The 72089-nt window shown below is 35.8% G+C and overlaps 2 protein-coding genes and 1 long non-coding RNA gene across 3 annotated transcripts; all 3 read right to left on the bottom strand.

Annotated features, from left to right (window-relative positions):
• Positions 1-15262: 15262 nt before the first annotated feature.
• Positions 15263-15806, bottom strand: LOC6642557. The gene has a single exon (XM_002064902.2). The coding sequence runs from the start codon at positions 15723-15725 to the stop codon at positions 15384-15386; it is 342 nt and encodes a 113-aa protein (XP_002064938.1). The 5' UTR covers positions 15726-15806; the 3' UTR covers positions 15263-15383.
• A 5022-nt stretch (positions 15807-20828) lies between these two features.
• Positions 20829-21555, bottom strand: LOC124460288. Its single transcript, XR_006954211.1, has 2 exons — positions 21338-21555; positions 20829-21209 (listed from the first exon to the last, which is right to left on the bottom strand). It is a non-coding gene; the product is annotated as an uncharacterized LOC124460288 (long non-coding RNA).
• Positions 21556-24043: 2488 nt separating this feature from the next.
• Positions 24044-25358, bottom strand: LOC6642722 (odorant receptor 22b). The gene is made up of 3 exons (XM_002064903.1): positions 24583-25358; positions 24172-24529; positions 24044-24112 (listed from the first exon to the last, which is right to left on the bottom strand). The coding sequence occupies exons 1-3, from the start codon at positions 25356-25358 to the stop codon at positions 24044-24046; spliced, it is 1203 nt and encodes a 400-aa protein (XP_002064939.1).
• Positions 25359-72089: the final 46731 nt, after the last annotated feature.

Below are 72089 nucleotides of genomic sequence, written 5' to 3' on the forward strand. Positions count from 1 at the left end.
ATAAATACAAACTACTTAAGAATTAATTTTTTAATTTTTTTAAAACTAAAACTGTATGTTTTTGAGGTATTTATTTATTAAGTCTTAATCAGTTTTCGGTCTGTTATATTCCGAGGTTGCATAATTTGTAAAAATTTTAACTGAATACTACTTTCAACTTGTTTGAAAAAGTTGAGATAATAACTTTAAAACTTCTTTTCATAACTTTAAATTAGTTTTAGTTTGGCACAAAGGGAATGTCTAATCAGATACTGAACAAGTATGTATATTGAAAGGGCACATTGTTTTTGAAAAGTCTCCGATAACGGCACATCTTATTGGCTTAAATCAAACAAAACTTAATATGCAGATATTCTACCCTGCACTTCTTGAAATAAAAGGGTATATTTTAATCGCAACACTTGTCTGATCATATTCAAACTTAAGATAAAAACATATGTTGAAGCAATTTTGCTTAGTTTTAATGCATTTGCATTTTGAGCTGTTTTAAAGTTTTGTTTTTGCCAACGTTGTCCAATTTCTTTTGCCATTATAAACATTTGAAATTCCAAATTCTTATAAAATATTCACTTACTTTATATGTGGGTATGGGAATTTTGATTCATTTTGCTTATTCGCCTGACCATTTGTTTTCAAATTAATTCAATCTAAAAAATCAACAATGCATGACTTCCAATTGTTAAAACCATTTGCCAGGTTGACAATTTAATTACAAGCATTGCACACAAATGCCAAAAAAGCTGAAAAAAGACAGAATGTCTATCTCGCTCTCCTTTTCATGAATGCATAAAACAAGAAATCTAAATCCAAAAATCCAAACCAGCAACAGGCACTTCATGTCCTTTCTGCATTTTACTTTTGTTTGCCAGCCTTCTCAGCTGTTTTACACAAATTCTATTTAAACAAGAGTTCTTGTTGTTATTGTTGTTGTTGTTAGCCCAGTGTTTTTTGCTTGCAGTCAAATTGCATTTGTTGTCTCCGGACAAAATGCGATTACATGGCCAAGACACAGAGACAGAGCGAAAGTCAGTCAGAACAGATGTTCTGGGCTGATGGTGGGTGGTCTTTAATTATGAATGTCCATGACTCTGTCAGAGATCAGGCTATGTGGTAAATCTCCATATTTACTCTAACTTTCTCTTTCTCTCTCTCTATGCTATGTGGCTAAGCATGTGGTTTTACTCTAAATGGTAAAACATGGAAAATATTTTAAGGATTTTCTTGTTCATAATTCTGCTTGAATTGATGTGATGAAATCTTAAAATGTTCATTAAATTCCAAGGGGATATTTATTTCTCCTTTAATGTTAAATTATGCACTTAATCCTTATTTATAAAAAAAATAATAAAAAAAAGTAATTGTATTAGAATTTTATGTATTTAACTTATTAAGCTTATCAAACTTATTCGGGGACTAGCAAATCTTGTTGATAGCAGATATCTATAACGATTCTATATAGGACTTAAGATCGTAATACTACTTGGCAGTTAAAACAAGTTGAGAAATACACATAAATGATCCTCGTTTACATCTAAAGCTAGTTGAGAACTCAAATATAAAGTTATAAACAAATTTTTTAAGTCTCTATAGACGAGAAAACGAAAGTTTATCATGTTAGATTTTATCATAGGAGATTTGTTGGACTGTGGAAGGCATCTTAATAAATCTTTCGATCAATTGAATTAAAGCTGATTTTAAATACCTAAAATAATATAGTTACATTAATGTCATTTATAGCATCACCCGATCATCAGTCATGCTGTTCAGTGTAGAATAATGCCCAAGAGTTCTGCTACAGTAAGAGCATTTAACAGTTCTGTTGCCTCTTCCAAATAACCATATAAGCCACAAGCATTTTACCATTAACAATAAATAAAAAGGGGGAAAACCTTGTAAAGTACCTACGGATATAACACAACCTAACTGTGTGTGTGTGAGTGGGTGTTTGTGTGTGAGCAAATGTGTGGACAATGTGAAGTCAGGATGAAATGCATGCAAATGAGCTGAATAATGAGCATCCCCCAGTTGCAAGCCGCAACTCCCAACAAAAGCCCAAAGCAGTAAATGCAACCCTTTTGTGGCACTAATTTCCTCATGATGAGCCATTGCCAGTGCTGAGAGTCCAAGAGATGGAGACGGAGTCAGAGACAGAGTCAGAGTCAGAGTCAGAGCCAGAGTCCTGTCAGTGTCAAAGTGTCAGTAAGTCAACAAGAATGCACTCTGACACCGCTTGGTTCGGGCAGGCTATTCGGTAGGGTTTTGGAGGCAATGCCAACAAATCTCCAACTCCTACTACTACTGCTTGGCCAGTTGGGCCACTTCAACACTTTGAATGTCATTAAATCGTCTGTTCGCCAGGCTTTCGCTCTTGGTTCGTCCCATGTTGTCCTGTTGCCAGGACACACTCAGTCAATGTCTCACTAACAATCGTCAACAGGCTCAAGCAGCGTAAGGCTGCTGAGGGTCACAATTGTTGTCGCTCTTGCTCTTTGTTCTCTCACCCTTCCCCATATCACTTGCTCTCTCTTTCTCTCTCTCTCTATCTGTCACATCTTTCTCTATCTTGCTCGTTTTCACTTTAGTCCTGACTGCATTTTGACCAAAAAAAAACAAAAAAAAAAACTAAAAAAGAAAACGTTTGTCAATTTTACGCTTGTCGACTTTTGTCCTGTTGTCCTTTTGATACTCGTTGTCCTTTATGTAGAACGCATCTTGGGTGTTTGTAAGGCACCTAAGTCGGTGTGTTTGTGTGTGTTGGACTAACCATAAGGTTTGCCTTTGTAAACCTAAGAAAATGCCATATAAAAAAAGGGACTATTCAGAGAGAGGTTACTATAATTTGAACAAATGATTTCATTTTGAATGCATAGAAGACTTTTAAAGAATCTTAAAAAATAATGTCTAAATTCGGCTTAAAACATGCTTAGTAAAGTTATTAAGTCATTTTAATTAGAAAAAGAATTCCATTTGTTAAATTATTGTCATTAATTTCCTGTTTTTTGTTTCTTTATTTCTCAATATTATGTGATTTTCAAAAAATTATTAAAAATCGTCAGGCTGTTTGTATTAAATATAAAAGGTCAATATTTTTATATTAAAGAATTATATTAAAGAATTTATTTTTAAGTAGCCTTATGGGGCTAAGGTAGCTATAATAAGCGTTATTGCCTTTTTGATTTTTTGAATTTTTAGTTAATTTGCTAAAAGTGTTTTAATATTTTTGTAGAATTTAGGAAAACGGTCAGTTATATATTATATTTTTGAAGCTATGTAGATATATACCTACCTACTTTATTGTTTTCTTGGATGTCTTCAACAAATATTATTTATTTATTATTTAATTTATTTGTAATACGGATTCATTTAGAGTCAATTGAATAATTTGCATATCTTATTGAAAACTTTTGTGAGAAAATAGTCAAGGGTCATGGGTTTTTCTAATAGAATAGTTACTTACTAATGGCCGTTTTAATAAATGTTCTTTTTACCTATTAAACATCAGAATATCTCTTCAAAAAACTGCAAATACATACATAGATAGGAACATATTTAAACAAAAAAAAATATTGCAAAAATCACAATTTCACTTCGACATAAATCTTAAACCTTCAGCGTTTATTACAGAAATGCATCAGATTTTGTGCTTTGTTAATTTTTGCATAGCCAAAGCCATAGTTTGGGCGCGGCTATGGTCTATATGTGGATCAGCGGGTATAACCTCGAGGCCAAAACGCTCATGGGCGACAAACCAACGTCAAACATTTTAGAAGCTTATTAAATTGCCATTACCTAAGCCGGACATCATCGTCGTCGGTGCTAACCAGCGAGCCAGCTCTGGGGCCCGGCATTTGCCACTCAAACGAGGGATTAGCGGCGATGATGACAACAGCTTGACATTGGCGCGACAGGCAGCAGGTCCATTAGCCTGGCAATGGCAAAGGCAAAAGCAAGCGGCAACATTTCGGTGGGACAAGAGACAGGTGCGGGGAAGGGGGTGGGGGACATGTCGGATGGCAACACGCACGCATACAAACACACAAACACACACGTGCGCCTGGCCAGGATTTACGAGCCAAAAGGTGCCGAGTGGACTAAATAAATCCCCACAAAATATTTAACATTTAAATGGCCAAAAATTAACTGAAGCTGGCAGCAAAGCAAATGTAAGTAAGAGCATGAAGTAAAGCGGAGATAGGAGGATGTAGGAGGACCACAAGTACATAAATGCGAAATAATCCACAAAAGCTGTAAGAAGACGGACACGCACACACACACACACACAAACACACAGAGCAAAGTCGAATCTAGTGACAACAAAAGCCAGGACTCTTGAATGGACTCCAGAGTCCAAGCTTGTAATATACGTACAAGTACAAATGGCTATATGTATATATATATATCTACCTATATAAAGGCCAGACCCTTAATGTGCTTTAAATGGCAAAGGAAGATTTCTTCTATATGATATTCCTTGACGCCGCGCAGCCCTGCTTCGTTTCTACTTCTACATCTAAACCGCATTCATACAGCAAATATCAAGTGCATCATCATCAACAAGCGGCGACAGTACAAGGACGGAGCTAAAACTGCATTATCCTCCATCTAACTGCACCCCGCACAGCAATCTCCTCCCCCACCACCCATTTCGTTCCTTTGGTCAGAATCAAAAAAATAGTTGGCGTGGAAGATTTGCTAAAAAAAAGAAAACGAAACATTTACACTGCAAACAAAATCCAAGGGACAAAATGTTAAAGCAATTACGATGCCCCAATAAGTAGGCTCTAAAATTTTGTTTTAGTAATTACAAAAAACAATTTTTTTGACGACATTTTAACATATTGGTTAGAAAGTTCTTTTAAGGAGAAACTCGGACTAAACCTAATGGCTTTTAGTAAACTTATTTACTTACTAAAAACAAATTATTGCTTATCCATAAAATCCATAATGAAAAAAAAGAAGAATTCCCAAAAATGTGTCATATAAATTTTGAGTTCATCAACAAAATTTTTTATTTATTATTGGATTTAGTTTTTAGTCTTTTGTTTTTCAGAATTCTTTTTGAAACAATTTGGATTTAGAGGCAAAAAAACTTGTAATTCGTGTTTTAAAAATACTTTATGCCCGATACTTTGCCATTGAACTAAGAAGTCAAATAAACTGAAAGTGATTTCAGTTAGAAACTGAAGCATGAAAATGAACTTACCGAATGGCCAGCTCGATCATTTGATTTTATTCGAAACGAATAGTTCAATTTTATTGCTGTTGGGATTCATAAACTTGGCTATAAATTTAATGTCCGATTCTTGTGGTCAATCTGTTAATATAAATTTCTTAATACTTTTTCAGAAGTAAATAAATAAAATATTTTCACAAATGAAAATAAACTATTTCTGTTGGACAAAATGAGTTCATGCAATTATCAAACAAGCAAAGAATAATTGAAAATTTTTAGTATGAAAAACTAGATCTTTGCTATAAAAAAAGATATAAAATGAGGAATAAAAAGTAGTGAAATTAAAAGAAATTTAATTTTTCTATAAGTTCTCGTCTAACACTTATAGCCAATAAAGTAGGATCTTTCTGCTAGAGTCTTAACAATTAAGTGGCTTTCGAGAAGTGCATATTTTAATCATTTCACCCTGGTTATTCTTTTTTAATGTATTTGGGTTTCAGTGTATTTTTCAATGTCCTTGGCTACACAACATCGTTATTATCGTACTGAGCACTGTAAAGTACCGAATAATCTACAGGATAATGAGCATGAATGAACGTGAACGTTTTTATGTTTTTCTTTTTTTTAGGTTTGAATGGAAACGACAAATAGTAAAAAGGGAGAGAGAGAGAGAGAGAGATGCAAGTGGATGGGGGGTTTTTCCCCGGGTGGAAAGTGGGGGTGGGGTAAGTTGAATAGCCGAAGGAAAAAGCAGGCTACCCTCAAGTGCACTCGCTCATCTGAGGAAGCGAATCTAAAGAGTCCTTTGCTCAATGCTTGTTTAGAAACAACAACAAAAAAACGCAACAAGAGAAAGATGGAATATACCATAAACGACAACAAATTTCATTAAATTACATCAAAAAACAACAATAAGCAATTAGAAATAATTATTCAAATAATAATAAGTTGATTATGATATAAAATTGTTGGCTTGTTTAGTAAATTGTAAAAAAAAAGTTGAATTAGATTGTTATTAATTCGATGGTAAGACAAACTGCCTTTGCTTTTTTTTTCTAAAATGGCTCTCTTTGATTAAGGGAATTGGACTTTTTAATGCCGTTTTTTGTTTTCTCAACTATATAATATAGAGAAATACTGACAATGAGTCAAATTAACGATGGCTTTTAAGAGATCTTATGTATATAAACAATTTTTATTCTATAAATTTGTACGCCTTGTGAAAATTGTTTATAAATAAATTATTGCGTACACAGCATTCGAAAAGTTGTTTGTAAAATTAAATAAATTTTAAACTATTTTTGGAATAGTTGAGAAAGCAAAACTGTTTGATTTCTTATTCTTAATTCGACTTTGTTATAAATCCCAAGCTTTAAAACATTTTTTTAACCGATTTTAAAGCCACAAAGTTTAATTTTCTTATTTATTGCAACTTCATTAGCAACTCTCGTTAGTCTGTGCTTAGAAGCCATTTCAGTCATTTTTTGTTGCTTAAAATCATCCAAATATACATTGTACTTTGCATTTACGTGTCTTCAAGCATATTGTTTACCAAAAGCTGCAGTTGAATTGAGCTTCAAAGCGGCCACAGCCGTGATGTTTGTTGTGTTTAGCCACAAACACATTTTTTTTTTTCATATTTTTCAACTTTTATCAACGATATTAATTTTTGCGATAGTTCTTTTACTATTTCACATTATTTATTTTTTCTATTGTACTATTCTGACCAATGTAAACCAGTTTGAGTTCATTAGTTGTGGAGTTGCACTTAAGGTTTTATTAGTTGTGACTCTCTCTCTCTCTCTCTCTTTCTCTCTCTCTGTCTGTCTTTGCATAGAACCAAACTATTTTATATACTATATTTTGTAATAAAAAGTTGCCGTAACTTTTCTATATATTTTTGTGTGTGCCATGATTTGAGCCATTGCACTTTTATGTATCTATGCTGGGATGTTGCACTTTTAAAGTTTCTGGTTGTGGCCAAAAGTTTTCATACATACTTGTATTTCATTTGCGAAATGCTAAATGAAACATGTTCTCATTAATTAGATACATTTAGTTTACTTTAAACTGAAAGAGCTGAGTTGGGTGAAACAAATTTGTATATTCAGTCTTCAACACATCTCCATCTTAGTGCCTTTTAATTTTTGGGAGCTTATAGGGCTAAATTAATGAAAATGCAATGCAATAACTTAATTTTACGGAAGAGATAATCCTTTGAAATTCATTAATGACAATTATAGAAAACAATTAACAAATATTTCTTATATAGATAGGAACTTAAAATGAAGAGGATTTTCTTTATATAATATCGAACAAAACCGCATCTATTAGCCCAAAATCAAGTCACTTAAGACAATTTTAGACAATTAAAGAATGAAAAAAAGCAACAGTATTATAATTTAAAGTTTTTAACTTTGTAAGCATAAATTTGTGCTGAATCATTTTATTTAGTCAGTGAAACAAGAACTTTTGCTGAAACTATCAAATAATATTGGTAAAAATATATGAATATATCATGCTCAGGTTGCAACAACAATATATTGACTACACATAGATAGACACAAACACAGCTACACCTACCCACGCATTGAATTCCACATTCCATTGCATACTTTTGCGGGCCCCGCATGAAAATCAAAACCAGATAACATCCGTTTCCGCAAGCAATACGCACATCCTGAGTGTTTTTTCATGTTCTTTTTTTTGTCGTTGTGCTTTTTTCTTGCATTTTTCTATGCTGTTAATAATTTCTATTGCCATTGCCATTGGCCTAATAATGACGCCGGCCAAAGTTGTCGTCGTCGTCGTCGTCGTCGCCGCTCAGCGAGCGATGATGTCAGAGATATGCTAAGTACTCTACGGTTACGAGGTGCTCCTCGCCGATATTGGTATTTCTCAATCAACTTTGACTGGCATACGCATTTAGTGTAACAACATTCAGTCAGTTAGTCAACTTGTACGAATCAATAACTAATGCGATTTTGACAACCTGCTACGCGGCGGGGCTTTTACTTAATATACAGAGCAATAAACAGACGAACAGAAAAGAGAAGGAGAAAATGGCAGAGACATAGGCAAAAGCAACAGGGAGCATTTTCTCAGTTAACTTTTTGCCTTCTCTTTTCTGCTTTCCATCTCCGTCTTCTGATAACTACTGAGAAAATGTTTACAGCTCAGTGCACATTTCGCATCTTTTGGTGAGTTGTTTCAGTTTGTTTTCAATTGCAAAAGTTTACAGTTTTCTCTATATATTTTGTGTTTTTTTTGTGAACAAATGTCTTTGGGGTTTTTCCAGCTTTCAGTGGAGATGGGAGAAAAATACATTCTCTCTGTGAGAAAACTAGGCAAACTAAATGAGATTCGTCAAATAAGATGCTTTGACACTCTTCGGATATTTTTCTCAATCATGTCTATAAATATTTATTAACAAACAGGATTAACTCAAATTATAGTCATGTCTAAAAACTTTTAATACAATACAAATCTTTTGTCTAGAATATTAGATCAGACTTATTCCAGGAGTTAACATTTCAATTGGTAAGATTATTTATGAAGACTTTTAGGTTAAACGATCTTGTTTATAATTATGTTCTACCTTCTAATTAGCTTTAATTAATCACGAAGTTTAGGTACAATAAAACAATATTTATTTTAAATTATTTACAATTAACGATTCAATTTGACCTTCATATAAGTTCACCCCTATCTTGGTTAAATAAAATTTGGTTTTTTCATAACTAAAAAAAACTTTTAAATTCATGTTTTAAGCATTTTTGACTTAACGTAACTATCAACAATTGTTGAACGTTTGCTAAGTTAAGTTTTCTTAAGTTTGCGTAAGTGAACTGATATCAACACTTTATAAAGATTATTTAACTTTTATATTAAAGCAGCAACCAGTTCATCTGAAAATTAAATATGATATATTAAAAGTGAATTTGTAGTAGAAGTGTTTTGCCTTTTGCTTGACAAAACTTTTCAATCTTCCCACATATTTGTGTACGAAGCATAACAGTTTCATGCCTTTAGTGTCTTGCCTTTACCATTGCCATTAACTTGGCTAGGATAAATCATAAATATAAACCTACCGCAATGCATCATTGAGCAAATTGTTGTCTGTTTTGCTCGAGAACAATATTGGAAACATGGCCCAGCAGGCTACCGCCAAAAAGAACGGAAAGATATTTTAGCACTATATGTATGTAAGTATATTCGCCTAGACCGCAACAAGGAACATGTGTCCAAGAGGGGATATACTCGCATCCCACCACGAAGAAAAAGCAAGGCTCCGTAACACCCCCTCTCAAAATGGCAGAAGAGTTGAAAACATCAATTTACTTTTATTTCCCAGTGAGCGCGCGCAACATTTTAGTGTCTTTTGAGGACGAGAAAATGGCTCCCCCGATTGTCTGTCCCCTCCTTCATCTTCTATTCGGGTCACCATCAGGACCTTGCTTAGTCATTCAATTCAATTGATTCAATTGGGATTGTATCGGTTTCTATATCTATCTATGTGCCGTTTTTCCTTTTCTTTTTTTTTTTTTTTGGTTGGGGGATAACACATTGAATATTATGTGTCGCCTGTTCCCGAGTGTCTCATTTATCTGCGGTTAGCATGGCGAAGGAGTTTTTCGCCTCTCATTTTGCACTTTATTGGAAACGTTTTTTGGGTGTCGTCATCTGGTTGAAACTCGAACCGTTTGGGTTTCAATATTGTGTGTCTAAGGGTTTTTGGAAATTTCATAATATACGACTATAATTTTTTCTTTTGCCTCTCCACTTTCCCTTAGTTGTTGCCACATATTTTTTTGTCCTTTTATGAGCCGATAATGTTATTAGCCTAGGCATTTTATGTGTTGACCACTTTTATCTATCCTCCAACCTCTTGCCACTCAAATGCCATGACTTGTGCAATTTGCATCAGAGAAATTGTGTCACGACTAGTTTCGTTACACTTCATTCCCGAGTTCTTTGTGCATATTTTACGTGAAGTCCTTTGGAATTGGTGAAAATACTCAGGCCACCCCGAAAAGATGAATACAAGAGGGAGAGATTCGAGGTTGGCAAAAGGTTCTTTTTCGAAGGCTCGCCAGGAATTTGTTCACTTTGAGTTTGCCCTTTCTTGTTGCTTCTTTGCATGTTTTTGTATTTGTGTGTATGTGTGCGTGTCTTAGAAAAGGAGACAACAAAATATTTTTCCGACTTTCAGATTGTAGTGGGAGAATGTTCGAAGGATACCAAGCGGCACAGTGGTTTAGCACTTGAAAGCACAAATATAAAATGGTATGGGGCACTTAAGACGGATAAAGTAACAATTTGTCAAGAATTTTTCATTAACTTATTTATCTGAATTTACCAAAATGACCATAAAAGATCTGAGTTTAAGGAAAATTATGTTCAAAATTGGCTTCTTCCTAATCGTTGTTGTTATTAATGATCACTGCCATTGATGGGCAAGTTTAATAGTTTTTCGCTAAGTAATGCTTAGTTGGTGCTGCTTCCTTTTTTTATAGGGATCTTGGGGATAATCTTCAAGTATTAACATCTTCTGAGAAATATCATTTAATTTCTTTTTCTGGAAAACTTCTGAGCTTTTTGTTAAGTCCTTTTTAATATTTCTTAGTCAGCTACACAAAGTTTAACTTGTTTTGATTCATCCAAAGGATTACATTCGGATAAAATGTGATTGAAGGATTTTGTTGGGATTTATTTAATTGCCTCACTGTGATGCATGCAATCCACATACGTCTGATTCCATGCAACAAAATTCCTATGTCTCCTTATTTACTCCTTTCTCTGTTTTTCTTTTTCTTCACTCAAATAAATTCTCTGTCATTGAGCTACTTTTTGCTTACTTGTAGAAACTTTTAAAAAATCAAAAAATAAAGAAAAGAAAAACTTAACACAACGAAAGAGCAAAAGATAAAGGAGAAGGAGAAAGAGAGAGAGAGCGAAAAAAAAACTTTGAACAGTGGCAAGAGTAAAAGTTTGTGTGGCACTAAACTTCTTGCTATGTTTCGCTGCATTAATATTTTTCTTTGCTTCTGGCTTCTTGTATTATTTTCTATTATACGCATTCCTGTGAGTTGCCTTGCACTTGCTTCATTTTATTTGTTGCCTTGTCCCGGGGAACGGCACTCGAAATGCAATTTCAAAGAAATATTCCACTCAAGAGTATCAAAATGCGCGATGGCGTCCAGTTTCCACTTCCAGGCATTGTTCCTCAACGCTTTCCCCATTCTCCGCTCACAGTTTTCTTCTTCTTCACTGGATAGAAGTTGTACACGTCAGTCAGTCAGTCACTCAGTCTGTCAGTTTGTCACTCAACAGTGGAGTGGAGTCCATTGCATGTCAGTTTTGGTTTGCTCGGCTATTATGCAGTACAGTGGAGATTGTTAAGTGGCGTAAACTGAATTAAATAATGTTTGGATCTTACAATTAGATTTAGTCAAGATGTCACATTTTATTTAATTATTCCTTTATATTCTATTTGGTTGCAGTCGAAATGCAGTTATCTTAAAACTTCTTAAATTAAGAACTTAATTGTTCAGTTGTTAGTTGTTTTATTAAAAGGAAAAGAAAGATAATATTCAATTTGCATTGTTACAATTAATTACCAAACATATGTTTTATTTTATCTTATCCTAAAAAAGTCATTGAGACAGTCAGTGCATTAGGTGTGAAGTTATAAGAAACGGCGAAATTTTCCCAAAATATAATAGAATTTTTATATTATATTTTCAATTTCTTCACCGAAAAGTTGTTAGTTGTTGTCAAGGCATTTTTTTTTAAATTTGGTTCAAATAGCTGTAGTTTTTTTTCCAACAGTTTTTTTTGTACAAAAAAGTGAATAAGCGATTTTATTTGGCTCAAACTTTACACAGTATCAGACTTAACAGATTTTTTTTAATTGTAAATTTAATTAGACTTATAAAAAATAATATATTTTATATAATACCAGTATAAAAAAAATTAGCCGGTATGCTGAGCTTTTACTTAAATGGAGTAAGTCTTCGCGTCGACTTGAGTATACCCTTTTTTAAATTCAAAAATCAATTGCTCGATATTTCCCTTTAGAGCACCCAGAGGTCAAAATAATCTTATTAGATATGTTCCATCCGCTTTTTAAGAAATTTATGTTGATCATAAAAATTTGAGAACCTCCAGACTAAGACTTTCATGGACTTTTAACGACACACTGAAATCTAATGCTTTCCGAAATTGCAATATAATCAAGTACCATAATAATATAATATAATTTCAAAATACATGTAGAAAATATGAGAAACCACTAAATGGTCATATGTGGCAACTCGCTCCAGAGTATATGAATTTCTGGAGACTCTGAGAGTTTTTCACAGCTTTTAAATAAGAAATGCGTGAAACCTCTTGTCTATTTAAAATGCGGTGGCAAAAGAGGAAATTTCTTCTGCCAACCACCGCAGACCAACTACATACTTTGCCGCGATGTTTTTTGCATGTTTACAGAAACAAAACCCGAAAAAAACGCACACAAAAACAAAAACAAACGACATTTCAAATGCCGCACTAAATTACTAAAAAACACACACACAAACGCATATATATGTATATAAAGACATAAACACCGCTCTCACATCCCACATCCTGCATCCTGTAGATCCTAGCTTTATTTCCTTATATGCACATTTGACGTTGCCAAAAAAACAAAAAACAAAAAAAACAGAGCCAAGGGGAAAAACTTGCAGCTGAGAATACAATTTACGCTTTTGCCTGACATTTTTCATGTTTGTTGTTGCTGTTGCTGTTGTTGGCAAACTTTTTATGGCCGCAACATGCAACAATAGATGATTGTTGTTGTTGTTATTGCTGTTGTTGGTGGCCTCAACCACCCGCATGTGTGGTGACGCCTGCTTGTAATGTGCATCTGGTTGAAAAACTTTGCCAAATCATTAAGAGATGCACTCAAATGCCGAAGCAAACCTGCAAAAGTAGGAGCGGTTAGGCACTCAAAAGGCGGAACATCATCAAAATCCTTACAAAAACTTCTTGCCAAGTTTTCAGAGTGTGTGTGTGTGTGTGTGTGTTTCTAATAGCTGTTTGTGGTTTTTTAATTTTCTTTTCAAGAAAATTTGCTGTTAATTAGCACATTTCTAGCACACACTTTCAAAGTTAAACGTTTAATCTGAGGTGCCAACCAGGTTAATTAATATTGTCGTGTTCCATTATCTGATTATATGTAAGTAGGCAAAATTTCTTTGAATTTGTTGATCGAATTCCATTTATCGAATGGTACTAAATCGGTTGGTGTAAGCAAACATTTTGCCAATTAAAATCGATTTCATTCTTGCAACTCTGTAAGTTTTTAATCGATTGTCTTATGGTATAACAAATATTAAAAACTATTAGTTTAATGAACATTTCTGAAACTTATTTTACCTAACTTAATTTTCGAAACCATTTGAAAAAATTATCAATATTAATGATGCTCTGCAATAGACTTTAACTGTATCTTTGATTATCCTAAGACATTTCGGTGAAGACCGAATGTGAATCTTACAAGACATACATAGTCCAAAAATATCCAATCGATTTCGATATTTCCTCTAAAATCTATCATTTAAATAAACAAAAGTTGTGAAATTGCGTCTTGGCTAAAAACTACCTTTCATTTGCATAATAAGTTGATATGTTTTTTAGTCACTTCGCTGTTTATATTACTTGAACATGGTTTCCATATTTCAATATCCTTTAATGACATAAACAAGTATAAGTTTGAATTTACTCAGATCAGCATCTTTCAATAATAATAGATAAAAGCAGTCTTCTGATAGCAAAGTACAAAACCGGTTAAAGAATTTATTTTTACAAAACTATAAGTTGTAAAACGTTAAAAAATATTCTATATACAGTTTTTACTGTAAACATCCTTCTCTTATAAAGAGAATTGTCTTTAGTAAAATTGAATATTAGAATTGAGAATAATTAAATATCCTTTTATTGATAAAGAATTGAATTATTGATAAGTTTAATCTAAATACTTTTTGGACTTTTCTCATGACTTGTTACATTCAATAAAATGCAAATTTAGATCGACTATTAACTACTCTAAAGACAAAAATAAAATATTTTTATGAACATTATAGTTGCAATTGCTATTCCAAGTTTCATCATTGCACTCGAGCTAGTTTCAAATGGTGAACGCATCATATCTATGCAATATTGGTGCATATCGGTTAATGACATTGCACGCCTATATGTATCTGTCCATTTGCCATACTCAAACCACAAGAACCTAGGCATCTTTTTGGTATATTTCGCACATCTCTCTTTTCCCTTTCCGGTACAACATAATTCGGCCAGACATAGATATTTCTCATCTCTCATTACTTCAGCCAATTCCTCAAAAATTGAACCCGCTACAGCACATTTTGTACAATTTAAACTATAGAGCCTTATAAAGAAAATGCCATACGCCACTGTGGAATCGAAATTTTGGTCTGTAAGCTGAAGTACTTCACCAAGTTTACAGGGATTATGTGTCCAAGACGGGGGACGGGCTCTACTCGAAGTATTCGCTTTTCGTGTATGTGAAAATGCTTCTAGACTGAGAGACTTTTCAGTTATGTTACCATTAGTTTCAATATACAAGACCTTTGGATATTTGTTTACATTATAGTTATAGCATAATTCTTGATAAATCGAACAATTAACAGTGCCAACTGTAAGAGGAACATTCGTTTTATCCAGCCCTTTGACCAATGAGTTCAAATTCATGCAATTTAAACATTTTTGAAAATAGAATTCGACTAGCAAATTAGTAACCAATAATAGCTCACTAAAATTTTCGGGATTTAAATTGAGTATAGGCTGCGGATCCTTCTGTTCGTTCAATTCATCGTTTATACTGAATATTTCTCGAGTTGTTATAAAAAGAAACAGGCAAAAGATCCATCCGTTTATGAACATTTTATCTTGGGTATATATGTTTGATTCGAAAAAAAATAAAAACTATGTGTTTGAGTTATTTTTTTTTATAAATTTCTTTATTTAAAAAAATGCTTGTAGATATTCAAAATATTGAGTTTTAGAAACTGATTGATGTTTTTTTTTGCTTTTTTTTTTTGCTTATATGTAAAGACATGCTTGGAGTATGTGTTTTTCATTAGGAATGATATGAATATTTCTTTTTTTTTTTTGTTTTTTTTTTAGATTTTCACACAGTATTTTATTGGCTGTTCACATGTTGCCACTTGACCTCGTTGAGTTTACGCGGGTCAATGTTGAGGCCGAGCTTCTCGAGTTTGCGCACTTTACGCATTTGTTTGGTCAGACGTCGCTTGAAGACAATCTCACGATTTAGATTCATAATCTCAATGGTGTCGTATTGTCTGATATTCTTGATGGTTTGCAATATCAAATTATCCGTCAAATGCAGCTTAATGGTGGACATCTTCATGAATGGAGCATCTCGTCGTCGCAGCTCCTCACGATACGCGAACAGTGTATAATGCAATGATGGCAATGTGGGCAGAGGACGTTCCAGTTGAGGGAATAGCAATTCGGCCATGATTATCGATTCGACTGAAGATTCTACAATTACGATCCGTATGCCTCAACTGTTCTGAGTGCAATGAATTCAGTGTGTCGAAATCTTTGAGTTTTATATGCACAGACACTTGCTTCTGTCTACCTGCTTGAAAGACAAAATCTTTCGAAATCTTTTGCCACCGGCCATCGTCCCTTTTCAAGGGAAATCCCAGCAAGGGCAGCTGGCGCTTAGGTGGACTACCTGCTGCTTTCCGATTCTAACAGCAGCTGCAAATGACATTTTCTCGAATTTTTGGGCACGCGATTTGTCTCGGAATTTCCCATTTCCTTTTTCCAATGCTTTTCAGGCATAACACGTTTGCTATTCACCAGCTAAATAGAAGAAACGGCCTGAACTCACACTAGAGTTGTCGCGATGGTAAAATTTTAATGAGCTCGTGACCCAGAATCGACGAAAAAAAATGCCAAATAAAATTGTATGTATGTATGTGTGTGTTGTTTTTTGCTGTGCCCGTTTTTCGTCATTTTACGGCCATTTGAAATGTGTTTCCTTTGCCGTTCTTTGAGCCACGTTTTTCCATCTTTTTTTTTCTCTTTTCTTTTTGCAATTAAAATAAATTGCATTCGTTCAAAGGATCGGTGAGAGGGAAGAGGCGGGTAGTCGCTGGAGTTGAATGCGTTGTCCAATGTTTGGTTTTGTTTGTTATGTAATGCACACACACACACACAGAAGTTTCAACTACCAGCAATGTGGGTTCAAAAATTGAACCTTCAGCACAAAAACTACTCATTGCGATTTTAAAAAAGAGTCACATTAAATAAGATTCTTTTAAATTAACTATGTATAATAAGCTCGAAAAATTTCTACCTAGATTTTTGTAAATATTCCAAGGAAATCGGTTTTACATATATATAATCTTTCACTTAACTATCTACACACACACAGAAGGAGATACGTTTAGATGTTTTTCGGGGCTTAAAGGATTATAAGGATTCGAAATTTTCTTTGAAGTAATTAGGAACACTTCTAAATTTGATTACTTGCTTACAAGTAAATGAAAATGTAATTAGTAAAAGAATTTTATTAGATTATAGAATACGTAATAAGTAAAAATATTTGAAAACCCGTTCGAAAATTTGTTAATTCATAAACAAAAATATTGAAATGAATGAATGATAAAGAAATGAATGAAATGAATGATTGAAATGTTAAGTTAAACGAAATATTTATAAAGAAGTAATTTTTAATTTGAAAACCTTTTTCTAGCAACAAACTGAATTCAGAAACTTTGTCAATGATCTGTTAAATAGTCGGATAAAAACTATTGTTTTTTAATCATTTTTTATACCATACACCCATAGGGTGAAATGGTATATTAAAGTCGCCAAAATGTATGTAACAGGCAGAAGGAAGCATCTCCGACCCCACAAAGTATATATATTCTTGATCAGGATCAACATTCAAGTCGATCTAGCCATGTCCGTCTGTCCGTCCGTCTGTCCGTCTGTCCGTCCGTCCGTCTGTCCGTCCGTCCGTCTGTCCGTCTGTCCGTATGAACACCTAGATCTCGGAGACTGTAAGAGCTAGAGCCACCAAATTTGGTATGTAGACTCGTGTAGTATGTAGAGTGATCAAGTTTATTTCAAATTTTTGCCACGCCCCTTCCCGCCCCCGCAATTTAAAAAAAGCGTTTATCTCAAAAACTATTCCAGCTAGAGACACCATATTTGGTATGTATATTCGCTTAGTAAATACACACATTTTGTATGTGTAAAAATTTTGCCACGCCCTTTTCCGCCCCCGTAATTTGAAAAACTTAATTATCTCTCGTATTTTTTTACCTTCTGCAATCACACTTGGCACACTTAAATTTAATACTAATATCTAGCAAAATACCAAATTTGATCAAAATCGGACAAAAAACAGTCGAGTTATGCATATAAACGTTTTTCCATATGTCCGGAGTTGGCCGTTGGCTGGTGGGGGCGCTAGGGTGCTCGTATGATTGAGTGAGCGAGATACTAAGATATGCTTGTAAAAAGCATGTGAAAATGCATTTGTTTAATAAAGTTGAAATATTTGCTTTACTGGTGTATGGTATACCTAAGTCGGCGAGACGACTTACTTACTTCATTTTTTGTTTGGTTTTGACTCTGACCCGGTAAGAGATTGGGTACAAATGTCTACCTATATTGAGGACCTTTTTGGTAAGTGGTTAAAGAATGTTCTGGAAAATTATATCAATTAGAGGCATGGCGATTTAGTTACCACGGAAAATGTTAATATATGAAATAAAAAACATTTAATTTCATATCCCAAAATGTTAAATATATATTTTGCTAAATTAAACTGAAAACTATTTACAATAACAAAACAAAGTTTGTCATTTAAGTAGTTCTAAACGACAACAAGAGCGTGATAATTATGTTATATTTTATATTCGATTTATTATAATTTTTTTAAACGTGTCGTAACTCAAATGGTCAAAAAAATGATCGTAATTTCTGTTTCGTTCAGCTTGAGTTATCAAAGAATTTCGAATATTTGTTTTTTAAGACCCGAAAAAATATATTCACCAACTTTTTGGATAGATTATAGTAAAGTATTCCTGTTAAACGTTTCTTTTCTTGCAATTTTATTCTTTAATTTTGCGGCAAACTAACATATTAAATAAATTACTTATTTAACGGCTTAAAGTGTTTTTTTCCGACTTTTAATCACTTTTAAGAACTATATTTTTAATGTTCATATTGATTTTTATATATTTTTCAGCTGTTCCCCATCAAAATAATTAATTAACATAAAATGTAGTATCAATTAATTATTCTTCCGTTAGTTCATTAAATGTAGCCAGATCGGAATCTTATAATAAGTTTCTCAAAGAAAATCAATATGTGAGTGTACAAAAATAAATATGTACATATACTTAAAATTGCTTATTTTGCATAATTAACTGATCGAACAAAAGAATTGTTGGCACTTTTATTGTTTGGCATTTTGCCAATGCGTTTAATTTGTCCAGAAAGGCAATATTATTTCATTCAACAGACTTTTTCTGCTTTCTCTGTCTCTGTCTCTCTTCCTCTCTCTCCTTTTAGTGCTCTTTCCATTTACGTTTTTGTTGCATATCGCGAAACAAAAGATGCACATGTCGAGCAGCAGCCGCAAAACGGCGGTAAAAATGCTTTCAATTAATTAAACACCCAAAACGCGACACGATAATAAAAATGCAATGCGATGGGAGTGTGAATCAACTGAGGCGTCCGGAGGCAACAACAATATTCAGGCCTCAATGTCCACCCTTCTGTCCTCGAGACCTTCCACTATGGCGTCCACTATGTGGGCATGTTCATTCGTGTGGCATGTGCGGCATGCAGCTCATTAATAATACAGATAATGTGCGTATGTCTGTGTATGTGTGTTGGCAATCATTTTTCGGTGCATGCCACAGCGGTTACTGTGATTAACACATTGGTATGTCAGCAGTAAAAATCTGCGGGATGAGACCAACAGCCGCAAAAGGCTGTCTGAGTAAGCAAATGCAAAGTTGAGTGAAGGAAATACAAATAAATAACCACAACTTGTTTAATCTAATCAACTGATTTCTTTTATATTCTCATATTTCAATAACTAGGTACTTATTGTTAATGCCTAATCTTCTTTTTTGAAATTTTTAGAGATAAATTGCTTTTTATCTCGGCTAAGATTTCTTCAAAGTTTAATTTATCTAATAGCTAATAAAGTTGGCCTTGTTTATTGATATGTACATATTTATTTGAAATAGAAATAATATACAAGTTGCTTTCAAGATGTTTTGGTAAATATTCTATAATAAGATAGTATATGAAATTCATAATAAATAACGCAATTAAAGAAGCTTTTTTCTTTTATAGGATCTATTTAGTGGAAAATAAATATATTTCTTTCATTATATTATATCGATTTTTTTTAATTCTCTAAAGGTTTTATTAAAATATAAAGAACCATAAAATTGCAACATTTTAATGCTAAATAGAGTCTGATTTTTAAGGATCATTTTGAGTTTAATGTGATTTTATTATACCTTTAGTAAGACATCCGTCTAATATTGCTTAACTACTGTCTTTATAGTAAAATTGTTCTAGAGTTATGGCTAAGATAATTGACGATTGTTGATGTAATAAGTTTCCTGAAGCCTAACTACATATTTGACCAAAACAATAAATGCTGCTGAGCCAGGGAAGAAGACACATTAAACTTAAAAAACGCTTTTATTTCTCTTCATACATTTGAAATAAATTATTATTATCCCATTTAATTAGTTATACTTTTGCGTCAAAGTTATGCCTAAGAACTAGATGTATCTATTTAATGTATTAAAGATACACTTAGTACTTACTAAACCGAACACTTGATTCAAAGAGATTTTAACTTATTTTACTCTTTGGAAAATTAAATATACTGGAGTATCTTCTTAAAGTCATCCTCATACAAATTCGTACTTATAAAAAACAACCGAAAAACAAATTAAATTTTCAGCCTTTTTACATTTATGAGTTTGTAGATGTTGGAAAATATTTTTAGTAGCCTGAACTGGCCAAATCTTTCATCATATGCCATGTTTGGAGGGACAACCTAATTGAAACATTCCTAAGACCGCCAAGAGCCTTGTTATTGGCCAATGCCAGTTGATACTTTTAGTTGAAAAAGGAAAATTTGTTTTACTTTAGTTTCTCAGCTTCAAGAGGTAAATATATTTCAGATCATATCTCTTGAATTCAGTAAAAATTCATCACCCAACGTTCGGACTACAACATAATCTATACTTTGTAAGAATTTACTCATCTTTTTGTCTTTGCTTTTGCTTTCTTTCTTGCTTTAGTGCATCATTAAATTAAAGTCTGGATATAACCATCATCAAATATATAGTGGTTACTTCCAGCTGTTACAATGGAGAGAAGCTCGTAAAAATTCTACCACTTGACCATATAAGCCCAAAGAATTTGCTCAACGAAGCGTTTTATTTATGCAAAACAGAAAACTGTGTACTAGGGAGGGCGAAATTGTCAATGGAGGGAAATGGCCTTGAGTTAAAAGTTGCTACTTAAACAACAATATAAATACATATAATCCTTAAGTAAGTAAGAGTAGAAAATATATATTTAGATATAGATGTATCATATGGGCAAAGATCAAAAGCATATATTGGTATATGCCTAGCAGGCATTTTGTATTCAATTTGTAAACTTCATTTGAATATTTTCTAGTCTACCTGATGATGACGATGATGATGATGTTGATATTTACAGGCATATTGAAAGAGTTTTTCTTTTTTCAGGTAAGGCAAGCACTTTCAATTGAATTTACTTCGTACCTAAAAGGGTAAGCTGGCCTGAAGTCGCTGATGCGGTTTTTTCTCTTTTTGGTAAATCCATCAGCCAGCCACCAGTGCAGAGAGTTGATAAACTAGTATGGATGCTGCAATGTTCTTGTTTGCTATTGCTGATGTTGCTCCTGCTGCTACTGTGTGTAACCACAAATTGCAATTAGTGTCAGCGTTTTGCAAGAGCGAAAAAGGGAGACTTTCCCTCGACCCCAAATAACAGCAAGAACCTCCATTTACCCGCATCGCATAGATCAAACAAACTCACCAATTTTGATTGATGATGCTGGCTAATTTGTGCATTTTTCCCCCTTTTCTCCATTCTCTCTTCTTGATTTTGTATTCGATCATAAAAAAAAAAAACTGGGTCAAAACTTGTGAATATGTCATCATGGTTTTTGGCCAAAACAATTGTATTATACTATTAAGCCTCATTTTTCAATTATGCACGAAAAAATATAATTTAAATTTATCATGGCATTCTGAGCCAAATGCAAATGTTATTGTCAAAAATTAGCTCATTAAATTCAAAAAAAACAAACAACATATAATTTCCCCACAAAATTTGGTCTCTGTCATAAAATATTAGGCATGAAATTTATGTCCGCAAATATGCATATAATATTTTTGGGGTTTTTCGCATTTCATTTTGTTGTGCGGTTTACTGTCTATTTAACCAGGATATGGCATAATTTAGTGACATCAAGTTGAATGTTACAATGAAATGTTATAAATTTGTTTGGTTTTGTGTTGCATTTGCATAGGGGAGAGTAAGGAGAATACAGATTATACGAATATTTGTACTCTTAATCGGTAGAAAGAGCTTTATTAGCCTTGCAATATGTTAAAGGCCTAAGATATGATTAAACATGATCCACAAAGGACTCCATCGAACATTGTAATCTTAACAATCCCTGATTAGCGTCCTAAGCAAAACTTGAAGACTGGTTAAAGGGTTTTTCTTGGTCACCATTGAAAGTGAAATGGCTAAGAGTAGTAAATTTATTATTTGACACATTTTCAAATCGCTTTTTCGTTATTGAAATTCCCAATCTCAGATTAGTTATGAATTCTATGGGCTTTTTATAAACTGTATTTCATCAGAGTAATTTCAATTTTTTTTTTTGTTTTCATTTTGATATATACTATAAAATAGATGGTAAAATTAATTATATTTAAATCTGTGTCTACCTTCTTAGAAAGGAAAATCCTTTCATGGATTTCGCAAGCAAAAATAAATGTCAACTAGTTTCTCCACTTCACGTGGCTAATAAGTAATATTTCTGATGGAATATAAAGAAACAGTTGAATGTTCTGTTCATATCCAGAGTTTTTGATTATATTTAAGGATACTCTGAAAATGATTAATGCCACATATTGTTCATTAGTTGGTGGATATAATTTATACCCACAAAGATAAAAATATTGTTAAATATCTTTCCACAGGGTGTTGGCAGTCTTAGATTGTTTTACTTAACGAGATTCACAACATATTTTATAAAAATATGACATTTTACAAGGATACGAGGATAAGTACTAAAAGAAAACCCGATTTATTGAACTTTTCTCTTTATGCAACTTTCCTCTACTAAAGCTTTCATTACTTAGTTAACCCTTTAATGCATTGCATTTACTATGCTTCCTATTAAATCAAATCAAGGCTTACTTAATTTCTGAATATTTTCGTTATACAAGCTAATTTGTATTGAGAACAAGTGCAATCCATATCAATAACTGAAAGCTCAAGTTGATATAAAATGCTACAATATTCTTTAATCAAAAAGAAGAGGCGCACAAGACAAGGACGAGAGAAGGAAGTCGAAGTGGCCACTGAATGTATGTGAGCCAGAGCGCGTGTGTGTGTATGTCTATGTGTGTGAATGGGTGCGTGTCCTGTCCATTTCCATGTCCGCGTGCGGCCATAAAGCAGCTCGTAAATTTCTGCACACTTTGGCACGCAGAGCCAAGTGACCCATCCACCGGCCATCGTCCACTAGCCACTCTTCTCTTCGACTTCCACTTCCACTACCACTCCCACTCACTTCAGTTCTTTGTTTTCATTGTACTATATATTTCTTAGTAACATTTTTTTTGTACACATTTTTTCCGCGAGACCCTTTTACATTGGTATTTTTTTTGTTTTTGCTTTTTTGTATTATTTTTTATACGTTTTTCTCTTTTTTTTTTGGTTTATCTGTTTCGGTTGTTCTGGTTCGCTTTTTTGGTTATTACGCAAATCCTTTTGTTGCATCCTCGGACCGTGTCCGTGTCCTGTCGCCCATGTATGCGAGTGAGAGGGCGTTGAACAATAGCTGTGAAATAATCACTTGCCTGTTTGCACTTTATTAAGTGGTGGCAGCAGCAAAATAAGAAACAAAACCAAAGACAACTGAAAGGGGTTTTAGCTGGTCAAGTTGAATGAGGGAAAGGTTTAAGTGATTCTTTATTTGTTGGACTTTGTTAAGTTAAGGATTAGGAACGAAGAAAGCATCTTTCTTGGTAGATTTAAGAGAAAGTTTATGGAAAAGCTAGCTATGATTTATAAACTCCTACAGATTTTGCTGTGGATACACTAATTGAAATATTGGTTTTTATATATTTAAAAAGTATTATCATATATCAAGTATGGTTAAAATTTTTTTTGCATAATAAATAGCTCACTTGACATAAAGTTTAGTTGAATTCCACTAATCAAAAACCATATATTTTTTTAAAAATAATAATTACAATGCAAATGGTGAAAAATTTTAGTATATTTATTAAAGTAAACATTTTTTAATGAAAAACTACTTAAAAGGCTAATTTTCCATTTAACCTACCGAAAAATATTTGTTTTCTAAAAATGTGATCCAATTTTCAGCTACTTATAATATTTTTGGAGTGCAATTTCTAAATTTCTATATATTTTTTTGGCTACTCAAGAAATGTTCTAGATGGATTTTTCTACAGATACTTTGTTTGATCCATTTGCTTCTCAGCCAAATTTTTTGGCAAAGTCCATTTGTTTGACCACGGTTATTACCGAAAAAGCCAATTTGGCAACCTTGAAGAAAAAAGGAGGAATTAATTAAAAATTAATGAAAAAGGACTTTAAGTAATTACCGTAATATTGGTTTGCAAACATATTATGAATACTCCGCCGGCAATAATGATGATGGGTTGTTGGATTCTATGCATAAATGATATCACTGCAGTTTTATATCGTCGATTGGCATCAATCCAATTTGATTGGAATAGGCAATCAGAGAGTTCAGCCGCATCATCCATAATTATATTGCTGAGGTAGCAAAAGGGAAAAGTTTCCATTAGGACGCAACCCACAAACATTACGTTGGCCACACAAGCCCAAAAGTCCGAAAAGAACAAAATATTAATCATGGATAAACCCAGAACAACGCCAATAAGTAGAAATTGTACAAATATTGTAGCCGATATAACGGGTCTCATGATTTCCACATACCTAAGCTCAAAGATAGTTAGATTAAGTTTTTAGAGATTGTGTAATTTTCTTACTCCATAATAATTTGATGGTCTTTAATGCACTTGACCAATTCCTGGTAGTTCTCGTCTTCGGATAACTCTGGATTTGTGCGTAAGCGGGTTATACGCTGTTTCAGGAAATTCATATGAGTTCGCATGACTCCCATATAAGCGATTGGATAGACATCGGCACATTGATCCGCTAGTACAGTCATTGACATCAAAAAATACTCCATCAAGGCAGCAATCCAAAAAAAGAGCACATTTTTAGTGCTGTCAATTAAAGGATTGTAGAATCGCCAGGGTAAATGACCATTAACGGTTGCCACTACAAATGTCGATGTTGTGTATACGCTATATGAAATCTGATAGATCATATAACAAAGATTCCAACGGGCCACTGAGCGACGAATTCCAGCTTGTTCCTCTTCAGTTGTGCAGCGTTTGTCCATGCGATCAAGCAGCTCCTTGGCCAATTTATATCGTTTTGTGCCCCAGAAGGTGTAACTAGACTTCAGCGTATTGCCATAGGTATTCAGGCCAATTTGTATCGAGGTTAGGAACTCTCCGGCCGTAAAAGTTGACATTTCTCTGGCATAAGTGAAGCTGAAGCCCATGGGTGACCAACAGAAAACCAAACCAACTAATAACACTGTCCAAATGGCATAGAATCGCTGCAATATCTTATTTTTGGGTGGTACCCAGCCAACAACTTGCATACCACGATCCAAATAGACAAATGCATCACGAGATCTTACATCCTCCGATAAAGGTTGGACTTTCAATCGAGGAAACAATTTGTATATCATTTTTGCAAATAGCACTTCTTGATTTCTGACTGATTTCTGGCTGCCCTTTTTATATCAATTTTTTTGCTGTGGTCACTATTAACTAGTCATCAGTTTCTTCTCATATGACTTGCCGTTTTCATTTTCTTCTATATTACTTCGTTTGTTGTCTCTGACCAGTAATTAAGCTTTCAGGACTGACCAAATCTTGCGAAGGCCTTTACAACCAGAAACAACATTTTGAAAAAACAAAAAATTGTACTTTCTTCTAGTGAGAACAAAAACAGTTGTTGTAAACCCAATGCCCATTGCGTTGACTAGTTGATGCTCTAACTTTTTTTGTAAAATTTTACAACTGCATCGAAAATATACTTAATATTATTCGCATAATTTTTTAGGAATTTTTAGATTATTCTTTTTTTTTGCCATCAACCGAGTTATCAATTCGTTATATTTGCATCGGCAAATAGTTAAAAAGTATGAGATAATTTTTGTGATTTCTTTACAACCAACAAAATACCCATTCCTATATGAAAGCATCAAAGTTGGTCTTATATTATTAGATTTACTACTTCTTTTTTTTTATTAAACCAAAAATATAATGTACCTCTTTCAAATTTAAGAGAAAACTTGGTAAACTTTTTAAATTTGTCAAACTTTAATTTAATATTTTATTTATTGACTACAAATTGAGTTTTGCCTTCTAGAAAAAAATAGTTCCCTTTATTCTTATTAGTAATCAAGTTAAGTTAGTTCCTTTAACACAGTAAAATTTATTTGGTAAGCACAGTCAGTTAAAAAATTTCGGAAAAAAAATAATATACATGTGACTTTGTTATATTTAATCTACTTTAATTCTAGTTTTGCAATAAGATTAAAATTTGTTTAATACTACAAAATGAATTGGGTTCTTAAGAAAATGCCGAGTTCACTTATTAATAGATTATTTAAACATTAATATAATAAATTTAAAATAATTGTAATAAAAAAAAATTCTCCGAAATTACTTTTTCTTATTAATTTTTAAAATACTGTCAACTACTTTTGTTTTTTAAATTGTTTCTACAGTATGACAACAAGCTTTTAAATATTGGTCTACTAGCTTAATTGATTCATTTTGTTTTTCTATAACCAATATAGATGTTGGTTTAATAATGAAAAAAATAAATATATGTAATTGTATTTTATTGTCTTACTGAAACATTTTAATTTAAATTTACTGAAGACTTTTTAGTTCGTTTAGTTTATTCTTGCAGAAATGAGAGAGATCACTGCAGTTCTATATAGGCGATTTCTGGTTGGCCTTTTTAAATAAAATTTGTTTTGTTGTGGACACTAGTTTTTTCTCATATGACTTGCCATTTTTATTTTTTCTATTCCTTCTCGGGTATACCCAACTAAGTACTCTATGCTAGTGAGAAAGAAGTCAGTTGTTTAAACACAAAAAAAAAAAATAATGTTAAGAATATTTTACGATTTTATAGTTTAACCTACTAGTTGGCATTCAATGTGCTATATGTATATGTATTATATATACATGGTCAGTGTAAGTAACAAAATAATAATTCAAAAAAATAGCTTGCAGTTTTATAGTACAATTGTTTGACCGCTATATAATATAGTAATCCGATATTAAATCATTTGCTTTTAATCTAATAGAACTAAGTTTCACGATTCCTAAGTGACTTCAGCAACTATTTCTTTTGTTCTTAAAGTCCTAAGTTAACTGTTTTGTTTTAAAATTCTGCAATGTCAGTAGTGAGCCATAAAATAAATGTAAGCCATGCTGAAGGCATAAAAATGCCGATATTTGTTTTTGTTTGTTGTTTTTTTTCGTTTTTATACTCTTGGACTAATGTTACTATTTATATCGAACAATTTATAAATATCATTTCTTAATAATAAAAACCATTCAATATAAGTCAACCAAAAATAACTGTAGACATTGGCAGATGCAGCGTCATGCCAGCAGCTGGCAAAGGACAACAACTTTGGTTTGGCTTACTTGTGCGAAATCCCCAGTTACTACATCATTCAACCCCCTTAACCCTATCTTTCTTTATCTATCTATATGTATCTATATATGTATGTATATCCGAGAGTATTTACGGCATTTCAGACACGCGGCGCACACTGCGTATGAACTATTTTCTTTAAGCCCTACAAAGCCAGAGAGGCGTCTGGTGCTGCTGCCGCTGCCTTAACCTTTCGACTTTGCCCCATGTGAGTGTGTGTGGCATGAGTCTAACCAGCACTCTAACCCCAAATAAACTCCTTTGTTATTGAAAGCATCTTTAAGTTATTTTTATATAGCCACTTTCAGGCTCTTTCATTCTTTCTCTCTTTCTCTCCCTCCTTATGCCATACAAGGCTTTTGTTCGTTTTCTGTAATGTGCAAAGCTATTTATAGGTACCTATGACCTATTTTTATAATATTAGTAGTATTATTTAGTAGAATTCAGGCTAATTGAAGCATTCATATTTTCGTTTCTAACAAAAGGTCTTTAGAAAATCCGTGTGCATAGAACTATAGCATACATTTCAGCATATGTTAGATCTAAACTTTAGTTTAGTAAAAAACAAATTCAAAGAGTATTTTGTTATTCGTTTTGCATTCACCATTTGCCATTCATTTTATTGCCATCGTTGGTGAAAATTTATTGCTTGTTAGCAATCAAATTGCTTCGAGAGATGCAATCTAGAAAAATTACATCCAAAGTCATTAATTTTAGTTTGGCTTTTTTAATTAAAGAACCAAAATGCATTGAATTTGTCTCGCTAGATTCTAGTTGGCATAATGGCGGTTCTTTCAACTTTTTCATTTGGTAGCATAAACGCATAAATCAAGTAAAAGGGAGCAGACGAAAAAGGGATGAGGCCAGGACTCAACTCGAGTCGACATGAACATGGACATGGACATGGCAGTATAACAAATCCAGCAAACAGATGCAGCTGCAGTTGCTGCAATTTTGATGGCCATTTTGTCAGTCAACATGGTCTAGAAATTTGTGAATTGCATTTACGAAAAATTTTGCGCAACAGCAAGAGCAGACATTGAGGGCAACAGCAGAAGGCGGCAAACTTTTCCTGGCGCTAAACTAACGAGCATCAGTGTAAACTGTCATCGTTGGTGCTTCTGTTTCGTTCACTTTTCAGTTTTTAGTTCTCAGTTTTTTTTTATTTTTATTTTTGTCGCGACGAGTTTCTCATTAAACTTGAAAATAAAGTAAAGTAAAAGTTGTCTACGGACTGGCAAAAGGGCATTAGTTTTGTGCCCGATTTATCCTGGCATGTCAACATTTTCTAGCGACTACAAATTGGTCTGATTAAGTAACTCTAGCCAAAGTTAAGACAAAAGATAAATGCTATAAATTCTTTTAATTAAACAAATTTTGGATCTTTAATTAGAGTTGAAAATAAAATTTAGATTGTGCAATTTAAAGTATACTCCCAATGGTATTTAGCATCCATGCCCTGCAATACATAACATCTATAAAGTTTTTTTTGTTGTTAACTTTTTGTTTAACGCATAGTTAGTTAGAGAGACAATGCCATTGCTCTTCTTTTCTCTCGCTCTCTGTTTGTACGCACACAAATGCACAAGGGACAGCCGAAAAGTATGCAACATACAATGCAACTAGGAGAATCGCAGCTGCTGGCAAAATTGGTTGGTTCTGTTTCTGTTTCGGCTGCTGCTGCTCCTGCTCCTGCACAGCAGGCAGTCTCTTGAATCTGGTCCTGGGCCTGAACTAGGGTACTGGGCGTGTATTGTGAGCAAACTTTTGCAACATTTATCTTCGTTATTATGACGCTCGAATGGGCTATCAGCGCAAAGTGGAGCGACTGTTAAATATTTGGAGAAGAAAGGCACAAGCTAAAATAAAGACCAAGAACGAAAGAAAGAGACAGAGAGTATAGAATGAATGAATGCCCTTAATGCGGGCCCCGTCAACTTAGACTTCGACTATGGCTAAGCAGGCTTCCCGAGCTTGCAGACTTCAGGCGCGTAATAGTGTCAAAAAATGTTACAACTTGTCATGCAGTTGGAATCTAGCTAAAACACTGAGAGGAATTAATGGTTGAAACATTTTCAGTTTTATTTACTTTGCTTACTATTATGGGATGTGACTTGGCATTTTCTCTCAGTGCATATTAGCAGAAGAACAAAGACCGAGCTATGTAACGCTCGACATTTGGGAAACGGGAAGGAAATGGTAACTTTTTCCTGCACTTAATTAGTTTGGGCATAAGTGGAGCAGAAAAAGTTGGGCACCAAGACAACGGCAACGACAACGTCAACTGACTTTGAAAGGCGAAAGCGAGAGGGAGTGCGAGGGGAGAAAAGGATGTAAGACAGAGATGGAAGCTCTCCCGGGTGCAACGGTTTGTCATCTGTCCATGTCTGCAGCTTCCCTACTCTGGATGTCATCTCCTCTTCTGTCTCTCCATATGTGTGTATGTTGCCAAGGAAATTGCCTCATAAATGTTCATTACACGCAGTTCCATGCAACTGTCGAATATCCTGGATGTCTGTTCTACTTGTTCTTCTTCTTGTGGTACCATTGTCTGCTCCAAATTCAGGAATGAATTTATGAATCTCTTTTCTGTGTGGTCGTTTGATTTACATTATTGCACAGAGGCAAAGAAATTTACTTTAACAAGCATGTACTTAAGTCAGAACAAAAGATCAACAGAAATGCGATATAGATACGTATGTTTGTCCGTATATAATAATCATAATAATAATAATTTGTTGAGCAAGTAAAAATGATAATTGAGACACATTCTCATTAGATTTATTTCGGACCAGAACAAACAAAAAGACTCCACACGCAACCCACATACAACAAACTCAAAAATTATTAAGTGCCGCAGTTTAGGCAAGTACTTAATGCAAACAAAACCGACATGAAGCCGATACGATGAGTGCAAAGAGTAGGAGGAGTAGAAGACGGAGCAAAAGCAGTAGCAGATGGAGGCTGGTAGCAAAGATACAAAGAAAACGGATATTCCGACCAAACAATGTGCAAACAAAACTGCCTGTGCCAGCATATCAGGGGTATGAGACGGCCAAATATTGCCAACAATTGAAGGTTTGGTTGGCAACATCACGATGTCGAATTTGGAGAGCAAAAAAACAAAAGATGACATCGTGAGTGAAAAATAATACAACAAAATTAAATTAGACAACATCAAAACGTTTGACCCTACATAACAGTCACATTTTCACAAAATCTTCTTAAGGAAGATCAAAAATTTTCAGAATAGGAATTATTATCTTAGTTAAAAATACATCGATATGTAGACACTAACAATTTTGATTTACTTGAATATTTTTGTAGGTATTGCGAAGAAGTAAGTGACAAATGCTAATATAACACTTATAAGTGCATGTCCTAAATATTGATTGTTTTTCGAATTCATTAGAAGGTCATTATCTATCAAGATACTTCAATTAATGGGACATTTATGAAGACTCTGCTCAAACCATAAAGTATATAAGCAAAATCGATTTTTCCACCTAAACGGAAAGTTGCCGTAGCTATCTTTTGACCGCTGATATAAGATCCATCGATTATTATTATTAATTTTATCAATTACTGATCCAAATATGAAAATTTCTGTTAGATTATTGATCCATCTAATATTTTTTATTTTATGAGCAGAATACTCAATAAGCTTTACTGAGATTGATTGTTGGAATTAAAATATGGAATTAAAATATTAAACTAATTTTAACTAATTTATAAATTATCTTTTTAAAAATACTAGAAGTATTAAATAAGTACTAAGAAAAAATGTTATGTTATTTTCAAATAATGAATAGAAAAATTATAATTTTGGGAATGATAGCATTATTTAGTCAAGGATAGTTTCTTTTTCCTTAAATATATTCCACGAATCACGAATCACGCTAGCAGACCTAAGAAACATCTCTATACACCCTGTAGTTGGCATTTAAGTGGGAGACCAGCCACAAAACCCGCACTGAGAGAGAGAGGAGAGAGCCGGGGTAGGCGTTCGGTTTTTGGAGGGGCTACGTTTGTCGGAACTGTCACATTAAAATGGATGATTTATTTGCGTTCTTAATTTATTGTGCCACACAGCCACCGGGCCTTGGCGCCCTGTCCAGGATATTGAGTACGCGTAATGCATGAACGAGTGAATGAATTGCGTGGAGTACGCGGAAAAGCGCGGAAAACGACGAAAACGCGTGTTACATACAATGAAAGCCACACGCTGCGGCGGGTAGTTAGGTAGAGGAAGCTTGGTAAGGCTAATATAATGAATTTTACACGACGCCAACGCACTTGGCACTTAATAATCGCATTAGAGCGCTAAGCAGTCTGCTGACAGGTTGAACACCGGGGGCGGGAAACAGTCAGCCAACTTGGGTTTGGGTTGGGGAGAGTGGCAACTCAATGCGGTTAACGCTTTATCAGCTGGCTAATGCTTTATTGTTTCGCTTATTGCTACAAATGAATGAGCCCTTTTCTGGTCTTTTGTTGTGTGTTTGTCCATTGTGATAAAGAAACCAATTCAAATGCCAATTAAGTGTGTGATAAATGCAGGTGCAGTTATCATACAGAAAAGGAAATCGTTAAACTTTTTTACAATGAGATAAAAACTTGCACTAATTTGCACTTGAAATTGTCGTTGGTAAATATACAAATACTACTTTAGTCTAAATACACACAGAGAACAAATCAAGGATGAAAGTCCACAGAAAAAAAAGTGAGATGAAATATGCTTCCATGGATTTCTCGTTAGAAAATAATCATTAGAGTGTCAATGAAAAAAAATAAAGTCAAGAATTTTCAATATTCAAGAAGAAATCCTTAAAGTATGCAACAAAAATGATCAATAACAAAATGATGGGAAATGCTTAATATCTCTTTTTAACAAATAAAGAATAATTATGTGGTTCTTAAATGTAATTTGTTAAAGAACAACAATGTTAAATTTAAAGTTTGTTTAAGAAATCTTCTTTTGAAATTAATATAAAAAAAATATTGAAAAAGTTAGTAAAAAACTTGTGGAGAACTTTGTAAGAATGTCCTATAACTAATAAAATGTTTTAGCTAAAGAATATTTAAAATGTAATTGTAATTGCTTAAGTAAAATTTAAAAAAAGGACTCTTATTCTTCGTTTTATTTACCGACTGCCTCTTGCAATCATCTATGTATGTCCTTTTGCTTCCTGGTTGTTCTTTTCGTCACGTGTAAGTCTGTCCAGGTACGTACAGGTATGTACAGTACTTACTGCAACAACATTATCACCATTCGACATCATCATCATCAGTTGACACCTCATATCCTTTGAACATTTTCCAATTGAAAGATTTCTTTTGCTCCTTGCAGGCTTAACTTTTTGCTCTTTACTCCTTGCACTTCTTGTTGGTCCTGGCTTGGTCCATTAGAAATATTGCCGCGTCCTGTGTTCAATATCTTTATTAGAAAAAAATCTTTTTGTTGCATTTCTATGTCTGTTGTGTGTGTGTGTGTGTGTGCGTGTGTATCTGTGTGCTGCCATGTGGAAAGAGTGGAATGGCAATGACGCCAATGCCAGGTGAGGTGAGTTGAGTGTTTTTCTTTTTTCCAAGTGAAACACACAGATAGACTTTATAAATAGATGAAATGTTGCCTCTGACTGATACAAGGTCTACATTGAAGTGGAAGTAAACGTGAATGCTTGACGTTGGCTACTGAATTGGCTTGGTCTGGCCTCGCCTGGCCCTCCAATTGCATTTCGTGAATTTGATCGAGTGAATCGCGTCACAAAGCAGCAAATCGAAATTGAAGTTTATTTAGAGTTTGATTTTGTTGTTGTGTTTGTTTTCTTTTTTTATTTTGCTCCCACCGTTTGAAATTTAGAAAGCTATTGACGAACAAGAAATTGAGGTATATATTGAGAAAATCACTTAAATGGGAAAAATATTTCAAGAGTAGCCATTTATCAAATGACTAATATTATGAGAAAAAGTGGCAATAAATGTAATGGAAATCACAGATTTCTTTTTGCAAAGTCCTTGATGCTTTACTTTATTGGGGTAAGATGACGTTTAGTTATTAAATATTGGTTAATCTATGGTACCCACTTTTTGTTGGATTTCATTTCATTTTTTTAATAAAACTTAAATGCCTTAAAAATTATTTATAAATTTTTTAACGTTAGACAAGTTTGATTTAACTACATTAAAGAAAAGTTCAGAAATTTCCATTCAAAATCCATATTTCATCCAAACGAACCATATAAAGTGTCAAATTTCAAGCATGAAATTTCACTCAATCTTCGACAAGCCAAATTTAAGCCGTCCATTTAGATTTTTCAGCCAAATGTGCATATAAATCAAATCAAGCGTATAATACAAGGGCAGAGAGAGGGGAAAATAACGAGACTGGCAACGCAATCGCAGACAAAATGGCAATAGAGCAAAAAAAAAAAACTTGAAAACTGTAACCAAACAATGGCAAACAATTGCTAGTGTTTGGCTCGTTTGCTTGCAGCAAACACCAAAAACATCGTCAACCACTCTGCCTTCCATACCTTCCTCCTCCTCCTCTTACACCGCAAAACTATGCGAATTCGTGGCCCATCCAAATCAACATCAATTGCCGTTTTCTGGCCTGGTCTGTGGCCTCTGTGCTGCCGTTTGCCAAGCGCGATATGTTGTAATTAGATACAAAACAAAACAGAAAGCAAAAATTTTGGAATTTTCGCAGATGGAATTGGTTTTGATGGGGCGTGTTGAGGCCAACACTGAACCGAAATACAAACATCACAAACCCCGCCCCAGAATATGGTAAAACTCATTAGTGCCAAAATGCAGACAAATGTAGAAGCTGCGTTTGGCAGCATTGCCACCGCTTTACAAGAAATGTGCATATAATTTTCACATGCATGTGCGTAAAATTTTACATAGTTCCCAAAAATTTCAGCAATAGATAATTAGGCATGTTGTGTGGCAACATTAATTGGAAAAATTTTGTTAAAAACAAACAAGTTGGGCAAAATTTATAAGCAATTTGTATGCATCGTAGACTATGAAATTTTATTGATGACCATGCATGAAAATAAATGAAGAGCAATTGTTGTAGTTGTTATGGAAATGGCACAACAAATACATACATATGTATGTATATATACATATATAGGAACTGACAGACTTTTGCACAAATAATACACAACAAAGGAAATACACAAAAATGTAAATGTTAAAGGAGACACTCAAACTGTTATGAATTCCAACTATAAGGTGGGAGAAATGTTTCCTTTTAACCCATTTAAAAATTATTCAGGATAAACATATATGTATGAAAGTTACCTTAATTCAACATATAAAAATCTATGTAATAAAAATGATGAATCATTTATTTTATTGGCTAAGAATATATTTAATGTAAACATTGGAAAAATGGACTCTTACCATTTTCAGGTAAGAATCAATGAATCTGATGAATGAACCCTTTTTTGTCTTGTGTTGTAATACGTCGAACAATTAAGCAAGTTACAATTTTTTAGTTGGCAGTAGTGCAAAGGCGATAGCCAAATCATATTCATCAATTTAAATAATATCTAATCAATATAATGAAATAATTCGTGCACTATAATCAGAATTAGTTAAAAAAATGAGGAGAGAAACAAATATAGCTCCAAAGAAATTTCCAGAAACTCAGTTCAAGTGACCTGCTATATGTAATATGTAGATTCAGACTTGCATACTTTTTTAGTTAGTTAAAAAAAGTTAAAAAGTTCTATAACAGAAATATGTCTATTATAATTTTCCAATTCGACATTGTGTACGAATTTCAAGTGCTGAAAACATACATTTTTTGCCATAAGAACCTAAAATATAAAGGCTTAACTGAACTCTATATATAACTTTATATGAACTTCAATACGTTTGTCTCTGATATTTTAAAAAATCAAAAAAAAAAAAGTAAATGTAAATGCATTAATTTCTTTTTCGACGCTTTGTTCTTTCTTTAAGGTCTAGTCTTATTTATTTTTTTTTTTTGCATTTAAAAATCGGCTACGTTTATTATTATTTTTTAATTTTTACTTTGAAATAATTATGTTAAATAATTTAAGTAATATCTTATGTAATATTGAACTTTTTAATTAAGAAAGTACCATTTGATCATAAAGAGCAATAACAATTCAGGTATTTGATTCTTTAATACAATCAAACTCTTAACAAAACTTTAAAGATTGGCTTTTAAATTTTAAAGTTATAGTTATGAATTGAAATGTCAGATTGGGTGCTTAAAGTTGTAACATTTTGTGAAATAAACAAATTAACATTAAATTATCTTTTCCCTTTCAGAATAACTTCAAACATTGAATCTCCCATTCGTCGAATGCCACTTGAGATGAAGAAAGAGGCAATGAGAAGGATAGCCGAGAAATCCAAACAAATCTCCTATACCTACCAGCATCTGGCAGTAACTTTTAAAACATTGCCGTGAGTTTCACATATTTAATTACTTTAATTAGGCCAAGAGCAGAGACACACAAACACACACACACCTAATACCCTCTAACCCAATCCAAACCGCCTTTAGCCTCCCTGCTTAATCATTAATCAGCTTTCAGTTTCTTTTGACACTCCAGCCCCCCCTTTGCATGGCCCCCTCTCGGTTGTTGTTGGTGCACAACTGTTCGCTTAATTTTTAACTTTTAACACAGATGCCAACTTGAATGGCACTTTTGTTGACGCCCATGTCACGCCCCCTTGCCAAGAACCTTTCGCTTTAGCTAATTTGCTTTGAGAGAAAACTTGCAGAGGATGTAGAAAAAACATACACACACACATACACACACACTTACACAGAGCAGTCTGCTGACGTCATTACCAACTTTTCAAAGTGGCGTTTTGTCACATCCAGACGTAAATATAATAATAATAATAATGAACATTATAAGAGAGAATAGGGAAAAGAGAAAAGAGCAAAAAATTTGAACGAAATTTTTTAATTGAATATTTTTTTCTGCTCACCTTTTTTTTCTGCTGGTTGGTTGATAGAAATTGTCCAAGCAAATTGGGTTAGTGCTTGAAATTTTTGTTGTTGTAGTTGTTGGTTTTGAACAAATCGAATTCCAAGCCACTTGGCCTCGTCCTGGAAATGCATTCAAAGCGAAATCATTAAAATTAGATTACAAAATCCTGGCTTCTGGGCTCCCCATCCGCATCTACATCCCGAGATGGCCCCTTCTTCATCCTTTACTTGGTGCTGGTTTGGTGTCACATTTCCTGCGGAAATTGCACTTTGCGTTGGGTTCAGGCGTCAGAGTTCTGAGAGAGATTTGAAAGCGGCTGCTGCTGTTGCTGCTCCTCAGACCAAATGACAGATTAGTTAATAAAATCTGCTTTCCGTCCGCAAATGACTTGAGGAAAAGCATGAGAGAGCGAGAGAGAGAGAGAAAAAAAATGAGCACAAAAACCTAAACCTGAAGCCAAGTAAATTTGTCATCAGCCAGACTAATAAAATATGTAAATTTCTTTTGACAGTCGTGCAAGAGAATTTAAGTTTTTTTGCTTTGCTCTGTTTTCTTTTCGGAGTTTTCTGTCTGTTCTGCTGCTTGTTTATAGTGTGGAAAGTTGCAAAGAATATTCAATGACAGAAATATGAAAGCAAACGGGAATATGCAATTTCTTTTAGAGATGTGAGCCTAAAAGTAGGCAACAGCAATATCACAGTTTGAAATAGCTTAGAACCCGCAACGAATTCTTTAAACAATTTTTAAATAAATTTAAATATAAGATTTTAGACTTATTATTTTATATTCCTATTCCTTGAAAAGATATGGACTTCATACATATATAATACAATAAACAAATAAGTTTTTGAAATCTTATAAAAGTAAAGTAAAGGTAAAAAGAATTAAACATACCTACTAAATTTAAATTATCCATTTGTTTTGATGAAAAATTTAAGTTATTAAAATTATTGAATTTGTATTATTATCTTGATAATTATTAAGGTTTTTTTCTTAAACTTATATTAGCCTTCAACGTGTTTTCCCTTACCATGTGTTTTTTTAATGCTTTCTATTTTCTTTTCCGTTATCCATAAAAAATAAAACAACAATCCACAGCTTTTTTGTCTGTTTTTGTCAGCCAATTTTGTTCAATAATTATTGTGTTTGATTACGCGTAATTTAGTTGTAATATTTATAAACTTTGTTTGTTGATATTCAGATTACTTTTTTGAAAGTTGTCGAAGCCAGTTTATTATGCATTGGTAAGAAAGGTTTAAGAGAAGAAGATTTAAAAAAAACTTTGCCGATTTAAGCTAAATGGGTTAAATGTCTTGCAGAAAAAGTTTAATATTTGGAACAGCTAAAAATTGTTAATATAATAGATTGGATAACATTTAAGCACAATAAATAACTGAAACAAGAATCTGATTGGGTTAATTTTTGATATAAAGTAAAAGACAATATAGATTGGCACATAAAACATTTAATTTTTTAAGAAAATTTGAAAACTCACTCGATTTTAAGCTAACATAATCGATTGAGTTTTCAAAATCTGCAAAAAGAAAAACAATTTTATGTTGAATTTTTTTTTTTAAATTTAACGTGAGTGATAGTGTGAATTTTCTTGTCGTCTCTAGGCGTTGGCACAAGTGTATTAGGAAAACCTGACTTGTTGCATTATTTGCAACTTTTTCAGTTTTATATGTCAGTCTTTCCGTTTTCGTTTGTTGTACTTTTTGGGAAACACATAAACATGTTATAAAATATGCACATTATAAAATGTGTGAAGCCAACTTAGCTAGACAAAAGCCGAATAGGAATTTTCGCAGACTCATGGAAAAAAAATGCAAGTGGAGATGACAGAGATGGTTAGAGGAAATAAAGGAGGAGCTAAGGCAGTGGAGCACTCAGCCAGATATATTTTATATAACTTGTACTATATATCTTTCCACGTTTTTCTTTCTCTCCTTTGCCCCTATATTTTTTTGTGTTCTATTTTTTGCTTTCATAATTTCCTTCCTGCCTAGAGAGAGTTTTTGTACTCTCCGATGATGACATCTTGCGGCAAAATATATATATAAATGTTGGCATTTATTTATTTCAGTCCTGCATTTCTGACAGTTTTCTCTTTGGCTCTTTTGCGCTTAGATGCTAAAAATGAAAATGCAGGCACACACATAAATTGAATTAAGGAGCATTTTCTTCGTGAATTCTATTATTAGTTTCGAGTTTTCTTTTCTTTTTTTCCCCATTTATGGGGGGGGTAAAAATCTCCCATCAAACTTAACAATCAAAAGCATACAAAACGAAACGTTAAAAAGAGAAAATTTTAAATGACTATTGTCAAATAGTGAAAACCGTTGAACAAGGGAAAAATTGAAATCAAATTAAAGTGCAGCGCCAAAACTAAAATAAATATATACCTACATAAATACATACATATATACATTTATTCTTGTTTTTTTTCACAATCGAAAATCGGAAAGAAAATCATTGACGTCGTTAGATCTCTAACTGAAACAGTTGTGACCAAAAATAAACAAAACTCAAATGCAAGGATGAAGTTCTTATACTCTAACAATTACACAAATAAAATAATAATTTTTAGCGGTTGACAAAACTCTTTTTGAAAAGTTTCGGATGGAAAACAAATGAATATTGGAAAAATTCTGCTAATTAATTCTCTAAGATAAGTTTTCCTAAATGTTTAATGTAAGATGAAAATAACTCTTTGTATTGTTAATATTGGAAGTATTTAGATTAAGAAATTCTTTTGATAATAGAATAGTTAAAACGCTTTCTGAATAACATATTTTCAAATTTGTATTTTAAAATTCTGTTTTTAACATTAACATTTGTAGAAAATTGTAAATTTCATATAGAGCGAAGTCATTATTGCTAAATAGTTCCAAGAGTTTTTAAGCAGATATGAAAAAGATATGACAAAAACGACTACAAAGAACAATTTTGGCAAGACCAAATAATGGATATCAATTCATCAAGTCTTTTTAATTACATGAGCAAAACAAATATACCCCTCTTTATTAGTGTGTGGATGATGATGGTAAAGAAAACAAGCCAAAGGCAATGCAAGGTGCAGTGAACTGTATACTCCACTTTAACCCCGGCTTGTCTCCCTTCTAGACAGTCTCCCTCTGAGCGCTCGCTCTCTTTCTCTCTGTCTCTCTGTGCATCTGATGTTCTGGCAGCCAAATTGCAATTGCCGTTGATGAGATGAGCGCGAGTTGCCAGCGAACCCAGCTGTGTACCACAGTGCGTATGTGTAATGTGTTGTATTTGTGTATAGAATTTGTATATACATATATTTGTTTGTGCAATAGAATCGGTATGTGTGTATGTGTGTGTGTGTGTGTGGCGACGTCACACAAAATGCATCCGGCATCCGCTGCGTTGCCATTTCCGAAACATTTAGCTTGGCTGCTGGCTGTATGGCAAAGTCACAGCTGAAAAATCAGTTGAACTCAGTTGAGCAAAATTCTATGAACGAAAATGGCCCGGAAGGCATTTCTTATATTGTTAAGCGCTTTTCACATTTTGGCAAACATATGAAAAAAGAAAATGCAACCGAAAATCAGTGAAGAATTCAGCAAGAAAAGTAAGAAAAATAAAAAAAAACTCTGCCAGCCTCGGGATATGTTATTAAGAAACACTTCTTGGACAAAACCAAATAATTGTCGACTTTTTTCATACAAATTTGACATTCCTTTCCTTTCTTGTTAAAACATAATTACATTGAAAAATGTGTGACTTGTGGTGTAGAAATTAGCTAATATCCTGCCCTTAATACAACTATTTTCTAAATGAATCTGAATGAGTTTTGACAGAACCCTTTAGACACCTTTGTGACTTTGTGTCAAAGAAATAAAAAATAGTTTAGTTGAGGTTAAGATTTTAGATTCGAATAAGCCAAGTTCCTTAACAGCATTTCTTATAAGCCATTTTCCATTTTCTGCTGTTTCTGTCACACTTCAATGCATTCCCAAGGGTATAATGATGGATAATTTATTACTACAAGCAAAAACAACGAAATGCATAGAATTCGTTAAGCATTTAACGACAAACATCGTATACTTATTTACTTAGATTCTTACTTAGTCACTCGTTGACATTTCTGTCAAGGAAGGAGGAGTCGCTTCTTGTTTTTGTCTCATTTCCACGTAGTCACATAAAAAGTCAATTTGAAGCTCAGGTTTTTTTTTTCTATTTTTGGTGGCTGCAACATATACCCATTTAATGGTGTTTCTCTCTGTGGTCGTCTCTGACAAATCGTGCCATGGCCATGATGTCGTGATAAACGTCAGTCAGTCACTTTGCTCTTACATCTGTGTTGGGGTTTTCCATTTCGAATGTGTTCTTTTTTCCCCCCTTTCAATGAAATCTAATCAAAACGATGACGATGACAATATAAATTGCAAACAAATCAAAGCATAGATATTACTTTTTCTTTCAGTTTCATTTGTTTGTTTTTTGCCAAAAGGCAAATCTATTTATTTTGCTAGTCTTCGGAATGGGCCATCCCTAATGCGTTCTCTAACGATAATGGTGATGATGGGCTGAGGCTGATGCTGGGCCTCTTTCAGTATTTTATTCTCCTTTTTTTGTTTACCCCCAATTGTACAATTAGCTCAGCAGTGTGCGGACAGTTGCCATCTTGTGGTAATGGCATTTTAAGCATTATAAATAAAATTTAATAAAAGTCAACTTTTGACTGAGGCTCTTTAATTATAATTTACTGCAACGGCACGCGCCGCCCACAAATGTGGGACAGGTGTAATTGTAATTACTCCACGCCCAGCCAGCCGACCAACAAACCGAACTTGGTCTATAGGTCGGAGCAGGCTATTTTCCCTTTTCTCTCTTGCCCTTTAGTTTTCATTGCGAGAAATGTCCATTTAAATGGCTTGATTTATGCCAGCGCCAAGCTGCCAAGCGGTATAACAAATGTAAACAGTGGTTCAAATTTATTTTGTACATTATACGAATACACAATATCAAGTCCTTTGCTTAAATTAAAATTTCATTAATATTCTGGAATCATAAGAACTTGAATATCAATCACAATCAAGACCAATCGTTCCAAGAAGCGAAAACAATTCAATGTGAAGTCTTACACCTTTGGATTCAGTTTGAATATTTTTTTATGTATCTTAAAAATTTGTGATTTGTAATATACATGATTATATATTTTATACAGAACTTCATATAAGCGAATTTTAACGAAACGAATATCATAAATTATAGCAATAAAATCTTTTTCGAATTCTCTTTCTGATTAAAACAGAAATGCTTTGGAATTATTTTCTGATCATAGCTGAGTCCCTTTTTCGGAAAGTGTTTCCATTTATTTCCTCGTTCTAGCCACGGTATCTCTTGATGTGACTCCTTTTATAGTCATATTTTTAATCATGCACAGCGATAGCTTTAAATTTTGTTATTGTACTTTATGTAATTCAGATTTTAAGCATATGAAGAGTCATTTTCAAGATTTCTTTTAAAACATACCCAATTTGTGTTGAAATAATTTTTAAAATGCTGGATGAGACTTAACTTTGGTGTTGACATTTACTTGCATCTTTTTAAAGTTTGTTTTGCTTTGTGTTTTAATATTTACTTAATTTAGCTGAGGATATTGCAATGTATAAAAAAAACGGTTTAATCTTTTGGTCTGCTTATATAAAAATAACTTACCCTTCTGGATTAAGATGATTATCAAAATTACAAATCAATCGATTAGAAAATTATCATTTTCAGAAGCTGTGACTTTTATATGGAGACAGCGTATCGATGACATTTAAAAAAAAACTTATGAAAAACACAATTACATAGATAGAGATTCTGGATATGGTCATTTTCGATTTGAGTCACTGTGCATTATGTATGTTGTTATGTTTCATGACCTATTCCCAGAGTTTGTTTGTTTGCGTTTTACCACCAAACTATATATGCCTTGCCTTCAGCTCTGCTCGCCTCTTTTTTGGTCTTTCCATCGACTGGCTCCAACTGCCTCCCGCGTTGCTTTAAGTGTATTTATTTGCGCTTTATTTTTATGACTGGCTCCCGTGTAATTGGCGCTGTGCGCGCTCGGGAGCGCATTTTGATGGCCGTATACGGTAGAAGGAAGCTGCCGTAGAAGAGTATACGGTTTGAAGTGGTGATGGTGGGGCAATGGTCATAAAGTGCACATTGCTGCTGTCGTTAGTTGTTGTTGTTGAGCTTGTTTTTTGGTTTCTGTTTTCCATTTTTTATATGCTTTATTTAAATTTGTTCGTCACTCTGTGTGAGTGCGTGTGGTCGTATATATGATATATGTATACATATGTTGATATATACATAGATATATATTTTGGAGTTTCCCCAAGTTTGTTCAGCATGCACATTTAAATTTTTAATTAAATTTCAAGTATATATACATACATATATATGTTAAATATGCATATCCCTCAGTCCCTCTCCCACCCTCTTTGTTTTCTGCTGCTTTCTCATTTCTTTTTCCTCAATGGAACCATTAAATGTCCAAATTTAACCAGCAAACGAACTAAATTGCTATTATTAATTAAAATCAAGCAAACCAACAACTCGAAATACAATTTCTGGAAATGAAAGAAACATTTGAAATTTTTGTCCCAAGTGCCCAACCCAATGATGCTGAAAAAATTTGGTTTAGAAATATTATATCACTAGCCATAGAACACATAGATGGGACAAACTCATGATTTTTTGATTGCAAACGCTAGCCAAATCATGGAACCCCAGAGAACTTCGGGAAAACCCGAACGCTCGTACTCTCAATGAGAGCGTAAAGTGGGGAGAGGGCCAAGCAACTACCAAAAAATTTCAGTCTAGCACAGACTACAGAACGATGAAGGCAGGCCTATGTCGCTTGTGATTTCGTTCTGTCTATGTATGTGTACACTCGTCGGTACATGCTCAGGCTTCGTAGTGTGTGTGTGACGTGAAGTTGTACAACATCGCATTTCAATAGCTCGCTCGACCAAAATTTTTAATTTTCGACAAAACAGCGGCAATGCGAATAGGATATGCCCCTGTGGAAAGAATATCAAGAAATATTGCCATCTGCTTCGTATGTATCCCGGTGGCTGTGCTGATAGAGTGTTCGCTTGGAAATAGGAAAGTCCCTGGTTCGATTCCCAAGTCAAAATCGTTGGCTTAAATAAGGTTTTTCTTTATTTTAAAATTTTGTTTTGTTTTCGTTGATTTACATATTTGTTTCTTTTTTGCTTAATTTACTTTTTTATTATAGAATATATAAAATTAGTTTTATTAAAAAATATAAAAAAACCTTATGGTCGTTTCCGAAATGGGAATCGAACCAGGGACATTCCTATTGCCAAGCGAGCACTCTATCGGTACAGCCACCGGGATACATACGAAGCAGATGGCAATATTTCTTGATATTCTTTCCACAGGGGCATATCCTATTCGCATTGCCGCTGTTTTGTCGAAAATTAAAAATTTTGGTCGAGCGAGCTATTGAAATGCGATGTTGTACAACTTCACGTCACACACACACTACGAAGCCTGAGCATGTACCGACGAGTGTACACATACATAGACAGAACGAAATCACAAGCGACATAGGCCTGCCTTCATCGTTCTGTAGTCTGTGCTAGACTGACATTTTTTGGTAGTTGCTTGGCCCTCTCCCCACTTTACGCTCTCATTGAGAGTACGAGCGTTCGGGTTTTCCCGAAGTTCTCTGGGGTTCCATGATTTGGCTAGCGTTTGCAATCAAAAAATCATGAGTTTGTCCCATCTATGTGTTCTATGGTTAGTGATTATATTCTTGAAAATAAAAGCAGGGCTTGAAAACGACGCACAATAGTGTAAAAGTGTAATATGTATTTATAGTAAATGCCTTGTTCAGTAAGTATTGATATTGAAAGAGTATTCATGAACTTTTAAGAAAAGAAATCGATGACTTTTTTTGAATTGTCGTCGATGACTTTTTCAGAAATGTCATCGATGACTTTTCCAGAAATGACTTTTTTAGAATTGTCATCGATGACTTTTCCAGAAATGTCATCGATGACTTTTCCAGAAATGTCATCGATGACTCTTTTCCAGAAACGCCATCGATGACTTTTTTAGAAATGTCATCGATGACTTTTTCAGAAATGTCATCGATGACTTTTTCAGAAATGTCATCGATGACTTTTCCAAAAATGTCATCGATGACTTTTTCAGAAATGTCATCGATGACTCTTTTAGAAATCTTTTCGATGACTTTTTTAAAAATCTTTTCGATGACTTTTTTAAAAATGTCATCGATGACTTTTTCAGAAATGTCATCGATGACTTTTTCAGAAATGTCATCGATGACTTTTTCAGAAATGTCATTGATGACTTTTTTAGAAATGTCATCGATGACTCTTTTAGAAATGTCATCGATGACTTTTTTAGAAATGTCATCGATGATTTTTTTAGAAATGTCATCGATGACTTTTTCAGAAATGTCATCGATGACTTTTTCAGAAATGTCATTGATGACTTTTTCAGAAATGTCATCGATGACTTTTTTAGAAATGTCATCGATGACTTTTCCAGAAATGTCATCGATGACTCTTTTCCAGAAACGCCATCGATGACTTTTTTAGAAATGTCATCGATGACTTTTTCAGAAATGTCATCGATGACTTTTCCAAAAATGTCATCGATGACTTTTTCAGAAATGTCATCGATGACTCTTTTCCAGAAACGCCATCGATGACTTTTTTAGAAATCTCTTCGATGACTTTTTTAGAAATGTCATCGAAGACTTTTTTAGAAATGTCATCGATGACTTTTTTAGAAATGTCATCGATGATTTTTTTAGAAATGTCATCGATGACTTTTTCAGAAATGTCATCGATGACTTTTTCAGAAATGTCATTGATGACTTTTTCAGAAATGTCATCGATGACTTTTTTAGAAATGTCATTGATGACTTTTTCAGAAATGTCATCGATGACTTTTTTCCAGAAACGCCATCGATGACTTTTTTAGAAATCTCTTCGATGACTTTTTTAGAAATGTCATCGATGACTTTTTCAGAAATGTCATCGATGACTTTTTCAGAAATGTCATCGATGACTTTTTCAGAAATGTCATCGATGACTTTTTTAGAAATGTCATCGATGACTTTTCCAGAAATGTCATCGATGACTCCTTTCCAGAAACGCCATCGATGACTTTTTTAGAAATGTCATCGATGACTTATTCAGAAATTGTAACGATCCTTTTCGTCCTTCGGGATATTTACAATTATCTCTTGGGCTAGGTTCGGCACAACAAAATTTATTTTGTGCCCCGGTGAAATTAGAACAGGTTTGTTTATTGATTTGTCTTGGTGGTATGTTTATTTACGATTGTTTATGGGCTTGGTTGGATATGACAAGTTTCCTTTAGAGGAGTCCCGACCTCTTTCCTGGTGTTTCGGTAACAGGATATATCCTTGTACCTTCCAATATGCTGGGAATTGTCCTGGAGCAGTTTGACCTTACTCGATTCTTGCATAACCACGGTGTCTTAGTCCTATTCCAAGGACTTGCTGGTTACAGGATAATTTGAGAGGTTACTCGTAAGGCCGTCTCAAATTATCCTGACTTTTCTTGATCCTTTCACTTGTTTGTTTCACTAGTCTGAGCTTTTAAGGTTACTCGTAAGGCCTTAAAAACTCCCTTGATTGATCATGACTTGTAGACTTGAGTCAATTAGTTCCACGTCTAAACTAAGACTGCCTTCTAAACTAAGACTGCCGGCTCTGTCGAGCGTGGTCCCTTAAATATATCCCGAGATGCCCATAGGGCGCTGGCTGCGGCGTCGTGCTGTTGGCAGCGGCGTTGGGATCGTGTCAGAAGTGGGTCGCCTCTTCCGGCGAATTCTGCTTACCGGCAATATTCAAAGAATGGCTAGGCTAAAAAGTACGGCGTTGGGATCGTGTCAGAAGTGGGTCGCCTCTTCCGGCGAATTCTGCTTACCGGCAATATTCAAAGAATGGCTAGGCTAAAAAATGCTATGGGTCGCGATGCACGCGTGCTGTGTGCACTCGTTTAATTTCCCCTGCAATGCACTTTCATACGTATATCGTATCTATCAGATAGAGGGCTTCCCCATCGTTCATCCCTCCCCCTTCGGTTCGTATATTCCCCTATGCAATCCACAAACCATTATCGTTTCATATAATGCATGCATGCCCCCCACGCATCTTCCCGCTTGTACGAAATTTCCAGCGGTCGCATGTGGTTCGATCGAAATCATGGGATCGAGCCATGTTGGACTTGGTTGCCCATCGCATGTGTGTGTATATCGGTTTCTTGCATTATGCTTCCCACGCATCTTCCCGCTTGTACGAAATCACCGGCGGTTGCGTGTGGTTCGACTGGCCACGTTTGATCGTGTGCCACTTATACTGAATCGGTTCGATCCATCAGCAGCGGGTTCGGTCGTATATCGTACGTTTGGTTTGTGTCTCGGCTGTATCTTGTATCTGGTGCATCCTTTGCACCGCTTGATTGTGTTGTTGCTGGCTTGTTGTGTGGGATATTATAGTTAATTATAATGTTCCTCACACTCCCCCCCTTCTTCGGGAGTGATTTGCCCTCCCCTGTCCCTTGTACCTTGTGTTTGTTTTCTGTATGTGTATTGCTTTCTCGCTGCCATGTCATCAGAGTCGTCCTTACTCATTGTTCATCTAGTTTCTTGCCATCTGTTTGTTCACATATTTGTTGTTTCATCTGGCTGATGTGTGCTTGCCTGGTTTTTCCTGTTTCTTTGTGCCGTAATTTACATATAACTGGAGACAAAAAACCAGTCACTTCATATGGGCCTCCAAATCTTGGTGCCAATTTTGCTGCAAATCCTTCGGCCGCATTCGAGAGATGGTGTTCTTTTGCCCATACTGTGGTTCCAATTGTTGGTCTCCACTCTCTCCTCCTTAGGTTATAGTGACGTGCCTGATCTTGTGCCGCCGTCTCCAGATTACGTCTTATTAGCTCGAACAGCTCTTGCACTTGTTTTGCCTTCGACTCTGGTGGTACGCTTTGCTTTCCTGTGCCTGTCGTGACACTATCGTATATCGCGCCTGGCATTCTAGGTTCACGTCCTTGTATCACATATGCTGGCGTAAATCCAGTTGACTCTGATTGATTGTTTTCACTGTTCTGTTTGCCCTTTCGGTTGGGTTTTCTTGTGGTGTGTATGGTGCTGTTAATTGGTGTTGGCATCCCCATTCCTCTAGCATTTTCTTAAACGTTCTGCTAGTGAATTGGACCCCATTGTCCGTTATTACCACTTTAGGAACTCCAAATCTCGACAGAATCCTTTCCCTAAAGGCCTTGATTAGATTCTCCGCAGTTGCCTTTCGCATGGGTATCAGTTCTGTCCATTTTGAAAATCGGTCAATGATTACTAGTAACATTGAGTTTCCATGTTTCGACCGTGGTAAGGGTCCGACGAAATCAGCGCAAACGGTGGCCCATGGTTCATCCGGTATTTGCGTCAGCATTTTCCCTGCTGCTTGCTGTTGATTGGGTTTGTATTGTTGACACGTTGTACACTTTCCCACGAATTTCTTGATATCTCGTTGCATTCCTGGCCAATAATATCTTGACGCAGTTCTAGCAATCGTTCGCCTGTTTCCTGTATGCCCTGCCGTTATGGAAGTGTGGTTTTCTTCCATCACTTGGTTCCGTAGTGTCTTGGGCACACACAATTTCCATGATATTACTTCTTCTTGGCCTGCTCTATGCGGAATATTCCTGTACACCTGGCTGTTTTCTACCATGTAATCTGGATATTTCTGTGGTTGTTGTTGTATTTTCTTTATTATATCTTGGATCCACTCACATTCTTTGTTTGCTTGTCGTAATCGGGCGCCATTGTCTACTATTCTTTTGCACCCTTCCATCGGTTGTCTTGATAGTGCATCAGCGACAATGTTTAATTTACCCTTTCGATATGCTATTTCGAAATCGTATTGTTGTAATTCCAGTGCCCATCGAGCTATGCGGCCCGTGGGGCTCTCTATACTATTCAACCACTTCAACGCCATGTGGTCTGTCACCACCTTAAATCGGTATCCCTCGAGATATGGTCTCAGCTTGCGTACTGCCCACACTATTGCTAGGCATTCCTTTTCTGTTGCCGAATAGTTCTTCTCCGCTTGATTCAACTCTCTCGACAGATATGAAACCACTCTTTCCCCCTCCTCGGTGTTTTGTACTAGTATGGCCCCTAATCCTATGTTGCTTGCATCTGTCTGGAGTACGAACATTTTTGTGAAGTCTGGGCATGCCAATACTGAGTCACTCGTGAGTTTTTCCTTCACCGATTCGAATGCTGCCTGATGCTCTTCACTCCAATGCCATTTGGTTTTTTTCTTGAGCAGTGCGTTTAACGGGTGTGTTATCATAGCAAAATTTGGTACGAATCGTCTGTACCACGAAGCCACTCCTAGATATTGCCGTAATTCTTTTGTGCACGTGGGCGGCTTCAATTGAGCTATTGCTGCCACCTTGTCTGGGTCCGTTGCAATACCGTTTTCTGTTACCAAGTGGCCTAGAAACTTTAGCTCTTGTCTAAAGAATTGGCACTTTTCAGCATTTATTCTTAAGTTTGCTTCTTTCAATCTCCTGAACACTTCTTGCAGGTGGTCCATGTGTTCTTTGATTGTTTTGCTTACTACTACTATGTCATCTTGGTAGGCGAACGCGTTTGGTATCATTTCTGGGCCAATGACTTGGTCCAGAGCCCGTTGGAACGTTGCTGATGCGGAGTGTAACCCGAATGGCATCACTTTCCATTGGAATAAACCTTTCCCTGGGACTGTGAATGCTGTCATTGGCCTGCTGTTTTCTTCCAACGGAATTTGCCAATAGCCGTCTTTCAGGTCTAGGCTGCTTATAAATTTCGCTTCACGTAGTTGGTTTAAGATGTAATCGATGCGGGGCATTGGGTAGGCATCTTTTATAGATTTTGCGTTAATCTGTCTAAAATCTACGCATAATCTCCATTTGCCCGTCTGCTTCTTTTTCACCATCACTATGGGTGAGCTATATGGGCTTTGTGATGGTTCGATGCATCCCATTGTCAACAGTTCATCGACCTTTGTGTTGATTTCTCCCTGTATTTTTGGATTTTTTGGGTAATACCTTTGTTTTATTGGTATATCATCCTTCATTGTGATCCTGTGTATCCCTACTTTTGATGATCCCTTGATTTTCTCCAATTCCATCAGTTCGTGTTCTAGAAACCTTTGTATTTCTGTTTGCTCTTCCTTCTGTGTCACCACGATCGATATGCGTTCGGTCATCCTGTCCTGCATCCTCTTCACCGTTGGAATTTTTATCCTGTGGCCTCCGCATGCTATTTCGGTATTCATCAGCCTTAAGAAATTCCATCCTAAGATTATAGCATCCATTCCGTCTGGCATGATGAGAAATGTTATGTTCATTTCTTTGTTTCCGAATCGAACGTATCCTGTCCATTGCTCGTTGATGTCTCTCACCTTCCCGTCCGCCATGTATACTTGCTTGTTCGTGGTCTCTCGGTCTCCTTTCTTTTCCACCGTTTCCAACATTTGTTTGCTGATAAAACTGCTCGTGGCTCCGGAGTCAATTGTCGCTTTTATCTGGACTCCTGCTACTTCGATAATTGCTGACAATTGATCCTCTTCCTCTATTAGTTGGCCTATTAGTGGTGAGGAGCTTGTTGGCTGGGTCCCTGCTCGCCCCTGATAGGCTGGAACCGCCTTTCGTTTCCCGAACTCCAACAACACTCTTTTGTTCTTTTCCCAATCCTTCCACACTGCCAACAGAAATTGAGTCTCTGATTGTTGCACTCCCTTGCCCAGTGTCCGGCTCCCCCGCATCTGCGGCATGCCTGGTTTGGGTTCAAGACTCTTCCCTCTTGGATGTTTTTATTTTCTTGGGTTGGTCTTAAATTGTTCTCCATGCTGTTGTTTTGGCATCTTCGGCACTGTGTGACTGGTGGCCCGTAATTTCCTCCTCTATGGCTTGATTGGTTGTTGTGTGTTCTTTGAGCATTGTTTGGGCGATGGAAATCTGATCGTTCTTGTTCAAGCATCTCATGTTCTTCCGCCAACTGCATCAGCTCATCTAGGTTTCTGACTCTGTGCGGCCGAACGAATATCCTCAAATCTGGAGTGCAATTTTCTAATATAACCTCCAATTGCTCGTACTCTGGTATTTTAAGGGGTCTCATCATTGTTTGCATGTCGACCATATAGTCCTTGAAATACTCGTTTCTGTTTTGTTTGCGATTTTTCACTTGATCAGCCAATTTGTTGAAGAATCCTCTTGGCAGGAAGTATTTCTTGAAGCCCTCAACGAATTCCTTCCACGATCGCCACTGCTTATTGTTTGCGAGGTACCATTTGAGTGCTTTGTCTTTCAGTAGTTCTGGCATTGCTCTTGGGATCATGTCCAGCTCGATGCCATACATGTCTGCTGACCACTCGATTTGTTCTATAAATTCTAGCGGTCTGGAATTGCCATCGAATCTGAAAGTCCACTCCCTCACTTGTTTTGCCACCTTGGCGTATTCGGTGGTCCTGTTTGTTGTGTGCGGTGCCGCGTTCTTGGGGTCTATCGTTTGTCTCCTTAAGTCCCTCTTTGTGTCGGTGCCGTCTAATGCTCCTTCGCTTCCCCATCTTGGTGGTGCAAATGGAGGAATCGCTAGCGTAGCGATATTTATTTTTTTGAACTCCTCGGCCTCCTTGTTCTCACCATTCTCGCCTGACTGTGCTGCGCTTGTTTCTGGTTTTTGCTTGGACATTTTTGTGAACTTGAGTTCTAATCTTCTTATCTCCTCTCCCCACTCTGGATCAGACTCGTGGTTGTCTATCCATTCGCCGAGTTGTTTTCTCATCTCCTCTACCGTGCCGTTCATGTTGACTCCGATCCTTTGGCCTGTTTGTATCAGATCCTCCTTCTTCATGTGGTACATCCATCCTTTCCCCATTTTGATGTTTTCTTTTCAATTTTCAAACTTTTGTCTTGTTTAAAATTTCATCAGTATAGCACGTTGGGCGCCAGTTGTAACGATCCTTTTCGTCCTTCGGGATATTTACAATTATCTCTTGGGCTAGGTTCGGCACAACAAAATTTATTTTGTGCCCCGGTGAAATTAGAACAGGTTTGTTTATTGATTTGTCTTGGTGGTATGTTTATTTACGATTGTTTATGGGCTTGGTTGGATATGACAAGTTTCCTTTAGAGGAGTCCCGACCTCTTTCCTGGTGTTTCGGTAACAGGATATATCCTTGTACCTTCCAATATGCTGGGAATTGTCCTGGAGCAGTTTGACCTTACTCGATTCTTGCATAACCACGGTGTCTTAGTCCTATTCCAAGGACTTGCTGGTTACAGGATAATTTGAGAGGTTACTCGTAAGGCCGTCTCAAATTATCCTGACTTTTCTTGATCCTTTCACTTGTTTGTTTCACTAGTCTGAGCTTTTAAGGTTACTCGTAAGGCCTTAAAAACTCCCTTGATTGATCATGACTTGTAGACTTGAGTCAATTAGTTCCACGTCTAAACTAAGACTGCCTTCTAAACTAAGACTGCCGGCTCTGTCGAGCGTGGTCCCTTAAATATATCCCGAGATGCCCATAGGGCGCTGGCTGCGGCGTCGTGCTGTTGGCAGCGGCGTTGGGATCGTGTCAGAAGTGGGTCGCCTCTTCCGGCGAATTCTGCTTACCGGCAATATTCAAAGAATGGCTAGGCTAAAAAGTGCGGCGTTGGGATCGTGTCAGAAGTGGGTCGCCTCTTCCGGCGAATTCTGCTTACCGGCAATATTCAAAGAATGGCTAGGCTAAAAAATGCTATGGGTCGCGATGCACGCGTGCTGTGTGCACTCGTTTAATTTCCCCTGCAATGCACTTTCATACGTATATCGTATCTATCAGATAGAGGGCTTCCCCATCGTTCATCCCTCCCCCTTCGGTTCGTATATTCCCCTATGCAATCCACAAACCATTATCGTTTCATATAATGCATGCATGCCCCCCACGCATCTTCCCGCTTGTACGAAATTTCCAGCGGTCGCATGTGGTTCGATCGAAATCATGGGATCGAGCCATGTTGGACTTGGTTGCCCATCGCATGTGTGTGTATATCGGTTTCTTGCATTATGCTTCCCACGCATCTTCCCGCTTGTACGAAATCACCGGCGGTTGCGTGTGGTTCGACTGGCCACGTTTGATCGTGTGCCACTTATACTGAATCGGTTCGATCCATCAGCAGCGGGTTCGGTCGTATATCGTACGTTTGGTTTGTGTCTCGGCTGTATCTTGTATCTGGTGCATCCTTTGCACCGCTTGATTGTGTTGTTGCTGGCTTGTTGTGTGGGATATTATAGTTAATTATAATGTTCCTCACACTCCCCCCCTTCTTCGGGAGTGATTTGCCCTCCCCTGTCCCTTGTACCTTGTGTTTGTTTTCTGTATGTGTATTGCTTTCTCGCTGCCATGTCATCAGAGTCGTCCTTACTCATTGTTCATCTAGTTTCTTGCCATCTGTTTGTTCACATATTTGTTGTTTCATCTGGCTGATGTGTGCTTGCCTGGTTTTTCCTGTTTCTTTGTGCCGTAATTTACATATAACTGGAGACAAAAAACCAGTCACTTCATATGGGCCTCCAAATCTTGGTGCCAATTTTGCTGCAAATCCTTCGGCCGCATTCGAGAGATGGTGTTCTTTTGCCCATACTGTGGTTCCAATTGTTGGTCTCCACTCTCTCCTCCTTAGGTTATAGTGACGTGCCTGATCTTGTGCCGCCGTCTCCAGATTACGTCTTATTAGCTCGAACAGCTCTTGCACTTGTTTTGCCTTCGACTCTGGTGGTACGCTTTGCTTTCCTGTGCCTGTCGTGACACTATCGTATATCGCGCCTGGCATTCTAGGTTCACGTCCTTGTATCACATATGCTGGCGTAAATCCAGTTGACTCTGATTGATTGTTTTCACTGTTCTGTTTGCCCTTTCGGTTGGGTTTTCTTGTGGTGTGTATGGTGCTGTTAATTGGTGTTGGCATCCCCATTCCTCTAGCATTTTCTTAAACGTTCTGCTAGTGAATTGGACCCCATTGTCCGTTATTACCACTTTAGGAACTCCAAATCTCGACAGAATCCTTTCCCTAAAGGCCTTGATTAGATTCTCCGCAGTTGCCTTTCGCATGGGTATCAGTTCTGTCCATTTTGAAAATCGGTCAATGATTACTAGTAACATTGAGTTTCCATGTTTCGACCGTGGTAAGGGTCCGACGAAATCAGCGCAAACGGTGGCCCATGGTTCATCCGGTATTTGCGTCAGCATTTTCCCTGCTGCTTGCTGTTGATTGGGTTTGTATTGTTGACACGTTGTACACTTTCCCACGAATTTCTTGATATCTCGTTGCATTCCTGGCCAATAATATCTTGACGCAGTTCTAGCAATCGTTCGCCTGTTTCCTGTATGCCCTGCCGTTATGGAAGTGTGGTTTTCTTCCATCACTTGGTTCCGTAGTGTCTTGGGCACACACAATTTCCATGATATTACTTCTTCTTGGCCTGCTCTATGCGGAATATTCCTGTACACCTGGCTGTTTTCTACCATGTAATCTGGATATTTCTGTGGTTGTTGTTGTATTTTCTTTATTATATCTTGGATCCACTCACATTCTTTGTTTGCTTGTCGTAATCGGGCGCCATTGTCTACTATTCTTTTGCACCCTTCCATCGGTTGTCTTGATAGTGCATCAGCGACAATGTTTAATTTACCCTTTCGATATGCTATTTCGAAATCGTATTGTTGTAATTCCAGTGCCCATCGAGCTATGCGGCCCGTGGGGCTCTCTATACTATTCAACCACTTCAACGCCATGTGGTCTGTCACCACCTTAAATCGGTATCCCTCGAGATATGGTCTCAGCTTGCGTACTGCCCACACTATTGCTAGGCATTCCTTTTCTGTTGCCGAATAGTTCTTCTCCGCTTGATTCAACTCTCTCGACAGATATGAAACCACTCTTTCCCCCTCCTCGGTGTTTTGTACTAGTATGGCCCCTAATCCTATGTTGCTTGCATCTGTCTGGAGTACGAACATTTTTGTGAAGTCTGGGCATGCCAATACTGAGTCACTCGTGAGTTTTTCCTTCACCGATTCGAATGCTGCCTGATGCTCTTCACTCCAATGCCATTTGGTTTTTTTCTTGAGCAGTGCGTTTAACGGGTGTGTTATCATAGCAAAATTTGGTACGAATCGTCTGTACCACGAAGCCACTCCTAGATATTGCCGTAATTCTTTTGTGCACGTGGGCGGCTTCAATTGAGCTATTGCTGCCACCTTGTCTGGGTCCGTTGCAATACCGTTTTCTGTTACCAAGTGGCCTAGAAACTTTAGCTCTTGTCTAAAGAATTGGCACTTTTCAGCATTTATTCTTAAGTTTGCATCTTTCAATCTCCTGAACACTTCTTGCAGGTGGTCCATGTGTTCTTTGATTGTTTTGCTTACTACTACTATGTCATCTTGGTAGGCGAACGCGTTTGGTATCATTTCTGGGCCAATGACTTGGTCCAGAGCCCGTTGGAACGTTGCTGATGCGGAGTGTAACCCGAATGGCATCACTTTCCATTGGAATAAACCTTTCCCTGGGACTGTGAATGCTGTCATTGGCCTGCTGTTTTCTTCCAACGGAATTTGCCAATAGCCGTCTTTCAGGTCTAGGCTGCTTATAAATTTCGCTTCACGTAGTTGGTTTAAGATGTAATCGATGCGGGGCATTGGGTAGGCATCTTTTATAGATTTTGCGTTAATCTGTCTAAAATCTACGCATAATCTCCATTTGCCCGTCTGCTTCTTTTTCACCATCACTATGGGTGAGCTATATGGGCTTTGTGATGGTTCGATGCATCCCATTGTCAACAGTTCATCGACCTTTGTGTTGATTTCTCCCTGTATTTTTGGATTTTTTGGGTAATACCTTTGTTTTATTGGTATATCATCCTTCATTGTGATCCTGTGTATCCCTACTTTTGATGATCCCTTGATTTTCTCCAATTCCATCAGTTCGTGTTCTAGAAACCTTTGTATTTCTGTTTGCTCTTCCTTCTGTGTCACCACGATCGATATGCGTTCGGTCATCCTGTCCTGCATCCTCTTCACCGTTGGAATTTTTATCCTGTGGCCTCCGCATGCTATTTCGGTATTCATCAGCCTTAAGAAATTCCATCCTAAGATTATAGCATCCATTCCGTCTGGCATGATGAGAAATGTTATGTTCATTTCTTTGTTTCCGAATCGAACGTATCCTGTCCATTGCTCGTTGATGTCTCTCACCTTCCCGTCCGCCATGTATACTTGCTTGTTCGTGGTCTCTCGGTCTCCTTTCTTTTCCACCGTTTCCAACATTTGTTTGCTGATAAAACTGCTCGTGGCTCCTGAGTCAATTGTCGCTTTTATCTGGACTCCTGCTACTTCGATAATTGCTGACAATTGATCCTCTTCCTCTATTAGTTGGCCTATTAGTGGTGAGGAGCTTGTTGGCTGGGTCCCTGCTCGCCCCTGATAGGCTGGAACCGCCTTTCGTTTCCCGAACTCCAACAACACTCTTTTGTTCTTTTCCCAATCCTTCCACACTGCCAACAGAAATTGAGTCTCTGATTGTTGCACTCCCTTGCCCAGTGTCCGGCTCCCCCGCATCTGCGGCATGCCTGGTTTGGGTTCAAGACTCTTCCCTCTTGGATGTTTTTATTTTCTTGGGTTGGTCTTAAATTGTTCTCCATGCTGTTGTTTTGGCATCTTCGGCACTGTGTGACTGGTGGCCCGTAATTTCCTCCTCTATGGCTTGATTGGTTGTTGTGTGTTCTTTGAGCATTGTTTGGGCGATGGAAATCTGATCGTTCTTGTTCAAGCATCTCATGTTCTTCCGCCAACTGCATCAGCTCATCTAGGTTTCTGACTCTGTGCGGCCGAACGAATATCCTCAAATCTGGAGTGCAATTTTCTAATATAACCTCCAATTGCTCGTACTCTGGTATTTTAAGGGGTCTCATCATTGTTTGCATGTCGACCATATAGTCCTTGAAATACTCGTTTCTGTTTTGTTTGCGATTTTTCACTTGATCAGCCAATTTGTTGAAGAATCCTCTTGGCAGGAAGTATTTCTTGAAGCCCTCAACGAATTCCTTCCACGATCGCCACTGCTTATTGTTTGCGAGGTACCATTTGAGTGCTTTGTCTTTCAGTAGTTCTGGCATTGCTCTTGGGATCATGTCCAGCTCGATGCCATACATGTCTGCTGACCACTCGATTTGTTCTATAAATTCTAGCGGTCTGGAATTGCCATCGAATCTGAAAGTCCACTCCCTCACTTGTTTTGCCACCTTGGCGTATTCGGTGGTCCTGTTTGTTGTGTGCGGTGCCGCGTTCTTGGGGTCTATCGTTTGTCTCCTTAAGTCCCTCTTTGTGTCGGTGCCGTCTAATGCTCCTTCGCTTCCCCATCTTGGTGGTGCAAATGGAGGAATCGCTAGCGTAGCGATATTTATTTTTTTGAACTCCTCGGCCTCCTTGTTCTCACCATTCTCGCCTGACTGTGCTGCGCTTGTTTCTGGTTTTTGCTTGGACATTTTTGTGAACTTGAGTTCTAATCTTCTTATCTCCTCTCCCCACTCTGGATCAGACTCGTGGTTGTCTATCCATTCGCCGAGTTGTTTTCTCATCTCCTCTACCGTGCCGTTCATGTTGACTCCGATCCTTTGGCCTGTTTGTATCAGATCCTCCTTCTTCATGTGGTACATCCATCCTTTCCCCATTTTGATGTTTTCTTTTCAATTTTCAAACTTTTGTCTTGTTTAAAATTTCATCAGTATAGCACGTTGGGCGCCAGTTGTAACGATCCTTTTCGTCCTTCGGGATATTTACAATTATCTCTTGGGCTAGGTTCGGCACAACAAAATTTATTTTGTGTCCCGGTGAAATTAGAACAGGTTTGTTTATTGATTTGTCTTGGTGGTATGTTTATTTACGATTGTTTATGGGCTTGGTTGGATATGACAAGTTTCCTTTAGAGGAGTCCCGACCTCTTTCCTGGTGTTTCGGTAACAGGATATATCCTTGTACCTTCCAATATGCTGGGAATTGTCCTGGAGCAGTTTGACCTTACTCGATTCTTGCATAACCACGGTGTCTTAGTCCTATTCCAAGGACTTGCTGGTTACAGGATAATTTGAGAGGTTACTCGTAAGGCCGTCTCAAATTATCCTGACTTTTCTTGATCCTTTCACTTGTTTGTTTCACTAGTCTGAGCTTTTAAGGTTACTCGTAAGGCCTTAAAAACTCCCTTGATTGATCATGACTTGTAGACTTGAGTCAATTAGTTCCACGTCTAAACTAAGACTGCCTTCTAAACTAAGACTGCCGGCTCTGTCGAGCGTGGTCCCTTAAATATATCCCGAGATGCCCATAGGGCGCTGGCTGCGGCGTCGTGCTGTTGGCAGCGGCGTTGGGATCGTGTCAGAAGTGGGTCGCCTCTTCCGGCGAATTCTGCTTACCGGCAATATTCAAAGAATGGCTAGGCTAAAAAGTGCGGCGTTGGGATCGTGTCAGAAGTGGGTCGCCTCTTCCGGCGAATTCTGCTTACCGGCAATATTCAAAGAATGGCTAGGCTAAAAAATGCTATGGGTCGCGATGCACGCGTGCTGTGTGCACTCGTTTAATTTCCCCTGCAATGCACTTTCATACGTATATCGTATCTATCAGATAGAGGGCTTCCCCATCGTTCATCCCTCCCCCTTCGGTTCGTATATTCCCCTATGCAATCCACAAACCATTATCGTTTCATATAATGCATGCATGCCCCCCACGCATCTTCCCGCTTGTACGAAATTTCCAGCGGTCGCATGTGGTTCGATCGAAATCATGGGATCGAGCCATGTTGGACTTGGTTGCCCATCGCATGTGTGTGTATATCGGTTTCTTGCATTATGCTTCCCACGCATCTTCCCGCTTGTACGAAATCACCGGCGGTTGCGTGTGGTTCGACTGGCCACGTTTGATCGTGTGCCACTTATACTGAATCGGTTCGATCCATCAGCAGCGGGTTCGGTCGTATATCGTACGTTTGGTTTGTGTCTCGGCTGTATCTTGTATCTGGTGCATCCTTTGCACCGCTTGATTGTGTTGTTGCTGGCTTGTTGTGTGGGATATTATAGTTAATTATAATGTTCCTCACAAAATGTCATCGATGACTTTTCCAAAAATGTCATCGATAACTTTTTCAGAAATGTCATCGATGACTCTTTTCCAGAAACGCCATCGATGACTTTTTTAGAAATCTCTTCGATGACTTTTTTAGAAATGTCATCGATGACTTTTTCAGAAATGACATTGATGACTTTTTTAGAAATGTCATCGATGACTTTTTCAGAAATGTCATCGATGACTTTTTCAGAAATGTCATCGATGACTTTTTCAGAAATGTCATTGATGACTTTTTCAGAAATGTCATCGATGACTTTTTTAGAAATGTCATCGATCACTTTTTTAGAAATGTCATCGATGACTTTTTTAGAAATGTCATCGATGACTTTTTTAGAAATGTCATCGATGACTTTTTTAGAAATGTCATCGATGACTTTTTTAGAAATGTCATTGATGACTTTTTCAGAAATGTCATCGATGACTTTTTTAGAAATGTCATCGATGACTTTTTCAGAAATGTCATCGATGACTTTTTCAGAAATGTCATCGATGACTTTTTCAGAAATTTCATCGATGACTTTTTTAGAAATGTCATCGATGACTTTTTTAGAAATTTCATCGATGACTTTTCCAGAAATGTCATCGATGACTTTTCCAGAAATGTCATCGATGACTTTTTTAGAAATGTCATCGATGACTTTTTTAGAAATGTCATCGATGACTTTTTTAGAAATGTCATCGATGGCTTTTTTAGAAATGTCATCGATGACTTTTTTAGAAATGTCATCGATGACTTTTTCAGAAATGTCATCGATGAAAAAGTTAGTGTGCATTTTCGCGATTCTGTCATAGAGCACTGACACATAGCAAGTTTAAAGTGGGTTCTAGTTTTTAGAAAGGTCAACCGACTGCAATATTCAATATCTTTATACGAATTGGATTAGCAGGACTCACCTCTGTTTGTAGCTATTAACTCAATTTAGTGTTGAATTTTTCATTTCATGTTTTACACATTACAAGAGAATCTAATTGAAAATTGGTATTAAGCGGCGGCAATTGAAATACCAGAAACAAACCAGACCAAAGCCCATATAAATCACACAAGGACAACAAAGGCAAGGCAGCAAAACCCGACAACCAAACCAAACGTGGAACATGAAATTCATTTGCATGCAACACGTTGCCATATATCTCGTGTGTCTGTGCCCTGCAGAATTTCCATTTTAATGTGTGTGTGTGTCTGTGAGAGAGAAGGTGGAGGCAGCGGCATGTCGTCTGGTTGGTTGGCAGACAACACGGCGTATGTGCAATAACGCGAGCCTGTAACTGTTACAGTTAGTCACAGCTGCAGATGCCACACAGTTGTTGGCCGAAAAATATGCAGTTAGCTAAACAAGAGCTTCGGTTAACCAGGGATGGCAAAATCATCCTTTCCACCCAAATGAAAATTCTTATACAAAAAAAAGAGCTCTGATTAAGGCAATCAATTGTGAAAGATGCTTGCTCACATGAAATCATATTAAAAATTGTTAGTCCCTGGTTCAATGGCATTCACTTGTGTGTAATCTAATTGGTGACATTGCTAGCCGTCAACACTGAATGGGCCAGTCCAACATCTATTCATAACAGTTTGCTGTTGACAGTTGCACCAAAAAAAAAAAACTAAAAACAAAAACAGAACTCGTACTGACTTCTGACAACCAAACCAGATCTCTGATACAGGTCCCAGGAACCACCACAAAATAAACAACAAAACGACAACCTACAAAAAAAAAATGGGAAAAGGTATTGGAATATAAACCGGATACTCTCTGGCAAACTGGCGGCAAATCAATTCAGCATTTGACCCATTTGTTATAAACGAGTTTCACAAAATATTTCAACTAGAATGCCAAAATACAATTTAAATTCACTTGTGACTGATTTTTTATGTGTGTTTTAAATGCTAAGTTAATTTTGCTTAATATCAATACTCTCATCCATTGAATTCTCTATGGTTGACTTTTACTCACGGGTGAAGCTTCTATTAAAATGATCAAATATAATTTTCTATGAATCTTTTGATTTAAAGACTATCTGTATTATATTTTTTTTAAATTTGACAAAATATTTTGAAATGTTCAATAAAATGTAAAATTGTGATAATTTCCAACTAATTGTAAGTGAAGTAAAATTTATGTCATAGAATCAAATTTTGTAGTCATTTGTTTCCTTGTTTACACATTTACTTTTTAACAGTTTATGAAATATTTAAGCAACCAACCAATTTAATTGAAATCTTAAAGAGCAATAAAATCTAAAACATATTAAGTAAATAAAAGCAGAATAGTAAATGTGAATTTTATTTTTTATCTCTATGCAATATGTCAACAATTTGTTTCAGTTTTCATATAAAGTTAAGTCATTAATTTTTGTATCCATATATACGGAGATCAAATCGCTGCTTAATCGATTTTGAGTGTTTATTCTATGGTGTGGAAGTGTGTTTTTTATGGATATTTTTATTGTTTATTTTTATTTATGTAGATAACCTGCCCCCGTTTAGTTTGGTATTAATAAATTTAGCTCCATGAAAAGTTGGATTAAACATACTCAAAACATTTCAAAGGCAGAATTTAAATGATTCTTAAAGTAATGAGTGGTATCCCATTTTAGAAACGCGTCAAGTTTTCTTTAATTTTGTCATTTTTCCAAATAATTTTAATGAGTTTTGCTGAGTTTTGTTTGGTATTTTAATATTTATAACATTTGGGATTCAAAATTGGTTTTTGGTCTTACATTGAACTGTTGAGTAAATGTTTTACGAAATCGCATAAATTAGTCGAAATATTGCAGTATAATACCGACTATACCTACTTTTGATGTATACATTTTTTAACAACCAAATAAATTCTATCTATAGTAATACCTATACCAAATATAATAGTATCTTTAATAATTTAGTAATAACATTTAAGTAGTTGGCACAGAGTTTATTGCCTTTAATTCTATGATACTTGAGCTCCACCCATGTAGCTTTTGCCTTGTTGGTTACTAAGTTGTCCATCGCTCTTTCTCTGTGACTCTTACTATATTTCTCTTTGCTGTCTCTGGTTTAATGTTGACCTGCCACAAACATCCAAGACACTTAGATGCACTGCGACCTTGTTGACCTTGCGGTGTGTGTGTTTGTGAGAGAGAGAGTGTGAATTTGATTCCTATGACAACCATCGGAACAGACAAGTTAGAATCTACAATTTCAACTGAGGCGTATTTGATTAACTCTGAGATTGGCTGAAGGCTTTATGCCATATGTGGCTTTTGGGTAAGTTGAATTCCCAAGTTAAATACACTTTAAAGTCATCAATGAAATATTCTCAAATGGAAATCTTTAACTGGCCAAACCCCTTAACAATTTCAACGCCTACAAAAGGCTGCACAACAATTTATTGTTTTCTGCAGCGCGTGGAATATATTTTGATTGTAATTGAACTTCTTTTTGGGCCTACACTCGCCAACATATAAATTGACAAATTCATTTGAGAAGATGGCCAAAGAAAATGCCATAGAGTGAGGGGGAGCAACAATGAGTGGGGAGAGTGAGTGGGAAACACTAATTATACAATTGTTGGCTGCTGCTGCTGCTGCTGCTCCTCTTTCTGCGTGTGAATTAATTAAAGCAACAACCTTGGAAATTTTTGCATACTAAAGAGGCTTTGAGGCAAGGTGTGTTCATTACCTTCTAAGGTAAGGTAGGCGTACCTTCTTCTTCTTCTCTTACCCCCCTCTCTCTATTTTAACATATTTTGTTGGCCAGCAAAAGTAAGTCCGCTTACAATTTCTAGGCTTTGTAGCAAAGCTTTTGCGATTTGTCATATTAAAAATACCCAAGGGAGTAGAAGGAAAAAGCAATATAAGTAGGAGCACAGGTAGGGACAGAAAGCTTAATGGCACTGCCATTTAATGGGCACTCACTAATTGCTGTGATCTCTGACTTAAACACAGAAAACTTTCTAAAACAAAACCCAAAACGAAAAAAAAAAACCAAAAACCTATTCGCTTTACTTACAATTACTTAGTTAGTCAGTTTACATTAGCTAAATGAAAAGCAAAAGTTAAAATGAGACATTTCTTTCTTGTGGAAAATTAAGCTACAAAATGTCAAAGGTTTCTAAATGAAAACAATGAAAATGTGCCCAAAAAAATGTGCTTAAAAGAGCCATTTAATGACCTCTATATACTTATATGCTAGATCGGTGTTAGATCAGTGTTTTTTTGGCTCTTTATGGTTAACCTTTGGACTGGAAACATTTATTGTTTTACAGACTTCTTCCATATAGACATATGAATAATCCGATTTACTATGTACTTTGACTTCCTTACAACCACTAATATATCTTCTATATTTCACTTCTGCAAAAAAATTTCTTTAATTGCTAAATTTTTGTAATTTGCATTTTTAAAGACATATATAATTACTAACAAAAAATGTGTGTTAACTTGAATATTCACTTTTAGCTGGACACACCTGCAACAACACACCTCTTAATTGCAAAATGCGTAGCCAAATAAATGATAAATGATTATTAAAACCACGACTAATAGATAATAATAAATTTCAGACATTTTGCAGTTGAAAAACAAACACAAATAACTAACCTTATATGACTTTTGCAATATCCACTGGTAATTGCAAAATGCTTCTCATCTTGTTTTTCCCTTAAGACGATGCCTAAAACAACAACAACAACCACAACATCAACAAGTCAACAAGAAAAAATACCTTAATAATACTTACTAGAGCTTCATTTGTGTTGTTTTCCTTCTGCTTCTTCTTCTGTCTGTTATTTTTTTGCGTGATTTAATATGGGAAAATGTTTGCAAAGTGACCAAAAAAAAAAGCATAACAGAAAAACCACTTGTAACTGGTTTGTTGTGGGTAACAGGCAACACGTGAACAACATAATCTCACTTTTTTTTTTTGGTAAATGTTGTTGTTGTTTTGCCTGGCGACTGGCAACATTTTTTTGCTATTTTGCCACCTTGCCCATTGAGAGTTGGCCTGGTCTGGGGCACCACTAGCCTGGCCTGTGGGGCAACAAGTGATGACTTAAAGTTGGCTTTTGCTATTCTCCATTATGATGATGATGATGATGACCAGACAAAATGAGGGAATAACACACACACACACCTAAAGATACTTTTGACTTAGTACAAACAAAAATAACCAGAATAAACATTAAAATCGTTTCCCTTTCAAATAAAGATTACGTTCACCTCTGTTAGATAACAATAAAAATTATAGAAGGTAAACTCATGCCCTATATTTAAGCAGGGCAAAGATTTATCACTAGTTTTTAACCGATTGTTCCTACACAAGAATTCGATGCTTGATGTGATCCATTTAAACATCCCACCCGATCTATTGTATAAGGAAGCCACATACCATTAACTTTTACACAGAAGGAAAACAATGTTCTGATACAAAGGACTAAATCCTCATTGAAATATCAACTCGAGTGTTGATACTAATCACGAAATATATGTAATGTATATACACTTATAGACAAAATAATAAGTATGAATATAAGGAAACCTTCCTTTTATAGGGATAAGTTTTACAGTTGCGGTGAAATAAACAAGTGTATCCTTTTTTTCAATACATGGATATGCTTAAGCCGTGGAATCACATTATGTTTAAGTCATTAGCAACTCCTTTTTTAGTCATAATGCAAAAAATTTGATATAATGCCTTTTTTTAATCATTTCACAATCTACTAAATATAATTAACAAACTAAAAGTTTATCAATAAGATTTTCGAAATAAAATTGATAAAAATGATTGTTTATCATCATTTATCATTTATCATCTTTGGGGTACCTTTTGAGTATTTCTTGTTTATTTGGCAACACATCAAAGAATCACAATTTCAAATATTAATCAAGAGACTTAAGTTAGTGCACTCATTCAAATGTCACAGACGAAGAGAATGACTAACTCATTAAACTTTGGGTTCCATTTTGAAGATGCAATATAAATTTATTAACCAATAACTTATAGATTGTCATTTTCAACACTCAGTGTACAAAAATCATTTAATCTAGCCCCATGAACTTTAAATGCCCGCAACCAGAAACAAAACGAAAACAAAAAAAAAATACAAAACTAATCAAAGCCAGCGGTAAATCTCATTCTACCATTAAAGGAAGAAGGCGGCAAGGCAAAGGGATTCGTTTCGCGTTTCGTATATGGCCGTCAGCGTTGGCAAATCTCATCAATCAAAATCTTAGTGTGATAATTTTTGTAGTCCGCCTGCGATGAGAAATCACGAAACAACGAACATTTTGTTCAACTAAAACGGCTCAAAAGTGCCCAACTAACCCACATTTTCAGGATGACGATGATGAGGATGTTGATGATGTCGAAAGAAACCGTTTCGCTGACGTAATGGTCTCACTGTCTGTCTGTCTATCTGTCTGTCTAACTGCTGCTTCGCTCCTTTGCCTCTGGTGTCTTTCTTTTATATCCTTCTGTCAGACGCGGCGCAATTTTCAAAGGCCCCTCGGGCTGGCCACAGACAAATCGAAACTTCCGCCTTGGCCTCTGTCAGCCTGCCTCGCTGGCTGTCGGTTGGGCCTTAATTTGAAAGTTAAGCGTTATAAACACGTTCATTTTGAGCCTAGCCCATCTCCCACCACCACCACCACTACCACCCATTTTGCTGCTGCCCCTCCCTCTTCCCTTTTAAGGAGATATCTGGCAAACCGAAAGCTAATGTTGCGCGATTTCGAAACACAAATTGCTGTCATTAAAATCATTTCAAATGCGAATAAAAAAAGCTGTGCAAAAAAAAAGCAGTTTAACTAAGGCAAAGTAAAGCGAGTGAAAAGCGAAACTTGAAATAAGGGCCAACAGCCATCAACTGAAACTGAAAATGAAATGGAAATGGAAAGCAAAGTCAAGCAATTAGAGTTGAATCTGGTCATGAAAATTTACATGATACACAAATAAATATTGTCATGAAATGGTCAAGCAGTATGAATAATTTGACGGGAATTTTGATGATCACATTTTTGTTATCGATAACTGCAAGGGCAACCTTAAATATCGTTTATTATTTAAAGACTTTGATTTTAGAAGTACTGTTTCATAATTTTTTTCAATATTTTTATGTATAATTTATAATGTAAAGTGTATGAAAAATATATGGTAATAGAACGGGTTTTTTTTCGAAATGCAATACATATTTTGAACTTAAGAAGAAAGTCATGGCCATACCGACTTAGCCATTAATGCTGATCACGTTTTTACTTCTTTACAAACCCTTTCGATCCACTTATGAGATTTTTAAGCATAAAAATATCTGAATCAAATTTTATAAGACATTCTGGAAAAAGAGTATGACAAATGGGACTTAAGAGAAGCACGTGTGGCTTTACCTTATCTTCTTCGCTCTTACAATTCCTGGTTTGTGTAATTTGCTCTATAAAATTGGAAAACTCTAGACACACACACACACATACACATACACGACTTGTACACTTGGCTGCAACATTTGTTGCCCGTTGACAAGAAAACTGATTTGTCATTCCAGTAATGAGCCTGGGGCTTTGGCCTTGTTTGCTTTCTGTCTTTCTCTCTCTCTCTCTCTCACTGTATCACTCTGTGGTGAAAAAAGCAAAAGTAAAGTATAAAATGCAATAAGCATTCCTATTAAGTAAAAGTGTAGAAGAAAATCCTCAACTCAAACTCCAAACAAAAGCGTACCTACACATAGATGAAAACTGTCGACTCTCGAGTCTGTTGCAGTTTTTCTCATTAGCTGCCAAATCCCAGCATAAAGTTCTAACAGTGACTTGGCAACAAAAAAAAAATACCACCGAGTACCTGCAGAAATGATATGTGGCAGCAACATGTTAGTTAGTATGTTTGTCTGTCTGCCTCAACCTACACATGTGGCAACCTGTTTAAATACGTGAGTAGCAAGCACCTGGTCATATGAGTTGAGGACAAATTATTTCCAGAAATAAAGTGACAACAATGACGATTTATGAAAAGAGCTGCGAATATTTATGGCCAATCATACGGACCAACCTCGTTAGTTACAACGAGTAGGAATTGAGTAAGTTTAGCTCAGATTAAATATTTTTAAATGCGACCTAAAAATAAGATGTCATGATAAACGTTTAACTTGTAAGCAAAAGGAAACTTTAATTATAATTTTTCTATATCTATGGATTCTATATTATCCGTATTCAACTCTAAAAATTCATCAAAATTCTGGTGTCAAGCTAATATTTTGCTTAAATTTCATCAACCACTGGGCAATGCAATTGCAATTGCAGGCAAAAGTAAACCAAATGAGGGGTACTTTTTCAATCCGTTTGTGGGCGCCGACTTAATGATGATAATGACGTTGTTGACGTCTCTCTCGACTTGGAGTTGGACCAAAACGATGCCAGTTACAACCAAATTGCGGCAAAAATAGGAGAAAAAGCTAAAAAGAAAACCACTCTGTTGACGGTAATGATGACGGCCCCAACTGAGAAAAACAAAAACCAGACATAGTCGTAGTCGCAGTCGCACCCTAAGCCCAACCCCTGATCCGATGCCTGATGAAGATGATGACCTTATTCGTGGGCGTCTTGTAAACGGTTTGCATGGCATGGCAAGAGCATTGCAGAGCGCGTGCTTAAGTAATGAGGCCCAAACAGATGAAAAAGTCAACGGCAATTAGAAGACGACTGCGACGATGACGTTGACTATGACGATGACGTTTGTCTCAATGACTTGGATCTTTTGCTGCTTAAAAACGAAAAGTGGGCGTGTTTGCTGATTGCACTGACATTGGGTATTACAAGTGTGGGCGTGGCACACACAAGTGGCGGCTGCATGTTAAGGTTAAGCTTTCAATTAACTCCAGTGCGGCAAAAGGAGACTAAATATACAGTATATGGCAGTAGAAAAGAAAAATACGATAGCACTCTCAAAACCGAACATAGTCTAAAGAAAAAAAAAAAAACTAAAAACAAAACTGACCAAAGTAATAAAGCGAAATGAAATGAAACGGAAATGAAACTTAACGGCTTCCAAGTAAATACACAAACTGTAAAGAAACTCTGCGAGTAACGAGTTCAAGTCCAAAAGCGAAAAGGAGCAACTTTTCACATGACACTATATATAAATATATATCTAAATACATATATGTATGTACATATATATAGCCTGTTGGTCAGCCCTTTTTGGTCTGCTGCCTGTTGATCAGTGTTGGCAGAGATGGCATAATTCCTATGGCACTTCCATATGATCTTGAGGGAGTTAAAGCATAAAAATGAAATAATTCAAAAGTAACTATCAAATTATTACTTAAGAATTTTTTCTTTTTGCTAATCTAGACTTCACAGGTTTCTAAAGACTCTAAAATATATTTAAGCCCAACCAACTGGCTACAAATCTATTAGATAATACTGATTTTTTGAGATATCAGGTTATTTTTATAAGTATTACACTCTGGATGGGTTGATACTTTTTCTATTCAACTCTTATTAATAATTGCATATATTATGAAAGAAAAGAGTATTGCCTCAAAAAAAAAAATAATAATTTATGATTTTCAATGATCTTCAAGTATACCATTATTTGGAAAAATTTTGAAATTTTTGGCACAAGACTAGTGTTAAGTTTTAATTATTTGCTCATCCCAACCATATTATTTCCCTATCTGCTATCTCAGCTTTCAGAATTATATGTAATTATATTGTGTATTAGATATGTTTTATTCCCTATGCTAATATTTTCTGATGCCATTATTAAGATTAAAAATTCATTCAAAAGAGAAAAGAAGCAATGAGAAGGGCAAAAAAGTGAATAACATTGGTTAAATATTGCTGATATTGAAAGCTATTATTCAATATATAAGTATAATGTGAAATAATTTGTTCTCTTTTTCCTTTTTTTGATCATATTTTGCTTTCGTCATAATGAATTATTTACAGAAATCTAGTAGTAGCGTTTTACTTGGCCATAAATCGGCTTAGCTGGCATCACTATGTCAGCTACTGTCTGTACATATACTAGAATTGCGCATCCTGGACCGCTTGCTGTGTGTCCTTATTGCGTATGTGTAGTGTTTGTGTTTGGTGCTAGTTAAACTTTATCAAAGCAACAACAAGCCAATGCCGACATAGCGTCAAAGTTTGCGCTCAAAAGAAGTTGGCAACGCACAGTGTCCTAGTGCTTGTTTCTCCAACCATCCAACCATCCATCCAGCCATCCACCCACTCCTTGATAGCAAACATCATAAGTCGTAAGTCCTCTTTGAGAGTTTTTGACTTCTCAAGTTCAGGCTTCACGTTCCCGTTCTAGCATTCGTATTCGCTTAATGCCAAGTTATATGTATATATATATATATTAGTAAGTAAAACAAAAGGCATACATTGACTTTCTTTTACTTTCGACTCCATTGCTTCTTAAAAAGGCAGACAAACCGTGCTCCAGTTTAACGTAAGTTTTAGTTTATTCAATACGATGCTACACATATTTTTGGCTTTTTACTTTTGGCTAGTCCAACTTTGTTGGCCTGCTCCAAAACCCAAATAAAGTGTCATATAAAGTTCCTAATGAATTGAAAGGTGTTGGCGCAGCGCATTGAAAATATATTGTATGGAAAATGTTAGAATAGGAAATTAAACAAAAACTTAATGTGTCGTGAATAGTTCATTCAACAAATTATTCAATCAGGGCACATGAAACTTTGTTTAGTTTAATATGATTAATTTATTAATTTACACAAAGATTAGCAACACTTAATTAAAATATTATAATCTTAACAGATTTCAATTAAAAATTTCACATAATTCAATTTATTTCTCTTCATAAATGAAATACAATTTTTATTGTTAGCAAACATTAAAATACATACATTTCATTGAATATGCAAATCGAATTCTAGTCCCAATGCAAGGTAATCAAATTGAAAACAAACAAAAAATGTATTGACAGTGCAACAGAGAAATAAAGTGGATAAATGAAAGGAGGAGAAAAGAGGGACTGGAGAGTGAAATGACAACAAGGACTAAATGGACATTCTGAGCTGAACTAAGCTGTGCTGAACAGAGCATAGCTTCTGTTTCCTGCCAAAGAATTTTTATGCATTGTTCTATAAATAGTTAGAGATGAAGATGGCAGAACCAGAAACTGGACCAGACCAAGCAAAAGTGTCACAATCTTATACAGGAAAATGTAAATTTCCCAAAAAAAATTCAAATTTTATGTGCCAAAAAAAAAAAAACCAAATTCAAAATACCAGCTGCTTGGAAAAAAACATTCTTCTACATTGTTTTCCATAGCAAGTGCGTAGGGTCAGCAATTCTTTTTATTTAATTTTTCATTTCATTTTAGTTTCCTCCCTTTCTGTTTTGTATGGTTTATGGTGTTTGGCTGCAGGCGCAGACAGGGCTGACAGGCCGAGAGGCAGACTGGCTAAAAGAGGGGACAGTTGGTTGGTTGGTTGGTTGCAACCTAAAGTGGTCGCCATGTGTGCCTGTGCGTCTGCCTGTGCGTTTGCGGTTGAGATTATAGCATACTTTAAGGCGCCGTAAGCTTATATTGCACTTAATAGCACATAAAAAATGCTACGTGATAATGCAATGCACCACAAAAGTGGCCATTAGGTGTAAGGGAAACAACAACAAAAAGAAGGCGGGTAAAAAAAAAAAAAAACAGGGAAAAACCTTCAAAACGTGAAAATACATAAAAGTGTGGGAAAATCCGGTGTTTGCCAGGCGAAACTCATACAAAGCGAAATCGTTTTTAAGTTTATATGGTAAGTTGGCCATTATTTGGGAAACGAATATACATATATAACCATATAGATTAAGGCAATGCGAGATCTTTAAAAAAGAAAAATCCAAAGTAGTTAAGTAGGGGAAAATTATGAAATAATATAATTGTAGTTTACAACTTTTTTTGGCGTTTAATTAGTTTTAATTTTCTTCTAACCCTGTCAAATGTTTCATTCAATAGCTGTAAATGAAAATTTAAACAGATTTCCAACGCAAGTTGAACTATTTTGGTTATTTTGGTTAATGTTAATATATATATCATTGCAATTGACTAAACCAATTTTGCTGGCTCATTGCTGATTAGATGAAATAGATTGTATCAAAACCACATTTGATTTTGAATAATGCAAATGTCCTTGAACATCGAAATGCTTAACATACCCAGGCACCATTCAATTCAATTGAATTGTTTGCAGAAGTTGTGGACCAGCTGTGTGGCATCTACATTCATCTGTATCTATCATTGCCGGTCCATAAAGCCAGAGAATCTTACCACATCGGACAACCACATCATTCATTATGTTAAATGTTTATACCGATTGAATAAACTCAATTGTAATGCCTTGTCCCCCAAAATGTAGCCGATAGATAGATAGATAGATGGATACCTCTAACCACCCAAATGCCTTTTGCTTAATTGACACTTACTTGGTTGTTGTTTATCTTGTTGTCGTTGTTGTTGTTGTTGTTGATACATCCAAGTGAATTCAGTTGAAAAAAAGTTTTAGTAAGTAGTTTTATGTCAAATGTCAAAGTGTCAAGGCAGTTGTTGTTCCTATTGTTGACCGCCCTCTCTATCAATCATTGGCGTGTGTGTGTGTGTGTATGAAATCTTTATCTATTTTAGAATTTCCTGTTTTGTTTTTTCTTTTGTTATTGTGTCTGATCTCTCACTCTCCTTGTTTTGGTTTCGTTTTTTAAGGAAGTGCAAATGGAATTTTGCCACTTTGCTTGGCTCTTTGTTTAACTGTTGAAGCGACAACAGGAAAAGCCGCACACCAACAAGTGAAAATACCAAATCAAATCAATTTACGACTTAAAAGCTAGTAAACATTTGTCTCAACAACAAAAGCTACAAACACACACACACATGTATGTGCGTATGTGTGTATGATATCCTTAAAAAGCCACTGGCAGGCATTTAGAAGCATTCAAGTTGGTCACTCGCACAGTCACTCAACCATTTATATAGCTGCCTCTCCATCTTTTACTCATTCCCTTTCCCATCTTGCCAAAAAAGACATTTAACTATCCATGTAGACACAAATTGTTCTCTCGTCCTTTTCTCTTCAATTCCATTCTCCAAGTGTCCCACTGAGTTGAGTTGTTTCTCAAAATTGCCAAAAAATAAAAGGAGTTTAGATAGACCTACATAGATTTAATGCCCTTACTAGACATACTTACTAAATATAGAATAAATTCTAGTCATGTTGGCTTAGACTGTAATGTGAATTTATATAACATTCAATTTTAGTTTTAATCAACGTGGCAAATATATTTTTTTTATTTTCCAACTCATTCTTATAATAACAAAAATATCCTTTGCAAAAGTTAAGTTCTTTATTGTAATTTCAAAATTTGTAATGAATAAATGTAATGAATAAATTAATTTGTAGTTTGCAAATAACGTAAAAATAATTATTGAATTTAAAAAATAAATTATACAACAAAAAAGGTGTCAAATTTCAAAAGTTTTAAGATTTAAATTTGTTAATATATTATACAAATT

This window comes from Drosophila willistoni (genome assembly GCF_018902025.1).
Source record: "Drosophila willistoni isolate 14030-0811.24 chromosome 2R unlocalized genomic scaffold, UCI_dwil_1.1 Seg167, whole genome shotgun sequence".
In the NCBI taxonomy this organism is placed as follows: Eukaryota; Metazoa; Arthropoda; class Insecta; order Diptera; family Drosophilidae; genus Drosophila; species Drosophila willistoni.

Coding starts and splice junctions, on each gene's coding strand:
- LOC6642557 (XM_002064902.2), bottom strand. CDS start 15,725: ATGGCCGAATTGCTATTCCCTCAACTGGAACGTCCTCTGCCCACATTG.
- LOC6642722 (XM_002064903.1), bottom strand. CDS start 25,358: ATGATATACAAATTGTTTCCTCGATTGAAAGTCCAACCTTTATCGGAG. Junction 24,530..24,582: donor GACCATCAAATTATTATGGA/GTAAGAAAATTA, acceptor CTTTGAGCTTAG/GTATGTGGAAATCATGAGAC. Junction 24,113..24,171: donor GTTTGCAAACCAATATTACG/GTAATTACTTAA, acceptor TTTTTCTTCAAG/GTTGCCAAATTGGCTTTTTC.